A 72,089-nucleotide genomic window follows, 5' to 3' on the forward strand; every position below is an offset into this window, starting at 1 on the left:
GCTTCATCAGAAAAATCAACTTGAGCACTACCACTGGGCATAGCCCCATCACCAATACCCCCATCATAAAATTGCCAGTCGATGTTTTGAAAGCTATGTGCACTGAAAGCTGTAGAAGAGCCGTCCGCTCCAGACAGCCCCCCTGTAAGCCCACCACTGGAAACAGCCGCGTGGACAGTTCCCGGGCCCGTAGAGACAGCCAACAGCCGCCCAGCCGATGGCGCAGATTGAAAACTGCGGCCGCTCGAGCCAGACAAAGAAACAGCCCCAGAAACATTGCCCCCCACAGCGGAACCGCAATCACCCCCCGACGCCAGAGCAGTGACACCCACCGACCCAGCCTCAGGGCCACCCAAAAGCCCACCTGGACGACCCCTGGGGACCGGGAACAGTGACAGACCAGTAGCTGGGGGCGCCCCTTTGCGCAGCAAACCCCTACCACCCGAGGCAAAGGATTTGGGGGGGGGGGGGGGGCAGAGAGCCGAGGGCACTAGTTGAAGCAGCCTTAGCCAGGGGGGGCAGCGTGGTATGGGCAGCACCCACCGAAACCACAGCAGGGGCCGGGGGCAGGGCCTCAGGGCGAGGGGGCGACGTCAGCGTGGCACAGGGGTGCCTGGCATCGGCGTCAACCGTGGTAGGAGTGCCAACATAAGGGAGGGGGGCAGGAACAGGCCCCGGCAATGCCGGGGAAAGCAGATAACACTGCCCGTTAAGCCATAAATATGGGGAGACCCCATCTGCCAAAGGCGGCACTGAGGGGGGGGGCAGGGGGCACCGCAGCAGGTAGCGGGGCATGCAAGCGCCCATTCTGCTCCAAGCTTCGCCCTCGCTTGGGCCTGGGGCCCCCTTGCAATGTCACAGATTTCCCAGGTGCCATTCCGCCTGTGCGCGTAGCCAGCCGGCCCATGGAACGCCCCCGCCTCCCCCCGGGCGCCCCTCGTGCACCAGCATCGAAAAACGGTAAGGCACATACCTGCTGGAGGGCGCCCGGGTCACACGGCGGGGGTTCTGCTTCCACGGCGGGCAAAAGAAGCCCAGGCCCGTCTGCCGGCATGGCCGCCTCGCCGTCCTCCTCGTCCTCCGGGCCCGGCGATAGACACGCCTCCACAGCCCTGGCGACGCCCTCCGAAGCCTTGCGAGGGGGGCGGGCCATGCCGACCCAGGCTTCCGCCGGGACACCCGGCATCAACAAGTCCTCGCGCCCTGCCGCACAAAGGATTTGGACAGCCCTCCTGACCTCCGCAGCTTCCTCCATAACTCAGGACAAAGGTAGGAACACGAGCGCAAAACAACCTCCCTTCACGCCTCCCGCCACGCAGTTCCTAACCGCCCGCCTAACTTCCCCTTTTAAGCCTTCTGCTAATCAGCCCCCACCTGGTAATGATCCTCGCGCGAACCTGCCCAGGAAGAGACCGGCTCGCGCCTGGCTCTCCCTGGGTCCCCCCATCCAAATTTACCCATTTGTTTGATCCTGGGTAAAATCACTTTTTCGCCCACTGCTTCAATTCTCTTATGTGCAAAAACGTGCCAAAATAAGCAATGGCAAAGCTAAAAGGTCTGGTGTGCATTTTGAGCCCTTCACTAAACTGTTAAGAAAGCCTGCTGCGTGATACAATAAAAATGCTTTCTGTATACGGTGCATCTATGATATAAATATAATGTGTAACACGTGGTGATTAGGAGGAACTTATAGATGCAAAATAGTCCCTCGCGCATTGCAATGATACACTAAACAGTTAATAGCTGAGGTAAGAGAGTACCGACTACTCAGGGTGGAGTCACAGCCTACTGGGTAACAATAGGTTTGGAGACAGCTGTACTGTCAAGCCAGACCTAATCAATTTAACCCCTGCGGGGCAAATTCCCCCGCTGTGCTGGGGGGAGGGGGCGTGCGCAGCACCCCGGTGCTCATGACGAGCTCAGCTCGTCATGAGCCATGGTGGCCGTGTGCTCATGACGAGCTCAGCTCGTCATGACCACACCCGTTTCTTTAGAACGCTCGCACAGCAGGGGGATTTGCCCAGCGTGCGAGCGTTCTAACGGTCATGACGAGCTCAGCTCGTCATGAGCACACGAGCACCGTGGCTCATGACGAGCTCAGCTCATCATGAGTATGGAAGGTGTTAAAGACCGGCCTGCCTGTCTAGTCTTCAAGACGAACTTGTGTTATTTAATTTCATCAAAAAACAGCAATGGCAATACCAGGCCAAGTTTTCACAAATGCGAGGTTTCGACAGACTCTGTCTGAACTCTTGAAATGGCATGCCTTTTTCAAAATCTTAAATTACATCTCCGATATAGGCAAGGATGTTTAGCATCACCTGTCTTAGTATAACATTTTGACATGCTTAATATTTGGGAAACTGGGCTGCCACTAAGGCATTGTTCCCCTCATGCAGATATATATTGTGAGCTACATACACACTCGCAGAAATAGAGAATACACTAGATATACAAACTAGTGGTATGTGACCATAGTAAAAAGTTTGGGCCTTTCATACAATTGTAGAACATCCAACTTGAATCCACAATACTGGCTAGCGTTCCTATAAATAATGAATAGAAAATGCAGTGTTTACACACTTCTACATTTTAAAAGCGCCAGCCCCACGAAGAGCATGCCCAGATGATGAAGCATGACAACACTGGAGGGGTGTGAGGGCTCCTGCTCATATTGGAGCGTATTTCACTGACTTGACTTACGCATAAAGCAGTGTCTGTGTATAAGGAGCTGCACACTTCTATATTTCTAAGTATCTGTGCAGCCCACATCAGCCACAGTCTGGCCACGCCAACTGCAACAAGACCATAATCCAGTCTGTAAATAACTAAAAATAATATACAATACTCATGGGTTCTCCAGATCTCATCATCATACAACTTAATTGGAGCCAATAAATCCAGGGGGAAGGCTCCACTCATCAGCATCTGCCTGCTCAAGCCAAACACCCGAGAATGCCACCCAAACCACAGAGTAGGCACCACATCAGGCATTTCGGGTGTGATATCAATCAAGGTCTTAAAAAAAAGTTTGTTTTAGTTATTGTTCACTGTTTTCATTTTATGGTAGTGCAGCACAATGGTCACCTCTAAGCTCTATCCAAAGACACAAGAGAGAACAAAAGGACCATGAAACCTGGCCCAACTCACCGCTACCCAGCGCATGAACTCCTCTCCCTAAACCTCGGCCACCCATCCCCTCACTGCGCCAGCACCTCCCCTGCCCGGATGTATGGAGCTTTCTTCTGCGACATCTGCCATTTCTCCTGCACCTCCCCAACACCTTCTCCATCGACACACACCACTTGCCCCACACATCTGAGGCCCACCCTAGGAACCACTGACCACAAAGAACATCACTCACTCAAATGCCTGTTGTTCAGCTCCCACTTTCTAGTCATGCACGCCATTGACCTCCTGGATAACCTCTTCCTGACCTGCTCTTCCTCACAGAAACCAGGCACAACCCCTCTACTGCTCCAGACATAGCCATTGCCACACCCTCTGGCTACGAAATAACCAAGAACGACAAGGTCAACAAACCTGTAGGTGACATAGCCATCATTCACTACAAAAACATCAGCTACACTGCCACCTCGGCCGCAACCAACAACTGACTAAAATATTTGACATTTAAGATTGACCTTCCCAACACCTCCACCATAGGCAGCGCCCTACTGTATTGACTGCCTGGACCCAGAACAAATTCAGCCCAGCCCTCTCTAAACTCTTTGCCCCCCTGGACGTAAGAATCAAATGCTTTCATACTGCTTGGCGGCCTAAACTTTCACCTAGAGGACCTCAAGATCCTGGATCGAGGCTTGATCCAGCAAATCAACTTTCCCACCCACACATCAGAGACCTCTTCGACCCCATCTTCACCAACTTTCCCAACATCGCAGCGGACACCCCAACTTCTCTGACCTGGGCAGACCCCTGCCTCATAAAATTCAACATCTAGCTGCCCAAACCAAAATCACGTTATTACTACATTTTTTAAAGTGTCTGAATGCCTGTATATCTTTTCCATTTCCCATGTCATGAATAGAATTTATGTCCTTCATTACTATCTATCTGAGTGCCAAACTGTAGTTCCAACATTTTCACAGACGTTTCATACATTTCAGCTGGATGGCCATCAACATGACAAATTGGAATTTTATTCAAACTCTCAAATATGTTTCTCCCTTCGATTCCTAAGTTTGGAGTATAATTCCTTGTTTTCTAGCATGGGGGATAATTTCACCTCCAATACCAATTAGATAAGAATCAAATCATTTTGTTCTCCTCTTCCAAGGTAAAAGTGGTTCTCCTCCTTCAGATAGGCTGTGACTTCATGACTGCTGCCATTATTGCTGAGAAGAAAAATAACTAACTGACATAATAGTCAAAAATAACTAATTAAACAAAAAGTTAATATAATTGACTAAGAAATAAACTAACAATTTACCATTGCTACCCCTTACAAATGTGAACGCAGCAATATGTTTAATTCCTCAAAGTTTACCATGTTCCTCAGAGCCTTTGTATGTCACTTAATATGCTTGGATCTTTTCTTATATAATTATAAATATACTTAAATAATCAACTTGTTATAAATGTTTGCAGCCTCACCTTACCTCTGTTATATCATGGGTGCTTGCAGATATTTCCCAACATTTTCAAAAGGTTTGGTATATGATGTGACCGAGAGTTGCACTGATGCCAGCAGGGTGTGGGGGAGGCAGCCAGGGATAAGGTGGGTGTAGGGGAAGTGAAGGGTGTACATCTAGTGGGTGAATTGCACAGTGTGAAACCAGAAACCCTGGGATCAGTCCTGGTTTCCCCGCTTGACCAAACTGTGTGATACTAGACAATTGTTTTATTTCCTTTGTGCTCCCTTTTTAGGTCTCGCGCTTAGCGTTGCAGTGCGCAGTACTACTCGCTCAGCGTGAGACCTCATGTAGGGGCTTCTGAAAGCGGCTTCTGAAAGCTGACCACACGCTCGTGCGTGTGCTTTTGTTTTTGTTGGCTGCAATTGGCTTTTGTGTGCCCTTTAAAAAAAAATACAGCACGCAATTGGGCAAAGGCGGGCGCATGTCCCGCCTTTGCTCTGCCCACTTCCCATTGGTGTCTGTAACGCGCAGCAGCGGCACAGTCAACAGGCTCCCTCGCCCCGCTTCTCTATGGTGCACGCGCACCACTGGTTTCGATTCCTGCCCTCGCTCCTCTGTGGTGCGCGCGCACCACTGGTTTCGATTCCGTGTTTTTTTTCTTTTGAAGTTGCATTAGTGCCGGTTATAAAAGTATTTTTGGAACCAACCTTTCGTGTGTGTTTTATTTAGCTTCAGGCATTTCAGCATGGAATGGGCCGGAGAGGTGCTGCTGCACTAGTTTGACACCATACATCGTAAGCACTAGGGCGCAGTATACTGAAGAGTGCTATTTACACAAGTCTAATTTGCCTGTTTTGTTGCCAAGTTATCAATACCGTACATATTTTCCACAAGTTATTCTTGTGCAAATAAATACATAATTCAGCAACCAACTGAATGTTATAATGCATAAATAAGTCTATCTGTAGCGCCTCGCGCTTACATTAGGCAAGTGCACATTTATGTTAATGGGTGTTTAGAGAACACTTGTTATTTACAGGCCTGCCCCCCCCCCTCCCTGTAGAAGAGCTGCACGAAACGCTATAGAAGCGGAGATGGCCTCTTACAAACGCAAGTTGTACCCCAAAGGGACTGGACAGCGGCCACCCCGAGCGTGTGTGACACCTAGTTACACAGGGCAAGCTCGACATCGTATGGAGATGTCGGAATGCCCGAGTCCGGCCCTCCAAGCCTTATCCCTTTACTTGAAAAGGTTAACCTTTCTCTTCATCTAACATCTACGTAACATCAAAGCGCCTCAACAGGGTTCTATAAATAAAACGTAGGCACGTTTCGCCCACAGTGAGCTTTACTGTGAACTGGACACAAACATATCACTAAATCGGCCAGTTTTTGTGAGCAAAACTTTCTGGGGTCTTGTCCAAGACATACAATAAGCTCACCCATATTAAAATAACAGTGTCTGCTGACGCCTGCCTCTGGGGGGCAGCCTCTATGAAGCTATTAACCAATTGGATTTACAATTTTATACTGATTATATAACGGAAGATTTTTTGGGGGTGACCAAAGCATTTTTCCACTCCCATCAATCTATTGGTGCCTGCAGCCGCCAGCAACATTACAATTCAATCTAAATTAAAAAGACAGCACAAGAATGGGGCCGTGGGCGGTGTAAAGGGACAGTGGCCTCTTTGTTACTCCTTGACAATGGGGTTGTCTGTGCGTTTTACCGCATTACAATAGGTTATATAACTGCACTGCGAAGTTATTAAAAGTGATTGTTTTTAAACAAAAACTTAGTAAGATTCCTATACCCCAGCCCTGATATAAATACCATTAGTAGACCGAGAAAGTCAGTTGTTGACTGTATCATAGAAGTGCCCTAGATTCTTATTATAAATGGAGCAACGGTATTGGCTAATGAATCAAACACGAGAGAAAGTATTTGTACAGGGCACATATTGAATGGCGTACTTGAAAGTGCTCTCATACCTGGTAATAAAGAAAAAACATTTGCAATGCAATAGGTCTCGCATTTACGCAAGTTTAAGCTATTGCCATTGTAAATGACAATGCCTTTTATTTACATTTTAAAAAGAAACATAAATAAAAGTCATTGTCATTTACAATGCCTATAGCTCAAACTTACGTAAATGCGCGACCTATTGCCTTGCAAATGCTTGTTTTCATTATTTTAGATCATAGGACCTCAAAATATATGACTTCAAGATGTGCATTGTACAAAACCTTCTCCTGTGTTTGATTAAAAAAAACATAATGCTCTTTATGTATAATAGGAACCCAGGCCACCCAAAAGGCACACATGAGAATGACTTGCTTCTTAGTTCACTATTACCATTGGTGTCAGGGTGAGGGGAAGCCTGAACGTTTTTAAATTCATATTTGAAAAGTATCACTTAAAAAAGAAGTTCCCAATGCACTGATACAATCTGATGTACTAAGATTAAATCGTTCTGCATGCTAATAAATTACACTTTTTGCATTTTGAAGAGAGTTTATCATATTTTTACACTTTTGCTGCGAGATGTATTTTAAAAAGGTGTTCCTAAAGGTAAGCGATGTAGGACACCCAGTTACTTCCTTTCTTTAACTTCAATTAACATTTAAATAAATATGGCTCATGCACATTACTCAGTGAACTGCTCGTGGGACTACACGCCTTTTAAAAGTACAAAAGTCTGTTACTGCTGCAATTTCTTTCCTGACTGAATAAATAAAAATGGAAAGCTGACTTTCCTTTCTACCTTCTATGTACTGGAAGGTTGTCAGGCCAGCTTCTTGTCGCTCTGGCCTCCACTGTCAGTTTTCTGGCTTCTTATTGCTTTCAGTTCCTAACCACTGAGGTTGACCATAGGTGCTGACGGATGTCCCTGTCCCCAGTGCAGGTCGCTCTGTCCTTCATTCAAGGAAGACCAGCAGAACAGGTACGTTTCCTTTCTTAAGGCAATAGTATCCATCACCAACTGACTACATCTAGTCAGCTGTAGAAAAGAGCCCACGGTAGGCATGCATCACCCACCCATGCCACTAAGCTAGACCATAATAATTTCAAAAAGGGGGTGGTGATGGACAGAGTATCTGAGTTAATCAGAACACTCCTACCCAGTCAACAGATCAGGGCTTGATCCATCACCGTTTTTTTAGCTCACTGCACCATCCCAGTTCAGAACCTGGCTATATGCAAATTAGTCTGTCCCTGGCCCAGTGCATCATGCCACTCATGGCCACCATGAGTGTGGAAGGGTATGCTCAGACACGAGTCCCTTGCTCATTGCACCATCAGGATTCAAGCAAGCCGGGCCGAAGACGGCTGTACTGCCAGAAACCGGTCCCCGGAAGCTTGTTTCCTTTCCAGTGAAGAATTGGCTTGGTAGTTTGGTCTGCCCTGTTCCCATGATGCACCGGGCCAGGGTCAGACTAATTTGCATGTAGCCAGGTTCTGAGCTGGGATGGTGCAGTGAGCTAAAAAACGGTGATGGTTCAAGCCCAGATCTTTTGACTGGGTGGGAGTGTTCTGCTTAATTCAGATACTCTGTCCATCACCACCCCCTTTATGAATCACTAAGCTAGACCATAGCACACGTCACAATCTGGTCTCTATCAGAGGCTCCTAGGTGAACGTGAGAAGGAGTCGATGTGTGATGCAGAGTGTACATTGGAGAATAAAGGATTACAACTACCTTTTGGTGGAACTAAAGGAATCTTTGTTTTTGTTCCCAAGGAAAAGACCTACAACTATGAGGGAGACAATTCAACCTAATAGTTGGTATCTGGTCGTCATGTTTTCTGGCTTCTCTGTACCCTTCACGAAGGTGTTGAAGCACTCATGCCAACTTGAGTACTAAAAAGAAAAAGAAAATAGGTACAACCTGTGTTTGCCAGAACTGGGAGATATGCACCGTTGTCCAAGATTACAAAATGGCAAATAATTGTACAGTAGAGAACTGGTGATCAGCGTTCTGGAAGACCAAATGACTTGTGATGCACGCACGATGTGTGTAAACAAAAGTAAGCACTGCAAAACACAAGTGACCTATTTCTGCCTGCCATAGGCTGATGCATGTCCTTCCCCAAGTCGTTTGGGGCGTTTGCTGCAACTCAAACTTTCAGGTCAGGGGAAAAGAACAGGACTATGGCTACAAGGCACAGTATAAAAGCAAATTGCTCAAGAAAGTGTTATGAATACATTAAGTGTACCGTAATCTATATTACTACCGGCCCAAAATGAAGTGTTAATATAATTCATTAAGCTGTAGGGGGGACTGTGTGCTTAGAATGAAGGGATTTCTAGCCAAATAATGTATGGGAACCTGCAATCTGACATGCAGAGGACCCCCATCATGACAATAGCTCTTTCCTGAGTGGGTGTGGTCTGTGAAGTTTCACATTATGAAAACATGTTGCATTTCCTCAAACTCCCAGCAGTCATCAAAAGCCCCACAGTATGGAAGGACCAGTGGTGTTGTGAGCTGAAACAAGGCTGATATATTCTGGGTGTTCTAACCTATGCCTAAAAGGCAGTTGCAATACTAATAAAAACGATAAAATAACAAAGTCCAAGTCAAAGATGCTGGAGAGCATGGTGGAATTCACATGCATACATATATATATATTTTTTTAAAACATTTTTATTGGCATTTTCTGTAATTAAGTACATCCCATCTGTTTTGGTGGCGGAATTCACATGCATACATGCCAGCTCCACAGCGGTCACCACCTCCCAGGACCAAAGCAACAAAACTCTCCATCCACCTTTCAGAGAAAATCATGACCATCTAAAACAACTTTGCACCCAAACCAGATTCTGCTTCCTTCAATCCCCTTGACTCAACTACCAGCACCACGGAAACATCCAACACCATGCGATCCATCAAATTTGGAACTCCCTCGAATCCCTGCGTGTGCTACATCTTCGTTAAAGGACTGGCCCCCATTAGCTTGGTACTCACCTCAGTTCTCAGCCTCAAGGTCTCAACCACTAACTTCCCAGACACCTGAAAAAATGCCACCATACTCCTCCTCCTCAGGAAATCTGTGGCACACACAACTATGACTACCTACAGGTCCAACTCTGTTTTACCTTGCCCGACCAAAGTCTTAGAAAAACTGGTCAACACTCACCTCACTTTCTACCCTGAGACCAACCTCTTTCTCTAACCCTCTCAGTTGGGATTCAGAGCCAGTCACAGCACAGAGATGGCCCTCAACGCAGCCATGGATGACATACTCATCCATATACAAGAGAGACACAGCAGCCCTCATCTTTTTGGCAGCCTTCAACACCATCTCCCAATAAATTCTCATCCAGAGACTCGACGAGGGTGGAATCAGGGGCTGCCCTTCAATGGATCTGCTCCATCATCACCAGATGCTCTTAAGGTCAGACTCGCCCCCTTCCAGTCAGACACCACTAAACTGACTGTGGAATTCCACGGGGCTCCTTATGGAGCACCAACTTCTTTAGTGACTACATGACTTCTTTCACCCTATAGTACTGTCACACAGCCTCAACATCCTCTCAGAAGAGGCACTGGTCACACAATAAAACATCCAAATGTTAATGTCTGACATAGCATACTGGATGAAAAGAAGATGCCTCAAGCTTAACTGTGATACACCTGAATTGTTATTGTTAGGCAAGCACATCTCTTATGGACTGGACCCCGGCGTGGTGGCCCAACACTGTACGGCTCGCACCCATCTCAACCAACGCTGCCCAGAACTTATGTACCTTAATCGTCAGCTGTAACGATTTAGATCATTATTTGTGTTGGGTGACTATCCACCTTAAGGAATAATTGCAGCCCTTTTCTGGGTAAACTTTCAAAGTCACTAAGTTAACCAGAAATATGGATTTTTAGAAAAATTGCTCCAAAAAGCAAAAAGTGCCAATGATAGTCAATCATTGCAATAAACCAGGACCTAAGCGCAATTTGAGGCTGACTGAGATGGAGTGTCGGTTGAATACACCAACCAGGTTTGTTCTGGTCAAAGGTTCTGCCTTCTGATTTAGGGCCCAATTTTTATGGGGGTGGTATGGATACTCCAAAATTGTGAACGCTTGCAGGCCTTAGGTTTAATCATGGTGGAGATTACTCCATCTTTACTATGATTACACCCCATTGACGACCCTGCGGAGTAAGGGCCATCAGAGGCAGACCTCTAGACCTATAGATGAGTGGAATTAAAGGTCAGTTTTCACTGCCTGTTACTGCCAGGAAAATCCTGGCGGTAAGAGCTGGTGGAAACTGCTAAATGCCCACTCGCTATGGGAGAAGACTGCCATGGAGAGGGGAGCATTTTCTTTTTCTTATCAAAAAAGAAAATGTTGCTTCAGGATTTTCTTTTTGCAAAGAAAAAAGAATACAGTTTGGTGCAGGGCTCCATCATGTTTACAGAGTCCTGCACCAAACTTTCAACAGGATTGACAGAAATTGACGTCAGTTCCTGCCAATTAATTTGAAATGACCATCGGCTTGGCAGTCTTTTCTAAATTTGGCGGGTGGAGTAGTCTCAGCTGGCAGACATGAAGTCCTCCTCAATGCCAAAACTGTTTACTCCGTCTGCCAAAGTATAAATCGGGCCTTAGTCTTGTAAGTCTCAATCCACCACAGGAGTACACTTCTAAAGCTTCGTAGGTCCTCAGGGGAGGCACTTACAGACGCACAGGGTGTTATGCATATGCCAACAGCCATCAGGGTCCAGTCCAGGTCCATTTGCCACTGGGCAGCTGGGCACTTCCAGGAAAAGGTCACTTATAACGTGTTGTCTCCCTGTGGCCACACAAGAGGTCTGCCAACTGACCATTGGAGTCCACTTTCTGTCCCCGGTACAAGAGGGATAAGGTCCAGACAGCAGGTTCCATCCTCTCTTGATCTTCCATAGATCCACCAAGTTGTCTGAAGTGCATGCCTGGATGTACTACATGTATGCCTGTCAATAGCTAGTGGGTGGAAATGACTCCTGGACACGACACACATTAACTATTGTGACAAAAGGTCCTGTGGCCAATCCTATCCACTTTGGCCTTTTCAAGAAACACTACACTTGGGCTCTGAGTACTGGAGTTTTGCGTGGCAAGTGTACTATGATAATCCTCGTGTCCTCCCACATCTAACACTAAGTTTGGGGCAGCCACAGTACCTTTAACCCAGAGATAGAAATCTGGCAGGGCTAAGCAGAGTCCTTCAGCATCCAGGCAGTGGATCCACAGATTTGTCTTGGCATCCTGATCTCTCCCCTTTCCAATGTACCCCAAGGGTTATATGTACACCTAGAGCCAAAAGTCTGATAGGGCAAAAGCAAAGTCATTGTCAAGGTTCACTGACTCTCCAAGCGTTCTCTGGCTCTCCAAGCACCTTCTGGTTTCCTAAGACTCTGCACTCTTTAAGGTCTGAAATCTGGTGCTGGTATTGCACCCGTAATTATGGTAAAACCAAGGTTGTCAATTTGTTACCCTGCAGCTAAACTTTGTGCACACCAGTGATGACGACGCATGGACCACTGGTTTTGTCCTCAACTCAAATATGAGCATTTGTGGTAGGAATAACAAAGAAGGAAACTGTGGCATGCCCTGTGTTTGCACTGCGCTTAATTTTTTCAGAGGGCTACATGTGCCGGAAACCCTAGCGCTAAGGCAACGTGGTGGCCATCTCGAGCAGGGCATCATTGTAAAAGGAGCCACATCCAAATAACTGTGCACTTTATTCGGGGAGTCTCAAAGAATCAACTCCCTCGTGGATGAGCTCCTGCTCCTTGAATTGTGCCAGGAGTGAAAACAAGTTAAGCAATCAAACAGACAGACTGGCCTGGTCCAATGGTAAAGAGAGCTGTGCTCTCTTTGTTCCTTGTTCTTTTTCTTGAAACAATGTAGGTTTCAGGCCTTTCCCAAAGAACCTTTGAGAAGTTAATTTCCAGCAAAATGAAAGACTGAGCTGGTGCTGGAATATTCTGAATTTAGCTGTTGATGACTTTTTGGTATAAAATAACTTTTACTGACTCATGCTGCAGGGAGTACACAGTTTATGTATAATAGTAACTTAAGGAAATGCAGCCTGTTTTAAAGTTCCGTTGACTGGATACTTCGACACAAACATGACGAATATTTTGTTCACTGTTTTACAGGTGAATTATATCCCATGACACTTGTAATACCGCGGACGGGATATCCGTCATGTCTTTGATGGAGTATCCCGTCCGCAAAATTCTGAATCAGGGCCCATAGTCATTTGTGCAACAGGAATTGAGGTTTTGGTCTGCATGTAAGAATTAACATAATCTAGAGAGGACGGGGATGTAGCCCTATGGCTAGCAGCCGCGGCCGGTAGTGGGAGTACCTGCCGGGTGGTGACGTGGGGAGGGGTAGGGTGGGGGATAGTAATGTATGGATTACGGACCTTTACAGGTAAGTAAAAATATAAATAAATAAAATGAACTTTGTTGCGTGCACTGCATCACCAAATGCGATGCGGTGTGCACAACGAAATTAGTTTTATTTATTTATATGTTTACTTACCTGTTAAGGTCCGTAATCCATACATTACTATCCCCGACCCTGCCCCTCCCCACGTCACCGCCCGGCAGGTACTCCCACTACCGGCCGCGGCTGACGGCTAGAGCGGTTGACCTCAAAGCTGGGGAACCGGGTTGGAGTCTCAGCAACGACACTTGACATCCTGTGATTCTGGGCAAATCACTTAATCTCCCTGTGCCTCACAAAATGAATGTTTTCCTTGTGTAACTAAACTGGTGCTCATGTAAAGTGCTCTGATACCTGATATCTTCGGGTCTAGTTCTATATAAAACTATGGAAAGTTCCTGATTATTGTTAGAAATAAAATAATTATTGAAATAGTCCTTTTCGCCTAGTGTTAGCTTGGCGGCTTCTCCAAGTTTTTCTCCGGGACACTCCTCGAAGAAACTGTGCGCGTTATTAAACTATATAAACTATATAACTATATATCATAACATTTAGAAGCTGTTCCACAAAGGATTGGGGTTGTGGTATGTTGATATGTTCTCTAATGTATTTTCTATTTTGAGTGTGATATTTACTGGTGAAAAAGGAAAGAGGTGTTTCTTATTTTAAAAAATGAGGTGTTTTCTGCTGACAGCTGGAAAAAATCTATTTCATTCTCCAGAAATCCCTAGCTGAGAAGAGTAAATCAAAAGAAGGAAACAATCATCTTTTTTCCAGGTGATGGCAAGCAAGAAGCTAGCCATAAGTTGGGGCTGGAACTGGGAATATTAGCTAGGGTCTCTCTTTAGTTCAGATCTCCCTCACAGCTGTTCCCTTCCTAACACCCCTTTCCTTCACCCGGCCACATCAAAGTTCTGTGCCAAAACAGCATGCAGAATTGGTGGCGTCATAAGGTGGACCATTTGTGCTTTGCACTAATCCAGGGGTCCTGAGGATTGAGGATACTGATAGCCCTTCAGCAACCCAACAGTGGATCCTCCAGAGTTGCCTTGGTATCCTGTTTTCTCGCCTCTCATGTGTGCCCTAAGTGTTTTAAATGAACCAGGCAGACCTCACACGCAGGATTCGATACTCAAGCAGAATTTAACATTGTAGTGTCAAAAAGGATGCCCATAGTCATTAACTGGCATATTTCTGGAGTTCAGAGAAGTCATCTAACCCATTCAGATCAGCCTACTGTTTGCTCCTGGCAGGTATTTCGCACGCACCTATTCACATCTATTCAATATTAATTACCGGTTGGGAGAAGTTGGAGAGCCAATGCAAAATAGCCTCCAGGAACTTCAGACTGGGAAAAGGTAACTTTCTAAAAGTTACTTTTCCTTAACATTCATTAAAATTCGACTTCCCCATTGAGTCAAATTTTTAATAACTATTAAAAATAGTTGGGTAAAGACATTTCTAGCTGGTCTCATTCCCAAGATACAATATTAGTATTTTAATTTGTATTTTGGTTTTCTACATAGGACAGCTAGGCCTGCCACAGTGCAAAATAGCTTTTGGGTGGTAGTTACTGTAAGGACATGTTAACATTACATTTCTACATGTGGTACACGGGTGACTTATTAATATTTAAAAGAGTGATTTTCTCCTGATAAAATGTTTTATTTTGACAGGTTGATTTGCAGTTTTCACACAAAGGTAGGACTAAGCCATGTTTACACTGCCACCGTAGAGGATGGCACAATAAGTGCTGCAGTCCACTAGTGGCACTTAACTTCCTGGCCCTGGGTACACTTTGTACCATATCCTAGGGACTTATAGGTAAGTTAAATATGCCATTGCCAATTAGAAGTATGCCATTTTGACCATGTTAAAATGGGGATCACAGGCTCTTTATTGCTGGATAGCATGGGTAAAGTGCACAGAGTTCTAAAGCCAGCAAAATTATAAGGTGCAGCAAAAGGTGAAAAGTCTGTGGTGACCACACTGAAAAGGCAGATTTCCTACACAGGCCTCAAGAGAAAAGGTAGGCTAATTAACCCCTTGATGGACTTCCCTGCTCAGGTGATAGAACATGGACAATGTGCCACTTCTACAGTGGCACTTGTCTGTTCTATGCCCCTCTGAACCTACCTGTGCCGCTCTGTCAACATGTTCCCTAGCCACTCACCCTGTCCATAGGGAAACCTTCTTTTCATCTTCCGACCCCACCTGTGAGGTAACTGACCTTAGCTTGCTCACAGATTCATCCCAGTTGATGGACAGTACCACCATGGACAACAAGGTTATGTGGCTCATTCTGCCCCCTAGCTCAGACGTCTGTTCCCAACTCAGGGAATTCTCTGCCCAAAAGTCCAATAACCAACTGAGGGCACTGACAGGTGTTTGGATCTTGGTTCCTGGTTATGTGGAGGCTCTAATCTGGGTTCCTGCATAGTCAAGTCGTGGAGCTGGCAAGGAGTCCCCCACTTGATTCTGAAGTCCCTTTGGTATCTTAGGTTTCTTTAAGTCAGGAGCTACAACTCTGGAATCCAGACACACTCCATCTGCTCTCATTTCTACCTTCTGAGGGGTGACATCCTGAGACTGACTCTGCTGCTCAAGCTCTTTACCCCAAGACTAAACATGTGCCTGGCAGTTCAGGACTTACTGGGCGAACATGCAGTCCGCCTCAAGGATGACAATCTCTGGTGGTGTAATGTTGGGATCAGCCAGACGCAGGTCTCCTGTCTATTGTGATGAGACGGCATAGGTTGTACCTTCAGGTAAGAAGTGGCCTACTAGATTCAGTCTTGGGTGCTCTCCTCTCAGAGCGGGTAACCACTAGCCCTCTGATCTTTATACTGTGGATGGCATCCACCTCCTAACCCTTACTCTTAGTCTGGATCTCTGAACCCTTCATTTATGGACTACACCCCTAGGAAATTGTGTTAGATGTGCACTGGGCAGCTGTCTGCCTGCCTCTTTTCTCACCAGTGGCAGCTCATAGCCAACAATGCAGTAAGTGGATACGTGGGGAAATACCCCCTCCCATTCTAAGGATACTATGGCCATAGGGCAGGCATACTCCTGCCCATGGGCCTGCATTACCCTACAGATCTGTCCTGGAAGATACAGTTCTAGGAAAACTAGCTTTGCTACCACCATGGTCTGGATGGGACAGGTATCCCGCAGAGGAGAGACAGGGACCCTGTTCACCGTGACTTCCCAAAAGTGATGTCAATTCCTCACCAGCTAACTTTCTGGATCCACCTCCCAAGTAAGATATAGTAGGACATGCTTGGCCCTCTCCTCCTTGGAATAACCTTCCCCTAGGGATACATTAGCCACCACTGTATGTCCCAGGGCCATCCTGGGACATACAGAGTGCCCTTTTTTGTGACCTGACTGGAGACAGTCATACCAAAGAGGTAGATGAAAGGGTTCCCTGGGCTTCCCCTCCATCAAAACCTACCCTTCTGAGCTCAGAAGAGGTCTGGGAATCCTTCCCCTCAAAATTATTTTTGAAAACTTTTTAGAATTTTAGAATGTCTCTGTATTATCCTTGCCTTCCCCTTCCCTCTGTAGAGGGCATTCTGAACCATCCTTCTTGTGGTCACTCCTGGGTACCTTCTTTGTCGCTCTGGTTCTGACCCAGAGCTTTGTGTTTATTAGGTGATGGCACAAAAATAGTGTAAAACAATTACTTACTGCTCCTTCATAACAATATTTTACAGCCCATCATAATCTTTACTTAGCTGCCCTTCACCACCCAAACATCAAGTGCCTGGCTAGATGAGACCACAAAATCCCCCCATGGCTGGCGACAGACACTGCCTCTAGCTATCCCAGAACATCACAGGGCTTCCTTCAGGGGGGCATACTTCATATGGTCATCTACCTCCAAGGACAATAGGTTGTCCCTTCCAGCAATGGGCATGTGCTTCCATAGACTGGCCCATCAGTCATCCTCGGGGTCGCTCTATTCATATATAGGGCCAACTCAGGGGGCGTGGCTTCAACGCTGCCGAGCATGGTCGCCTGAGCCCCGAGCTCCGGGCCGATCTCGGTATTTATCCTGACCGAGGACCCCCCCGGTGGCGCCGCTGACCAGGCGTGGTTACCGACCGACACGGAGCACCCCGGCGTCGCTCGGCCATGAGCAGGGACCTGCAGCTGCTGTGAAATCGGCACATCAACGGGCGCCGGTACTGCGGCGGCCGGCCATCTTGCCGGGGCCTACTGCGACCCGCTGATCCCCGGCCTCGATTGCGGAGGGGGCGCTTGGCGACCAGATCTGCGTGGGAAGCCGGAGAACGGAGCAACCCAGGATTCGCCCCATTGGCGGGGACGGACTCAGGCGCCTGGTGCTGGGGACCGCGCGCTGGTGCTCCCGACCGGCCGGGGGCAACAGACGGAGGTACCGGCGAGGGGGAGCTGTGGCGACATCGCCCCGGCGCTGCGGAGTGGAGCGGTCCCGGAGAGGGCCCTGACCAAGGCGGTTCCGTCGGGGCTGCCGCTTCGGGGCGCCGCTCTCCATTACGACCAGCAATTGGCACACCAATCCCGCGGGGGTCCGCTGGGGAGCGGCACCGCCTCGGGGCACGGAGAGGCGTCTGACCTGCTGGGGTCGCAGAGGAGGTGCTGGGCTACTGGAGGCCGCCGAGCTTGCGGAGAGCCCAGGATCGGCCTGAGGGGGGCCCCGTCCTTATCCCAGTGTGGACACGGGTGGTGGCGTTTTGGTGCCTGCGCCACTGCACCCTGGGCTTTGGGAGAAATACTGGCCCTCCTGCGCGGACCTCTTACACACGAGAGGGGGTGCGGGGGGCGCGCTGGTGCTCTTCCAGGGCCTACCGTCTAGATATCCTGGCAATCTCAGGGGGGCCAGAGCGGCCTGGTGCCCCTGGTGGACCTCGCTGACGGCTGTGGAGCCTAGCGCGGGAGAGACCCCATTGGAGTATCGAGTGTCCGGTGACCAACTGCGGCTCTTGGAGACATCTTGTGTGAGCGGTCCCGGCATCCTGCTTGGTCGGTCTGCGGGACGGCGGATCCCATTGACACCCGGAGCACGCATTGGGGCGGACCTCAGCGATTGGCATAAGTGCGAGAGCCGGTGACTCTCCATGGGGAAGCCACGGAAGGGAGCGGGCGCGGCGCCGCCAGACCAGACTGAAGACTCTCTTGAGGCCCATGAACTGCGGTCGACGGATGGCCAGGCGACAGGGTTGCAACAGCAGCAGATGGACCAGATCCTCAAGGCCATAGGGGACACGAGAGAAGCGCTACGCCAGGACATCGCTCAGGTCTCCTCGGGCCTTGGCCTCTTGAAGGCGGACCACAACAAGCTCGCTGACCGAGTCAAGGCTGCGGAGCTGGTGCTAGAGACGCTAGAACCGGCCAAGAAAGCGACGGACGCCTCGCTGGAGGACCTAGCACGCAGGGTGCAGCAACTGGAATGGAGAGCGGCTGACGCGGAAGGGCGCAACAGGTGCAATAACATCCGAGTGGTCGGTCTGCCCGAAAATGTCGAAGGGGGCGACATGGTTTCGTATCTGGAGAACTGGCTATGTGATGTGGTGGTTCCTGAGGGTCTGACGCACTTCTATACCCTGGAAAGAGCTCATAGGGTCCCGGCTTGCCCACCAGCCCCGGGCCGTCCCCCCGACCAGTCATAGCCCGGCTGCTACATTTCAGAGATCGGGACATTATCCTGAGGCAGGCTAGGTCGGCTGGCCCGTACAAGGTGGACAACGCATCGGTGTCTATATTTTCCGACTATTCCCAGGAGGTCCAGCGCTGCCGCTTCTCCTTCGTCGCTGTCAAGAGAGCTCTCCGCGACGAGGGGGTGCAGTACTCCCTGATGTTCCCGGCACGTCTGAAGGTGCTGGTGGATGGTGTGGCGACGTTCTGCGACACACCGGACGACGCTTGGCAGTGGTTGGAGCGGTATCGAGCAGGCAAAGATGGCACAGGTACCTGGACGGAGGCCGCGGAGGACTGGCCGAAGCCGCGCAGGAGCAGGCGTAACCGGAGGCAAGAGCAGACCAGGCGGTCCCCATCGGCGTCGCAGACGGACCTGGAGAGGCAGGCCGCCCTTCAAGTGGTGTCGATCATCTCTGGAGTGGTGACGGAGACTCCGGCGGCGGACTCGGGCTCCCGGTTGGGCTCTGATGAGGCGGATCCAGGAGGATCGGAAGGGGGGTCGGACAAGGACCCTGGGGAGTTGCCTCAGGTCACCCCACAGACTGCCGATGGACTAATGGAGGAATGATTTCCAGGAGGCTGAGCGAAGGACAGTAAGGGGGTGTGCTCGGCCTGAGTGGATGGCATCGCCGGGGTTGCTGGGGTCTTGTTATCGGGGGTGCTGGGGCTGACGTTATCATCTGTTTTACTGGGGTAGTGCCGGAACACGCGGGGGGGCCTGGTCTTTTTGGTGGAGCGGTGGTGCTGCTGGGGGGGAGGGGGGAGGTCTATTCTTAGTCGGGATCGGCCTATCATGCTGTGGTGGGTCTCTGGCTGTCCGGTCGGCTGGTGTGGAGTCACCTCCTCGATCTCACATAACTTGTGAGTCTCTGGTATTTCCCAGAGTTTCCCTCGTTTACGGGGGTAGGGTTTGGATGGGTAACAACTGTTTGGCGCCTGTTCTGGGGGTGGGTGGGGTTGGGGTTGGTTGGGGTTGTTGTAGGTTACAGGGGATTGTCAGTGTGCTGCTGGGGCTGTCAGGGATTGGGCTCCGATATGGGCCTATCGATGGCGGCTAGATTGGAACTGAAATGTGTTACCTGGAATGTGCGGGGGCTCAACTCCATGAGGAAGAGATACAAAGTGCATGCATACCTAGTGCGCAGGGGGGTACAGGTGGCTTTTCTGCAGGAGACGCACTTAACACTAGCAGAGGGGCAAGCGCTGCAGCGGCGATGGAGGGGGCAACTCTTCTATACTACCTATTCTGCTCATGCTAGAGGGGTGTTGATCTGGGTGCGGGCAGGCATCCCCTTTCAGCCATTGACGACGAGGGTGGACTCAGATGGGAGGTTTGTGGCAGTATTAGGGCGGTTGGATGGCCGAGATGTTACGCTTTGCTGCGTTTATGCTCCAAACTTTGATCAGGCCGCGTTCCTCTTTGCGCTGTCGAGGAGGTTGGCGCCTATGCTAGTGGGCACGGTGTTCATGGGGGGGGGACTTTAACTCGGTAGTGGATGCGGAGATGGACCGTTCCCACCCTCCGCTGGCTCAGTCAGTAGTGCGCAGGGTGGCCAAGGCTCGGAGGGATTGGCAAGAGCAATGGGGGCTCTTGGACGCCTGGCGGACGCATCACCCCGCCGATAGGGACTATTCGTTTTATTCCACGCCTCATGATCTACATGTGCGCCTCGACACTATCCTTTGTTCGTCTGGGGCCCAGGAACTCACGAGCAGCAGCGAATACCTGGCGAGGACCATCTCGGATCACAACCCTTGCTTACTTACAGTCCTCTGGTCCAGACAGCGGCAGCCGGTCCCCAGGTGGCGGTTGAATCCGCTGGCGCTGGAAGACCCGATATTTCACGCTGAAATACAGGAATGCATTGAGCATTACTTCCATGAAAACTCGGGTACAGCGACCGCTCGAGCGATCGAGTGGGACGCCTTTAAGGTGGTGATACGGGGCGCGTGCCTCTCGTCCTCAGCGGGGGTGCATCGAACACTGTTGGCCGATGTCGAGCGGGAGGAGACCTCACTGCGGCAAGCGGAGAGGGATGGCCACGCGGAGGGGGGCAATAGGGAGGTAGTGTTGGCGGCCCGGGAGCGAGTTGCTGCCCAGGTGGAGAGGCTCCGCTGCCATGATTACCGGGAGTACATGGTCTGAGCGCACGCTGAGAGGGACCGGGTCGGTTCGATGTTGGCATGGCTGGCCAACCCCCAATCTAGGGGGATGCCAATATTGTCGCTGACCACTCCGACCGGGGATTTGGTTCATTCACAACGGGAAATTAATGGTCAGTTCCTGGCTTATTACTCGGAACTCTATCGGAGCAGGATGTCGGCGCAACCGGCTGGATTGGATGCCTTCCTAGATGAGGCTCAGTTACCGCGGCTAGATTCGGAGCAGGGAACTGCGCTGGGTGCAGCTATCACACTGGGGGAGATCAGAGCGGCGGTTAAACACATGGCCAGAAAGAAAACGCCGGGGGGTGACGGCCTTCCGGTGGAGTTCTACGCCGCATATATTGATCTCCTAGCACCCCAACTACATCAGGTGTATGGCGAGGCGTGGGAGCGGGGCAGGTTGCCGGTGTCGACGAGGGAGGCGATTATAGTGCCGTTACTGAAGAAGGGCGGGCTTCCCACGGCTAGAACGGCATATCGCCCGCTCTCGATGCTCACTGTGGACTATAAGGTGCTGAGCAGGATCTTGGCCACGAGGTTATCTGTCCATATGTGCTCTCTGGTACACCCGGAACAGTCGGGCTTCATCCCCACCCGGAACACCTCGACGTGTATACAGCGCCTGATACGGGTCATGGAAGTTGAGGGGGAGGGCCCCGCGGGTGCGGCTGTACTCTCGGTAGATATCGAAAAGGCGTTCGATAGTGTGGAGTGGCCATATTTGTTCTGAGTGCTTCTTCGGTTCGGGTTAGGGGACGGTTTCGTCCGCTGGACGAGGCTGCTGTATGAGTCCGCTACTGCTAGGGTGCGCACGGGCCGCTCAATATCTGCGGCATGCTCGGTGGAAAGAGGCACCCGACAGGGTTGCTCCATGTCCCCGCTCCTCTTCGCCTTGGCGATTGAACCCCTGGCAGCACAGGCCCGACAAGGTCGGTACTATGAGGGGGTGTCACTGCGCGGCATTTCGCATTACATTTCCTTGTATGCCGACGACCTCCTGCTATATTTGGCCGATGTGGAAGCGTCGGTGCGGGGTGCGCGGGCCTTGCTCCGAGAGTTCGGGGACTTGTCGGGGCTCCGTGTTAACTGGTCTAAGACCTGTCTGTTCCCCTTGACCCTCCGTTGTGTCCAGCCTGTGGAGCTTGAGGGATTGCGCTGGGAACCAGATTGCCTGCCATACCTCGGAGTCCACATTTATCATACCCACCCGCTCCTACATGAAGGGAATGTGGGCAGAGCCCTGAGGGGCATCAGAGGCAGTATGGGGTTTTGGCGCACTCTCCCGCTGTCTGTGGCCGAACGTATAGCGCTGTTGAAGATGGTGGTCCTTCCGCGCCTGCTTTATTTTTTTCGCACGCTGCCGGTGTGGATCCCGATCTCCGTTTTCCGGACGCTACGGTCAATGGTGATAGGGTTTATCTGGGGTTCTGGCAGGAGACGTGTGGCTTTGAATACCTTGCTTAGGTCCCGGTAAGAAGGCGGCCTGGCGGTACCGGACTTTGAGTGGTATTATCTGGCAGCGCAGCTTCAGTGGCTCACGCAAGCTGTGGCGCGGGAGTTTAGAGGCCCGGACGGCCCGCAGGGTCGGATTATGCAACGCCATGTCCTGTCCTTCATCGTGCTCCAACAAGGGCTTCGGTTGGATCAGTTGACCCTGGAGGAGCGCACCCTTCGCCAGTGCTGGCTTCATAGCGACAAGCGGGCAGGATGTCACATTCCATATGCGCCAGAGATCCCCTTGGGCATGTGTACGGCCCTCCCGCATGGTGGGGACTGGTCGGCGCTGGCCACCTGGGAGGATCACGGGGTCCACATGATGGGGGATTTGTATAGGGATGGTGCCCTGTTATCGTTTCATGACCTGCAAGAGGCCTTCGATCTCCAGAGGGGTGACTTCTTTCTCCATGCGGCTCTAGTGACTGGGATTCAGAAGCGCTGGAGGATGGGGCTGGTAGAGCTTCCCACGTCGCTGGGCTGCCAGTACGTCGTGATGGCGGCTGGCACTTATAAGGCCATCACCTGCCTATACCGGAGACTGGCGCTAGATGGACCTCCTCCCCTAGACAAGCTGCGGGAGCGCTGGGAGGGCGACCTCGATCGGCAGATACCAGAGACGACCTGGCCTCAGCTTGTACGTAGGGCATGGAAGGGCACGCGCAATGTTAGGTTCCAACTGGTTCAGTACTTCACTCTACATAGGGCGTATTGGACGCCGGCCAAAATCCAATGGGTCTTTGGAGGCGCGCATTCGGTATGTCCTCGCTGCGCTACGGAGGGTGCTGACTTTGGGCACATGTTCTGGTCGTGTGTGGGGCTTGGCACATACTGGGCTGAAGTTCTGTCTTGCTTGAATGCGGTTACGGGACGCCAGATCGACACGACATGGGGACTTGCCTCTTACTCTGGTTTCCGCATACGCCAACCACGAAGATTACCAGCAAATTTTTCGACCTGGGGTTAATCCTGGCCAAGAGGGAGCTCACACTGCATTGGAAGTCTAGAGGGGGGCCTAGCTTCCTGAGATGGCGGGGGTGTTTCCTGCAATGGGCTACTAGTGAAGGGTCTCTCAGGTTACAATTAACTAGAAGCTCTGCTAACGATAAAGCGCTAGATGCGGCCAGGGCATGGAGCGCGCTAGTGGCGGACCTGCAGTCTCTTTCAGAAGTTGTTGAGGTTGGTGAGGCCGGCGCACTGACGAGCCAGGAGGGGACACCGGGGGTAGAGGGCGCGGGGGCACTGGTTGGGGAGGCTAGGCTAGGCCGCATGGTCAGCAGCGAGCGAGGGTGGACTGCATGTGCCAAAATACGATTGAAGGCGGAATGGGTACCGTACACTGTTCTGAACAGTGCCTGGTCTCCCATTTAGCTGGGGAGCCGAGACTGGAAATGTTTAGGGGGAGTCACCCGCTGCTACCAGAAGGGGTATGATATGCCGCAGGAGGAATAGTAGAGGGCACACTGACAAGGTGGGGTTGGGGGTAGTGGGGGAGGTGGGAAATGGCAGATAGGGCTTCGCTAGTTGGGGATGTTAGGACGCTGTATTAATGAGCATCATGATGATAGAGTTCCATGTGGAGCGTGACTGTATGATACTTGCACAAAACCAATAAAAATTTGTTTAAAAAAAATATATATATATAGGGCCAACTCATGTGCTGCAAATCACTTATCTATGTCACCCCATCACATAACTAAGTGCCAAGTCTTTGAAGATGTGGACTTTTTTACATCTCATAAGCACTTCTCACTGCTACCATCATCACTGGCCTCAAAGGCCCTTTTGAACCTAAAAGAGCGAGCACAGGCCCTTTACTGCTGCAGCAGTAAAGACCACATAACTGTAAAGCCAGCAAAAATGTATGGTTCAGAAAAAGGCAAACAATCTGGGATGACGACACAGAAAAGGCGAATTTCCTGCAACAGCCAAATCTACATAGTCAACCAAGTCAACATGGTAACAGCAACATGCTTCCACATCCTCAAGATGCTCAGAAAACTCTTCAAATGGCTCTCATTGGACACTCGCAGCACAGTCACACAACCACTCATCACCAGCACACTAGACTACGGCAACGTCCTCTACATAGGCATCACTGCCAAGCTCACCTGCAGATTTCAGGCACTTCAAAACTCGGTTGCCAGATTCACACTCATTTTTCCTCCACAAGAACACATATCCAAAAACCTAAGAGATATACATTGGCTCCCCATTCAGAAACATGCCTCCTTCAAACTCCTCTTCCTCACCTAAAAAGCACTCCACAACTTAGGCCCTACATACCTCAGCAATGGCATCCACTTCCCATACCCTAAAATGCACCTCAGATCCACTGGATGACTCCTCACCCACGTACCTGACTACCAGTGCACGAAAACCGGAGGCGCGCCTTCTCCCACATCACCCCCAAGACTTGAAACAAGCTCTTCCCCCATCAGAGCTGTCAGCTCCCTCCATGAATAAAGTGAGTTCCACAAGGGAGAGCCATCACCATGAACTGTGTGCCCCTAATACGTTTGTATTGAGTAAAGAAAGAGTCTGATTCAGTTGGTTGAACATAGTCAGTCTTTATTATACATAAGTCATGTCAAAGTCAATAGGGTTGGCTTTAATGTGCTAGCAGCTACAAGCACAGCCATGCAGACATGCTGTTTGCACGTGTTAATGCATAAAACCACACCTCTTGGTTCGGCATGCTCGTTTAGAAGAGTTGTGAAAAAGCTGTGAAAGGAACATAGATCAGAATAAAAGAGGAAATCATGTGTGCAAGCTCGTTTTACACGATACACATGTACTATTGTGTGCAGGGTGTACTGAAAAATATTTAAAATGATTGCCGACTGTGTAATAGTTTGTGTGAGATCCCGAATTGCATGAAAGAAAATGTATGGAGGTATTTGTCATACGTAAAATAGTCCCTTGTGTAGTGTAATGGAAGCACTTTCTAGAAGGTGGAGTGATACACCAAACAGCCTGTTTAATGAGGTGACAGATGTATACCTCTCTGAGTCCTACTGTATGGAAATGTTTAGAAGAGCACTGACAGACCTCTGGCAGACAGCTGAACTGCCAAGCTAGACCTAACAAGGGAATATAATTTCTGTTGATAAATACGCTGTACATCTGTGAGTACCCTTCACATACAACGGAGTGGGATAAGAAAGGGAGCGTTTCCTACAGCCAGAAAGCCCACACGGCTCCACAGGATCCTGCGCATGAACCTGGCCTCAGTATGACCAATCAGCTAAAAGAAGTGACACAAGTCCAGGAAACATCCAAAAAGCTATATCAAGGTGACAAATCGAAAAGGAGGGCAGGCAATGGGATCGTCCTATGGCTTTGATATCCATCCCTCATGCTTCTTTCTACAAGTCTAAGTATTAAAACCTAGAATGACTTTTAATCTGAACCGAAATAAATAGTAATCAAAATAAACGTAATTCAATGAATCGACAAAGTTATAGACAGCACACATGCACATCATCCTTTTACATGCAGAATATTTTACACAGTCAGTGCAACTAATTGATTTTCAGAAGTAGGTTAAAATGCCAGGAAATGTGATGTTTCACCGCTGCAGTGAGTGAAAGCGCCTGATATTCCAGGATCCCAGGTCTCCGAAGACAGAACAGAACTAAATGCCTACAAGGCATGTTTTCACACTTGGGAGCTGATTGAGACTTTGGCAGAGAGGATACTCCAGTCAATGGGGTCATTGTTTTTTTTTCTCCAAAAATAAAATCCTGCTTTGTGATTTTCTTTTTGAAAGGAAAAAAACCAGTAGAAAGATGGACGTATAGCTCGGTCAGGTTGACAGAGCCACCCGTCAAACTTCCAATGCCTTTACAGAAACCACTGTGATAGTGGTTCCTGTAAATGCAAGCGGTGTCCGATGAGCACACGAACATCTCTAAATTTGGCAGGTGGAGTACCCTCAGAATGGCGGGGGTAAAGTACTCCTCCATGACGACGATACTAAATCCATCCTCCAAACTCAAATAAGGCCCTTAATACTCTGTGTATACTCTGGTCTTTGTATCAAAGAAAACTTAGACCACCAGTTTATTTGATTAAGCAAGGAACCCTTCAAGATGCTGGCCTGCCTAAGTTAATGAGCATTTAGCACCATGAGGTATAGTCTAAATATCCTTGTTGGCTTGAAGACAGTCTATATGACAGATGCGATCTGTTCAATACCACCAGTCCCAAGGCCACCTCTTGGCATTGAGGCCCTCACACCGATTTCCTCTACCGCTTTCACTGAGATTACTACTAGGATAATCTGGAAGGTTTATTATTAAAATGCTTGCATGTCCTGGCATATTAAAGAGGCCTTTAGTAAAGAGCTAGGTTGTTGTTCATATTGGCCGACTCCTCCAGCTCTAAGGAAGAAGCTTATGCACCTTAACAAGTTGTAGTGAATCCACTATTGAAGAAGCCTGGACTTGACGGTGACCATCTAGTTGATTATTGTCCAGTTTAGGAGCTCCCCTTAGCAAAAAGACACTGTCACATTTGGTAAATTGGAAGGAAAATGTTGGTGTGGTAATGTCTCAGATGAAGCCCTCTTGTGCAGGAGATGTTGGTGGTGGTAATGTCTCAGTTGAAGGCCCTTGTGCATAAGATGGTGGTGGTAATGTCTTAGATGAAGCCCTTGTCCATAAGATGTTGCTGGTGGTAATGTCTTAGATGAAGCACTGGTGCATAAGATGTTGGTGGTGGAAATGTCTTAGATGAAGCCCTAGTGCATAAGATGTTGGTGGTGGTAATGTCTTAGATGAAGGACATTGTGCATAAGATGGTGGTGGTGGTAATGTCTTAGATGAAGCCCTTGTGCATAAGATGGTGGTGGTAATGTCTTAGATGAAGCCCTTGTGCATAACTTGTTGTTGGTGGTAATGTCTTAGATGAAGCCCTTGGGCATAAGTTGTTGGTGGTGGTAATGTCTTAGATGAAGGCCCGTGTGCATAAGATGTTGGTGGTAATGTCTTAGTTAAAGCCCTTGTGCATAAGATGTTGATGATAGTAATATCTTAGATGAAGTCCTTGGGCATAAGATGTTGGTGGTGGTAATGTCTTAGATGAAGCCCTTGTGCATAAGATGTTGGTAGTGGTAATGTCTTAGATAGAGGCCTTGTGCATAAGATGTTGGTGGTGGCGATGTCTTAGATGAAGCCCTAGTGCATAAGATGTTGGTGGTGGTAATGTCTTAGATGAAGCCCTTGGCCATAAGATGTTGGTGGTGGTAATGTCTTAGATGAAGCCTTTGTGCAGAAGATGTTTTTGGTGGTAATGTCTTAGATGAAGCCTTTGTGCATAAGATGTTCGTGACGGTAATGTCTTAGATGAAGTCCTTGGGCAGAAGATGTTGGTGGTGGTAATGTCTTAGATGAAGACCTTGGGCATAAGATGTTGGTAGTGGTAATGTCTTAGATGAAGGCCCTTGTGCATAAGATGTTGGTGGTGGTGATGTCTTAGATGGAGCCATAGTGCATAAAATGTTGGTGGTGGTAATGTCTTAGATGAAGCCCTTGGGCATAAGATGTTGGTGGTGGAAATGTCTTAGATGAAGCCTTTGTGCAGAAGATGTTTTTGATGGTAATGTCTTAGATAAAGCCCTTGTGCATAAGATGTTGGTGGTGGTAATGTCCTAGATGAAGGCCCTTGTGCATAAGATGTTGATGGTGGTAATGTCTAAGATGAAGCCCTTGTGCATAAGATGTTGGTAGTGGTGATGTCTTAGATGGAGCCCTAGTGCATAAGATGTTGGTGGTGGTAATGTCTTAGATGAAGCCCTTGGGCATAAGATGTTGGTGGTGGTAATGTCTTAGATGAAGCCCTTGGCCATAAAATGTTGGTTGTAGTAATGTCTTAGATGAAGCCTTTGTGCAGAAGATGTTTTTGGTGTTAATGTCTTAGATGAAGCCCTTGTGCATAAGATGTTGGTGGTGGTAATGTCTCATTTGAAGATCTTGTATGAAAGATATTGAGCTAATAATACGTCAAATAGAGTACTGGTGAGGAAGATATTGAGGTGGTAATGTCTGATTTGGACTTATATGAGTATAGGGTCCACATGCAATCCTGCAATTTGAGTTATGGCATGGAAGATGTTGGAGTGGTAATGGGGACAGTCAATCTCACATGGAGTCTCTCTGGGAACGATACTCGTGTTATAATGTGTTAGATAGCCTCCAGGCAGGGAAGATGTGCGCGGAGAATGTAAATGTTATAAAATCCAGATAGGAAAACTACAGGTAGGACACTATTCTAGTAGAAAACCCATCAGGAAAGATACTCAATGTTGGAGGTGGTGATTGTTGGAGAATTACCTGCTAAATCCCGTTTAGCAAAATGTTGGCATGTGGCAGTGTGCCAACTGGAGGCCTGATAAAGCGAGATATTGCAATCGTAGTATGGAGAAACGCATGGGAGGCAAATTCAAAATTAGAGTCATTGTAGGAGAGCTACGGGAGCATATTACAGCTCCACTTGGCCACCGGCTTGGAAAGTAACTAGAGGGACCTATGTCACAGGATCACAATAACAAGCTCTGTGATAACAGTGCAAAACATCACAGCAATTGATTGTGGCCCCGGGAAAGAGATGCTGAGGATGCTCACACAAGGAGACCATATTGTCCCTTCTGAGGATGCTTCTGGCAATCGGTGCTAGTAGACATTCCAAGTCCAAAAGATGTGTCACACACTGCACCAGAGAGTTATTCAATATGGCATCCAACGGGCACAAGTTACATACACCGCCTGATTTAGAAATGTTGAAAGGAAAGCAAAATGGAAGTCACTAAGGGGCTAATTTTGCAATCTTTCACACAGTGCAACGCAGCAAGCCACCTTGCTGCGCTTCGTGATAGGGAAAGGGCAGGAATGCGCCATATATAATATTACACAGCACATTCCTGTCCTTTCCCAGTGATGGCGCACTTTTGGTTGCCTAGCTCCAACACAATCCCCCTTGTGTCAGGTTGCAAGTGTGCCTGCATTGCAGGCAGAATTGTTTTTGTGCAGGATTGTGCAGGAAGGGGCACCTTCTGGCACAAAAACAATCCTGAGAGGCATTTTTCGCTTTCTGTGTGTGCTGCAGAATGCAGCACACATAGAAAAAGGGAAAAAACGAGGAGACATAACAGTGTCTTAGATGAAGCCCTTGTGCATAAGATGTTGGTGGTGGCGATGTCTTAGATGAAGCCCTAGTGCATAAGATGTTGGTGGTGGTAATGTCTTAGATGAAGCCCTTGGGCATAAGATGCTGGTGGTGGAAATGTCTTAGATGAAGCCTTTGTGAAGAAGATGTTTTTGGTATTAATGTCCTAGATGAAGGCCCTTGTGCATAAGATGTTGGTGGTGGTAATGTCTTAGATGAAGGCCCTTGTGCATAAGATGCTGGTGGTGGTAATGTCTTAGATGAAGCCCTTGGACATAAGATGTTGGTGGTGGTAATTTCTTAGATGAAGCCCTTGTGCATAAGATGTTGGTGGTGGTAATGTCTTAGATGAAGCCCTTGGACATAAGCTGTTGGTGGTGGTAATGTCTTAGATGAAGCCCTTGGACATAAGATGTTGGTGGTGGTAATGTCTTAGATGAAGCCCTTGGACATAAGATGTTGGTGGTGGTAATGTCTTAGATGAAGCCCTTGGCCATAAGATGTTGGTGGTGGTAATGTCTTAGATGAAGCCCTTGGACATAAGATGTTGGTGGTGGTAATGTCTAAGATAAAGCCCTTGGCCATAAGATGTTGGTGGTGGTAATGTCTTAGATGAAGCCCTTGGACATAAGCTGTTGGTGGTGGTAATGTCTTAGATGAAGCCCTTGGACATAAGATGTTGGTGGTGGTAATGTCTTAGATGAAGCCCTTGGACATAAGCTGTTGGTGGTGGTAATGTCTTAGATGAAGCCCTTGGACATAAGATGTTGGTGGTGGTAATGTCTTAGATGAAGCCCTTGGCCATAAGATGTTGGTGGTGGTAATGTCTTAGATGAAGCCCTTGGCCATAAGATGTTGGTGGTGGTAATGTCTTAGATGAAGCCCTTGTGCATAAGATGTTCGTGTTGGTAATGTCTTAGATGAAGCCCTGTGCATAAGATGTTGGTGGTGGTGATGTCTTAGATGGAGCCCTAGTGCATAAGATGTTGGTGGCGGTAATGTCTTAGATGAAGCCCTTGGGCATAAGATGTTGGTGGTGGAAATGTCTTAGATGAAGCCTTTGTGCAGAAGATGTTTTTGGTGGTAATATTTTAGCAAAAGCCCTTGTGCATAAGATGTTGGTGGTGGTAATGTCCTAGATGAAGGCCCTTGTCCGTAAGATGTTGATGGTGTTAATGTCTTAGATGAAGGCCCTTGTGCATAATATGTTGGTGGTGGTAGTGTCTTAGATGAAGCCCTTGTGCATAATATGTTGGTGGTGGTAATGTCTTAGATGAAGCCCATGGCCATAAGATGTTGGTGGTAGTAATGTCTTAGATGAAACCTTTGTGCAGAAGATGTTTTTGGTGTTAATGTCTTAGATGAAGCCCTTGTGCATAAGATGTTGGTGGTGGTAATGTCTTATATGAAGCCCTTGTGCATAAGATGTTGGTGGTGGTGATGTCTTAGATGGAGCCCTACTGCATAAGATGTTGGTGGTGGTAATGTCTTAGATGAAGCCCTTGGGCATAAGATGGTGGTGGTAATGTCTTAGATGAAGCCCTTGGGCATAAGATGTTGGTGGTGGTAATGTCTTAGATGAAGCCCTTGGGCATAAGATGTTGGTGGTGGTGATGTCTTAGATTGAGCCCTAGTGCATACGATGTTGGTGGTGGTAATGTCTTAGATGAAGCCCTTGGGCATAAGATGGTGGTGGTAATGTCTTAGATGAAGCCCTTGGCCATAAGATGTTGGTGGTAGTAATATCTTAGATGAAGCCTTTGTGCAGAAGATGTTTTTGGTGTTAATGTATTAGGTGAAGCCCTTGTGCATAAGATGTTGGTGGTGGTAATGTCTCATTTGAAGATCTTGTATGAAAGATATTGAGCTAATAATACGTCAAATAGAGTACTGGTGAGGAAGATATTGAGGTGGTAATCTCTGATTTGGAGTTATATGAGTATAGGGTCCACATGCAATCCTGCAATTTGAGTTATGGCATGGAAGATGTTGGAGTGGTAATGGGGACAGTGAATCTCACATGGAGTCTCTCTGGGAACGATACTTGGGTTGTAATGTGTTAGATAGCCTCCGGGCAGGGCGTGGGCGGAGAATGTAAATGTTATGAAATCCAGATAGGAAAACTACAGGTAGGACACTATTCTAGTAGAAAACCCATCAGGAAAGATACTCAATGTTGGAGGTGGTGATTGTTGGAGAATTATCTGCTAAATCCCGTTTAGCAAAATGTTGGCATGTGGCAGTGTGCCAACTGGAGGCCTGATAAAGCGAGATATTGCAATCGTAGTATGGAGAAACGCATGGGAGGCAACTTCAAAATTAGAGTCATTGTAGGAGAGCTACGGGAGCATATTACAGCTCCACTTGGCCACCGGCTTGGAAAGTAACTAGAGGAACCTATGTCACAGGCTCACAATAACAAGCTCTGTGATAAAAGTGCAAAACATCACAGCAATTGATTGTGGCCCCGGGAAAGAGATGCTGAGGATGCTCACACAAGGAGACCATATTGTCCCTTCTGAGGATGCTTCTGGCAATCGGTGCTAGTAGACATTCCAAGTCCAAAAGATGTGTCACACACTGCACCAGAGAGTTCTTCAATATGGCATCCAACGGGCACAAGTTACATACACCGCCTGATTTAGAAATGTTGAAAGGAAAGCAAAATGGAAGTCACTAAGGGGCTAATTTTGCAATCTTTCACACAGTGCAACGCAGCAAGCCACCTTGCTGCGCTTCGTGATAGGGAAAGGGCAGGAATGCGCCATATATAATATTACACAGCACATTCCTGTCCTTTCCCAGTGATGGCGCACTTTTGGTTGCCTAGCTCCAACACAATCCCCCTTGTGTCAGGTTGCAAGTGTGCCTGCATTGCAGGCAGAATTGTTTTTGTGCAGGATTGTGCAGGAAGGGGCACCTTCTGGCACAAAAACAATCCTGAGAGGCATTTTTCGCTTTCTGTGTGTGCTGCAGAATGCAGCACACATAGAAAAAGGGAAAAAACGAGGAGACATAACAGTGTCTTAGATGAAGCCCTTGTGCATAAGATGTTGGTGGTGGCGATTTCTTAGATGAAGCCCTAGTGCATAAGATGTTGGTGGTGGTAATGTCTTAGATGAAGCCCTTGGGCATAAGATGCTGGTGGTGGAAATGTCTTAGATGAAGCCTTTGTGAAGAAGATGTTTTTGGTATTAATGTCCTAGATGAAGGCCCTTGTGCATAAGATGTTGGTGGTGGTAATGTCTTAGATGAAGGCCCTTGTGCATAAGATGCTGGTGGTGGTAATGTCTTAGATGAAACCCTTGGACATAAGATGTTGGTGGAGGTAATTTCTTAGATGAAGCCCTTGTGCATAAGATGTTGGTGGTGGTAATGTCTTAGATGAAGCCCTTGGACATAAGCTGTTGGTGGTGGTAATGTCTTAGATGAAGCCCTTGGACATAAGATGTTGGTGGTGGTAATGTCTTAGATGAAGCCCTTGGCCATAAGATGTTGGTGGTGGTAATGTCTTAGATGAAGCCCTTGGCCATAAGATGTTGGTGGTGGTAATGTCTTAGATGAAGCCCTTGGCCATAAGATGTTGGTGGTGGTAATGTCTTAGATGAAGCCCTTGTGCATAAGATGTTCGTGTTGGTAATGTCTTAGATGAAGCCCTGTGCATAAGATAATGGTGGTGGTGATGTCTTAGATGGAGCCCTAGTGCATAAGATGTTGGTGGCGGTAATGTCTTAGATGAAGCCCTTGGGCATAAGATGTTGGTGGTGGAAATGTCTTAGATGAAGCCTTTGTGCAGAAGATGTTTTTGGTGGTAATATTTTAGCAAAAGCCCTTGTGCATAAGATGTTGGTGGTGGTAATGTCCTAGATGAAGGCCCTTGTCCGTAAGATGTTGATGGTGTTAATGTCTTAGATGAAGGCCCTTGTGCATAATATGTTGGTGGTGGTAGTGTCTTAGATGAAGCCCTTGTGCATAATATGTTGGTGGTGGTAATGTCTTAGATGAAGCCCATGGCCATAAGATGTTGGTGGTAGTAATGTCTTAGATGAAACCTTTGTGCAGAAGATGTTTTTGGTGTTAATGTCTTAGATGAAGCCCTTGTGCATAAGATGTTGGTGGTGGTAATGTCTTATATGAAGCCCTTGTGCATAAGATGTTGGTGGTGGTGATGTCTTAGATGGAGCCCTAGTGCATAAGATGTTGATGGTGGTAATGTCTTAGATGAAGCCCTTGGGCATAAGATGGTGGTGGTAATGTCTTAGATGAAGCCCTTGGGCATAAGATGTTGGTGGTGGTAATGTCTTAGATGAAGCCCTTGGGCATAAGATGTTGGTGGTGGTGATGTCTTAGATTGAGCCCTAGTGCATACGATGTTGGTGGTGGTAATGTCTTAGATGAAGCCCTTGGGCATAAGATGGTGGTGGTAATGTCTTAGATGAAGCCCTTGGCCATAAGATGTTGGTGGTAGTAATATCTTAGATGAAGCCTTTGTGCAGAAGATGTTTTTGGTGTTAATGTATTAGGTGAAGCCCTTGTGCATAAGATGTTGGTGGTGGTAATGTCTCATTTGAAGATCTTGTATGAAAGATATTGAGCTAATAATACGTCAAATAGAGTACTGGTGAGGAAGATATTGAGGTGGTAATGTCTGATTTGGAGTTATATGAGTATAGGGTCCACATGCAATCCTGCAATTTGAGTTATGGCATGGAAGATGTTGGAGTGGTAATGGGGACAGTGAATCTCACATGGAGTCTCTCTGGGAACGATACTTGGGTTGTAATGTGTTAGATAGCCTCCAGGCAGGGCGTGGGCGGAGAATGTAAATGTTATGAAATCCAGATAGGAAAACTACAGGTAGGACACTATTCTAGTAGAAAACCCATCAGGAAAGATACTTAATGTTGGAGGTGGTGATTGTTGGAGAGTTACCTGCTAAATCCCGTTTAGCAAAATGTTGGCATGTGGCAGTGTGCCAACTGGAGGCCTGATAAAGCGAGATATTGCAATCGTAGTATGGAGAAACATAAGGGAGGCAACTTCAAAATTAGAGTCATTGTAGGAGAGCTACGGGAGCATATTACAGCTCCACTTGGCCACCGGCTTGGGAAGTAACTAGAGGGACCTATGTCACAGGCTCACAATAACAAGCTCTGTGATAACAGTGCAAAACATCACAGCAATTGATTGTGGCCCCGGGAAAGAGATGCTGAGGATGCTCACACAAGGAGACCATATTGTCCCTTCTGAGGATGCTGCTGGCAATCGGTGCTAGTAGACATTCCAAGTCCAAAAGATGTGTCACACACTGCACCAGAGAGTTCTTCAATATGGCATCCAACGGACACAAGTTACATACACCGCCTAATTTAGAAATGTTGAAAGGAAAGCAAATTGGAAGTCACTAAGGGGCTAATTTTGCAATCTTTCACACAGTGCAACGCAGCAAGCCACCTTGCTGCGCTGCGTGATAGGGAAAGGGCAGGAATGCGCCATATATAATATTATACAGCACATTCCTGTCCTTTCCCAGTGATGGCGCACTTTTGGTTGCCTAGCTCCAACACAAGCCCCCTTGTGTCAGGTTGCAAGGGTGCCTGCATTGCAGGCAGAATTGTTTTTGTGCAGGATTGTGCAGGAAGGGGCACCTTCTGGCACAAAAACAATCCTGAGAGGCATTTTTCGCTTTCTGTGTGTGCTGCAGAATGCAGCACACATAGAAAAAGGGAAAAAACGAGGAGACATAACAGTGTCTTAGATGAAGCCCTTGTGCATAAGGAGGTTACTAACCCCCACTCTGCCCCTCCCCCTCCCCACGTAACCGCCCCGGCTGGTACTCACCTACCGACCGCGGCTGAACGCCAGGATTGGTGGGAGCTGCCTCTATCAGCGCTCACAATAGCACTGGAGGCTTTTGCTCTCTCTAACCAAGATTCCTTAAGACAACTGGGTTAGAGAGTTTTAAAGTGTGCATGTGTGGCTGGCCGTCGCAAGACATCTGACAATGAGACATGTGCCCTTTAAACAAGTGCAATGGCAGCCCACCCTCGTCCTTGCTGTTGCTGCTATACAGCAGGCCTGCCCCGTCCAGACACTCCGTTTGGGACAGGTGATAAAAATAAAATGGTAATGAATTAAGTTCATTACCAATTTATTTTTCATCTATGGGGGCATTTCAGTGGGGTGACGCTCCACCGGTATAATGGAGGACCCACCGCTGAGAAATAACCTCCTGGGGAGGCCTAGCATTTTGACGCATTCCCAGGTCTAACATTAATGGCCAATCGGGGAATGCTGCAAAATCCATGGGTGGAAACATGGGAATACCCAAGGTGGCCTTGCGTGGCTTGATAAATCCCACTTAGGTTTTGCATCGCCCCTGTGCCCCCTTCCGTGGCTCAAGGCCGACGCAAAACCTTGATAGATGCGCTGTATTTCATTTTGCGCACGAAGATGGCTTGCTGCATTGCGCTGCGTGAAAATTTGATAAATGTGTCCCCGGATTTGAAGGGCCGTCGTTCTGTCTGGGCATTTATCTCGTAGTATTGCCCCTTTTATTTGTTCATAGACCATAGCTTAACATCTCCTCCCGTTGCCTTTCAGAGAGAGCATAGCTTAGTAAAAGAGTCGGTGGCAGCCTGCAAGGGAAACATTTCAACAATCGCAAGACAAGCCTTTGATGCAAAGTTGTGCCACTAACAACGCCAATTATTTACAGACCTACAAAGTTTCAAGCATAAGGGGGAAAGTGGTAAACAAACAATAAGATGTTGCCATTGCAAATTCGGCTGAAAAGCCTACATTCTACTCAAAAGCCCCTCTTTTTCTGGAAAGCGCGCTTTCTCCACCTAGACAGATTTGTGTGCGCCGCGCACAGACGGAGTGAAAAACACAAGCCTGCATGCTAAACCTTCGAGTATTTCACTGGAACAATTAGTACTGAGATTTCTTTCAGCCAGAAATGCCTAAATTTAGCAAAGCAAGCATCTCTTCAGAGTCACACTGCGTGCAGCCTGGGGGCCTGACACCACACCTCTGTGCCAGGCATCGCGAGATATCGATAGGGCTCCACTGCCCCCTGGTGGACGGAGCCGGCAACACTGGCATCTGTGATCTTTTAACCTTAGTTCCTACTATCCTGTCTTCTGCTGCATGTCAAATAAGAAATACACAAAACTGTAGACCACATTTGTACCTAGTGCCGTTCACTGTCCGTCTGCGTTCCCAGTGTTGATAGGTACAACCTGGAGGTGGTGGAGGGGGGCGAGAGTGGCCTTTATATTTCCAACTCCTCCTATTCTGCAAACTCACGCCATCGCCTGGTCTATTAGCTACTCAACAACGATTTCCTTTAGCTCTACTCCAACCCCTTCTTACCATACGCTGTCAGCTTACTGATAACCACAAACTGCACGCGCCTTTCTCTCACACTTCATCATCCTTCACACTTCTAAGTGCTAAGCCCCATAGCACGGCAGCGGCACCTCAGTGGCAATCGTGCACGGCATGGGAACACTTCCCACACAGGATCAAAACAAAGACAACACCAAACCATATACCCTGCACAGTATACCATGCTACCCTTGCAGCCAGCGCTCCCACACAGGGACAGTAAACGCTATATAAATGTTGCAATACAATACATAGGCTCCTTAGCTGAATTAGTAAATAGTTTGCACATGCACTATTTACTTCTACAGCGCTACCACAGGTCTGGGGTTCTCTCTCAAGTCAATATTGTAGGCTTTTGACATTTTGGGCCTCATCTACAAGAAAATGATGGAGCGCAGTAATATGAGCCATTAGCAGCGCCTTGCAGCGTCATTTTCAAAGCACAGGGATGCGTCAATTAACAATACGATTCATCCCTGTGCTTTCCCCTGAGCAGGTACGCAATTTGCTGCCATGCGCCAGTGCAGGCAACCTTGCATCATTTTGCAAGGGTGCCTGCGCTGCAGCGATGATTGCTTTGATGCAGGAAAGGACACCTTCCTGCACAAAAACAATAATTAATGCCATTTCCTCTTTCTATGCATGCTGCATACTGCAGCAAGCATAGAAAGAGAAAAAACGAGGACGAATAACATTATTTCTCCTCCTTGCTCCATTCCTACTCATCCTCTGGGGAAGTGTATGATTATGACGCTATTCCAGTTTTACAAAATGTTGTCAATCTAGGAATATGTCATGTTCCATGCGTGTTGCTTGGGAACCCCCACAGCAACACCCATGAAATGCCCCTTTCACGCAGAGAAATGAATGAAAGGGGCACATATTTACAAGGCCATGAAAAGTCATGCATGGTGACTTTACGTGGCCTTGTAAGTATGGGTAAGTCCATTGCGCCACTGGAGCATCAAAAAAAGTGGTGCACCGGTGGCGCAATGGGCTTATAAATAAGCCCCTTTATTTTCAAACCGCTATTACAATGGTTTCTGATTCCTGCTTCTCTGCATGACTACTTTAAAGTTTCCAGATATCTCCTCAAATGAGATGTGTAGCAGCCAGGGTCTGCATCAACTGTGATGTCTGCTTTTGAGATTCACTGACAGTCTAATAATGCTGAATGATTTGTAGTAAAGTTATTAAGAATGCTACAGATAGGGTGGTAGGGTGGTAGGTGAGACAGACGCTTTCTAAAAAATAAATTGGCCATCTTTTAGCTGCTACATTTTAAAATTTGATAATTTTGCTCAGTTTTTGTTAATATCCCAAGGTGATGGGTCAGTAAAGAGCATGTATCTGGACCAGGAAATAAAAAAATCATGCATGCTTAACTGTCATTTATACTAGGTAGAAAGAATGATTCATATTTTGTCATGCATTCACGGTTTAGTATTCCAACAATGCTCTTACTCGAGGGAGACATGAAGGTAAAATATTTCAAATATACAAAACGATTCTGCTGTGCTATTAGTTAACGGAATGAAGAGCTTTCAAAGGTTTTATAGTGTGACCACGTGAATAGCTCAAACCTGAAGAAAAGCTTTAAGACATAATTGGGATGCACAAGATAAAATAAACACACCTATTGTAAGAAGTGTTTAAAAGTATCTTTGTTTTCTGCTAAAGACAGCATTTAAAAAACATTTTAGTCTTTTACTCTAAAACCTATACATAGGTCCCTTCCTGCACATAAACAATCTGAAATGGTGTTATGTAACTTATATGTCTGCTGCATTGTGCAGCACACATAGAAGTTGCAACTCGTCATTTTTTTTAAATGATTTTTTATGTGCAGGAAGGGTATACTTTCTGTATACTAACTGCTTCCGAGAGCCACAGTCAAAGTGGTAATGACAAATATGAAGTTGCTTTCCCTGTATAGGGACAGCTGGAATAGACATGAGTTTACGCTCGGCCAGCTGCTGAGAGGGGAATGTACTCTGAAAGGCAAACAGGAGTGTATTCCTGCCCTGAGTGCCCAAATGTTTGTGAAACTGCTAATCTGACCCTTATTTTGGCATGGGAGCCCTGCTAACCTAGCGTAGGTGCTGAGGCCTATGCCTGTCGCTGAGAATATAAGGTTCAGAAACAATCCTGTGACATAGAGGGATGCACCCAGCATGTCTTTATATTAGGAAATGAAATAATGTCCTTCCCAGGAGTACATCACATAAGATGTGGTGGCAGCATGCCGTGTTTTGTTACCCTATAGTCCAGACCAGGCCATTTTCTCTGTGTCAGAAAGAGCGCAGTCTACTGACAACTCTTGTTACAAAGTTATGTGAGGTGTGTGTGTGTATGTGTGTAGTTTCTTTGTAGTACATGTATGGTAACAGAATAATGTTTGTTGTGTAATTCTGGGTACCAAGGTCAGTGGGATCTACTTAGGATGCCCCTGGTTTAGCATGGGGCAATATAGAAGGTAACAATAGCTTGCTCAGGCATGGAAGTGTTTTTGCCTCATTCCTGTGCTGGAGGGCAGAGACCCAGACCCTGCAGTGTGGAACAAGGATGCAGGTCTCCCTTTAGAAATTCAGTGAAGGCCTTGTTAGCATAAGGCTGCTGATAAGTGCTTCCTCAATACTACCATTTGGTAGATGTAAGGTGAGGTGTGGGGCTGCAGTTTCTGTTGTTATATATATCGGGAAGTTTATTTTTCTGATTACTGCTTCAGGAAGGTGATGGCAGCCAGGTACACAAAATTCACACTTCATTATGCCATATTTTGGATACTCCTGCTTGGAGCTAGCTCCATTGATACCCACTGTGAGAACCATCGCTGTGCACATAGCTATGTCTAAAGACCAGCCTGGAAGCTATATCTGAAAGAGAACCGCCCCAAACCGGTTCTGAAACCTGAGACAAAGGATCCACATCCCCTGTCTGGAAAACATGTATAATACAAGATTCAAATCATCTCCATTTGTTCTAGTTCCAAGCCCTTCATATCCAAGCAAAGGACTGCACCCTAGAGTACTAGGAGGACTGTTGTGAGACCAGTGCTGGTGCTTGCGTGATACCCAATCTCCAAGGGGTGATGGGACATCACCTGAAATCTGCAACCTACCATAGAAGCTGAGGGTCTTTCCAGGTGCTTAGGAGTCTTCATAAGAGAAGAGATTGTCCAGGAGGAGAAGCCTAACATTTTCCTGAGGTGTGGGACACCCAGTAGTAGCTGACTGCTAAGGGGTGTAGTCCAGTGGCGGCTTCTCTGCTATGGCGGAGGAGCATTGCCCCACTGCTTTTAAGCAGTGCGAAGAAGAAGCATAACATGATAATACCTTTAAGTTATTATCATTTTATGCTTCCTGCTGCTTTGCGGGCAGTGGGGGTGGGCGGGGCTGCTCTGCTCTCAGAGCAGGGCAGGGTTGGATTGGTTTGCCCACTCATAAGTGCGCAATGACTGTTTGACCGTCCAAACCAGTCATGCGTACTTTCCCCGTTCTCCATGCAGACTGCATTATGCCTGCATGGAGAACAAGCCCAGGCTCCCATTCCCTGGTTGAGCGTCTAACCAGGACACTCAAAACCAATCACAACGCTGCATTGCAGCGTTGTGATTGGTCAGGGGAGCCTGGGTGCCTACCAATCACAATGCTGCATTGTAGCGTTGTGACTGGTCAGTGGGGCCTGGCTGTGCTTCCATTCGAGATGGAAAAGAGCAGAAGCGGAGACTTGGACTCCAGGGATGCAACTACTGAACACGAGTGCCCACCTACATTGTCCTTCAGAGCTGCAACTGCCAAAGATAAGTAGATACCTGCACCCTAGGCCCAAAGGGCCAAAACTGCCAAAGACAAATGCATGTCTGTGTTGCCCCAAGGCTGTGACTGTTGACAAGACCGCCAAGCATGCTGCTTAGTGCCCATGATCCTGAAGGGGGGTAGACCATCATCCATAGTCTTCTGCCCCAACGACAAAGCTCAAGAGTGTGAAAATACTGGTTGCACCATTCTGTGACTGTGTCTGACTCTCACGTCAGAGACAAAGGGGAAGCAGGCACCATAGAGAGTCCTGCATTTCATTTGAGTCTAGAAGGGGAATCAAACTCCATACCTGGAATATCTAGTATTTAGTAACCCTCTGTGCTTCAAGTGTTTTTATTTTTTACTTAAAAGACTAGCAATGGACTGGGCAGCATTGTATTGTGTATGTTGGTTGCATTCTGAGCTCCTGCCCCACACACTACCTCTACAAGAAGCCAATGAATATATGCCTTACTACCCTGGGAGCAAAGTGCAGGAAGGGCTGTACTTGGCCCATTTTGCAGAGCCATAGTAGGACAGACCCCCAGGAGACCAGCAGCCCCAAATCTCAACCACCGTAGATAGAGCCCCAGCAGGCCATGGGGCCTCCTGAATGGGGTATGACACCAACAATCTCTAGTTCACTAAGGAATGTACCTGCAAAAATGCACTGGTCCTTGAATGACCAGAGGTTCAAACAATTCTCATTTGTGATTGGTAGTTCCTCGCGCCACTCTAAGTATTGTCCTCTCGAGGTCAGTACTCTGAACCACTTGTGAACATGAAAAGATTTATAGAGTGTGAAACAGGATGTGCTCTCTTTATGTCCCAACTGATCCAGCTACCCCCTGGTGATCCACTGAGGGCCAAGAAAATCAGATAGATGGACTGAATGCAGGATAACCTCTGACTATATGGAGAATTTCTATTACGATTCACACTATGAACATTTAATGTACTTGGTTCATGAAAATCTAGCATGAGCCAGCTCTCCTGTACCTCTGTTGAACACCCCTGAGCTAGAGAAAGGCATCCACGTACACCACTGTAGATGACCTGCCTGCCCGCTGACTTGCAATCACGGTGAAAGATACTAAGACAGAGACCAAAGCCAGCCCACAAATGGCATACGTGTTAAGTTGACCCTGACTAGCGAACAGACGAGCCACAACGGCACAATTACTAGCTATACAATAACACAACAGCAACAAGTACAGATGAGCCAAATGCTTAACACAACAATTCTGGGTTTACACACTCATTGCACTGCCAACCCCCTTCATCTACTTTGTCAGTGATGCATCCTGTTTCCCAGAGCTCAAGGCATCTAGTTTACATCATTGAGACATTCGTGTGGCCGTGGTCCCCTTCTAGTGTTCCGGCTGTGCACGCTTGCCATCTTCATTGACCCCGGTGTCATTCTTGGTTTCCACACCCTCACAGTGCGTATCAACATTTCAAACGAAAGGTCTGCTTCCTTGCTGCCGCTCATAGACCCCTGCACTCCGGGGAATATCATCACAGGTCACTGTCAGGTTCACGGGTGCAACTGCACCCATTTGAAAGACTTCTACGGCTTCCATATAGCTCCTAACACCGATGACACAGGATCACAAAATTCTCACTATGGCCATCAGGAATTGATATGTAGGCCCATGCCAACTCCCAGTATCCTCCATCCACCATCTAACAGAGGAACTCGAGGGAGGGCATCAAACAAAACCAACCAAGCTCATCAGAAATTCAGATGTAGCCATTTCATACTAGTTTGTATTTTCATTTGAATGCAAAGATAATGTCACAGGAATAGCCACCAGGATCACTGAAGAAACAAACAATAAGGGTACCAGACTTTAACAGACTCCAAAGAACTATAACCTCATGACTGTGAAGAGCTCCTAAAGACTTGCAATATAAAGGCGTTCACCACCAAGGACAGAACCCAGGCCATCTGAAACGGTGCAACTGGACTATATTGAATTGCAGTATGTATATAGCACTCCATACCCTTATGTAGGGCATTTTTGTATGGGTTGCATGCTACACACTGGGGAAGTGCATGGTTGGCCGAGTGTTGTGTTTACTAAGATCTTACATCAGAAGCATTTTGGTGTTGTGTGATCAAAGAGGTACTGTTACCTTGTGCTAGGGTTCAGCGCTTAGCGTTGTGATGGAGTATTAGGTGTGAGAGATAGGTGCTCAAAATAGAATTATAGTTAAGATTAAAACATATAGGTAACTACGCAGAACTGAACTAGCCAGAGAGACAAGTGCATTCTGTGTACACAACAGAGGGGAACCATTGAAGGCCCAGTAATCAACAAGTCAACATATACAATGCAGAGATGCTAAAAAAAAGAGTAAAATGATGCCAAAAAGAGCAATCATGTTGTCACATAAACAGCAGCAATTCGTTTTTAAAGGTAGGGATACAGCATACTTCTGTACAAATACACCTCATGAACAACGAAAGAAGTGAAGAGGAATCCCATTTGGCAATCTGAGCTGAAACCTCAGAAAGCACAGATTTCGCCTTTCCTGCAAGGCTGAAAAGGTGAAAATTGTGAGCAGGAATTTGCACTTCAATCCCTTCTCGTGCTCCTAATGACTACCAAAGGCAGACTCACACACCAATTGGGTCATAGTTCAAACCATAGCCAGAAGGGCGCCCTGCACATGCAAGGGTGTGAGACAAAGTGCTCGGGATGATGCTTCTTTGACAGCACATGAACATCTCTTCTGCCCCTACTTTCCCTCATGTTTTCCCCAACCATTCGAGCACTACACTTTTGCTTCCATTATTTCAGCTAGGACAGCACCATAGGGGTGGGCAAAGGAGCTGATTTAGATACACATATTTTACATCATACAAGTTGTATGCAAAGTGAAGTTGATTTAATATGCACACAATGCGAGGCATACGTTGTGGGCATAGTAAAGTTGCACAGGTTCTTAACAATAATTAACTTGATTTAAATATGCACCCAATGCGTGGCACAAGTTGTTGAAGAAATTGGCTGATTTAAATATGCACTCATACACATAGTATATATGCAGATGCTCAGAGTGTAATATACTATTTATTACAATTGTTGAGTGTGGGGAGGGGCCACGACTCAGGGGAGCTCAAGCCACCAGTACGTCATGATGTCCCTCCCTCCCTAAACAAATTGTAGTGTTGTCCTTATAAAATGAGGTACAGGAAGGCAGGGATGTAACCAGGAGATTGTTTATTGTATATCATAAACTTGAGACCTCATCCTCCAAAGTCCAGCAGGTAACTGACCATTCTCCAAGTTAGACATTCTAAGTTAAGTACATTCTACAATGGACTAACGGGAGCATGCAGATAAAGGTACAGGATACCACAGCACCTCCCTCTTATCAATAACATTAAAAACAAGTACACAATATAAAACTTTAAGTAGAGCTATAATCAATAAAGCGAGAAGGAACAAATCTTTCCCTTGTAGATCTTAAACTTTAAGTAGTGCTATAATCAATAAAGCGAGAAGGAACAAATCTTTCCCTTGTAGATCTTCTCACCATACCCTAAGTTGAGGGAATGGAAGAAGCACAAGACATTGAAGGAATGGAGGAAGCACCAGTAACCTCTTCTTCACCATTGTTTGTGCGACACACTACCACTCTACTTAGATTCCACACCTCGTGATCTTGTGTCCTAACTGCATTATGAAACAGCTTTATAACTTTTATTGGTTGACTGAATTTAGAGATACCAAACTTTCTCTCAGGCAGTCTAATTCTCACCATGTCTCCCAGTCTCACCACAGTTTTCTACACAGCTTTCCTTATATCATACTCGCACTTCCTCTTAACAACTCTTTCCATCTCTTTCTCCTTCCAATCTAACCTGTGTTTGATACCTGAGCCTGAAGGAATGGAGGAATCGTTGCCAAATTGTAGTGTTGTCCTTATAAAATGAGGTACAGGAAGACAGGGATGTAACCAGGAGATTGTTTATTGTATATCATAAACTTGAGACCTCATCCTCCAAAGTCCAGCAGGTAACTGACCATTCTCCAAGTTAGACATTCTAAGTTAAGTACATTCTACAATGGAATAATAGGAGCATGCAGATAAAGGTACAGGATACCACACAATAGTAATAAATAGCATATTATACTTGTCATATCTGAATATATGGTTTATGCCATGATACCTTTTTGTGTATACTAGTTTTAACAAAAGTTATTTAACTAAAACCAGGGAACAAGAGGTTACATTTGTCCAGTATGGTAAAATCACATTGAACAGACCTTTTGACTGTTAGGAGAGTTATTTCCCACTGTAAAGTATTTGTTATATGCAATCTGTGAGGCACAGAAAAGTGTTTTTGTATGTCAATATTGTTGTGCTGTGGTAATAAACTTGAATTTTACTTTTGCATTGAAGTAATAAACGCTTGACTGCGTTTATTTGCACAGTTGTTCTAAACAATGTATTATTGGGCCACATTTAGGTTCACTGCTGTGGCATGAATATATATACATATAGTATAAATGTACATACATACTATAGTATATATGCAGATGGGCCGAGCCCACCAAGATGGTGGACGTGAGCCCCTGAAGCTCTACCACCTTGCCCGCACACCCATCATTGTCCGGCCCAGGATCCCCGCTCAATGACCTCCAGGAGATACCTGTAACAGCCGTGGTCCCTGCTGCTGGTCGCTGCCTCTGCACCGGTCCCGGGGGGGCCCCATCTGAAGGTTGCAGACATCATCTTGGATGGCGCGACTGGCCCGAGACTAGACCACGCGGTCTGCGGTGGGACGAAGGCAGAGAAGAAGGTGAGGATGACAGGCTGACTGGAAAGCCCACGTGCTGCTGGGCCCTACCTTGGTCCACTTTGTGGTACAGGGCCCTTGTGCCATGGACCGCAGCATAGAAGGCCCAGGGGCCAGAAGCCACCCGGTGGCGAACAGGTGAGCCATGGTGGAGGAGCCCTCACCCGCAAGAGCCGAGCCAACCATCCCCACTCCTTGGAATTCTTTGACAGACAAATTGGACTTAGTGCTCGCTGCCATAGAGTACTTATGTGTTACAATTCAGACACGTTTCAATGCCCTAGCCTCAGATTTCATCTCCCTGCACGATGACCACTGCATGCTCACCGACAAGGTAACAGACAGGGAAAAACAGCTGGCCGCCTTGCATCCGATCATTATGGATACCTAACAAACCGTCTGTGAGCTGCAGGACTATATTTGCCACCTGGAGAACAGAGCTGACAACCTCGAAGGTAGATCCCGTAGAAGCAATGTGTGCATCATAGGTATCCCGAAGGGGCTAGAGGGCTGTGACCCCATCCAGTACCTCGAGACCTGGCTCAGATCCTTCACCCCGGACTCTGAGATCACTACATTTTTCACACTAGAGAGGGCGCTTCGAGTGCCTACTCACCACCCCCTCCCAGGATTCCCTCCAGGTCATTTTAAAGACCTGGGCACAACCTTTAGTGTGGCACGCTACGCGGGGCCACTTAAGGTGGAAGATAAAGTGGACATGCTTTTACCCAATTATACCAGGGCAGTTCAGCACAAAGATCGTCCTTCTTGGGAGTTAGGCACTGACTGTGCCAACACGGGACCCAGACCTCGTTCCTATTTCTAGCTCATTTGAAGGTCATTGCGAACAACATCGCTCACTTTTTCACTGATCTGAAGGAAGTGTGGGCCTGGGTGGAACAACATTATGGTCCTGCAGTGATTGATTTCAATGGCCTACGTCAGTTTCAACCTAAGCCGAGGAGAAAGAAACGCCAGAGGTCCTGCACATGGAGCACTTGTCATCCTTCAACAGCAACACCCCCAAATCTCGAGCAGATCTGGAGGACCGACGATATACCCTGTGGGCGGCTGCTGATATTGCACCTAGCACCACTACCACTGACATTGAGAAAGGACCTCACCTCTTCACCACAGATGATGATACCCTCCTCTCTCATGGTTAACAGCGTAGCTCACCGAACCATTTGGTGATACCCCCGCCACCAGCAGATGTTCATACATGATTCAGATGAACAGTTGTTTCCTGCTATGTTTTTGATAATGGTTCTTAATATTTCTCATTCATGACAATGTCTTTTGGACTCTCACTCCTGCTTTTCCACCCTACTCGTGGTCTCCCACTCATTCCGTGTCAGCGACTAAACCCAATACATATCACATACATCCCTCTTCCTTTGGCCCTGGGGCAATGACCTGTTTCGGTACTCTTGGGGTGAGCCCGTGGGGATCTGCAACATGAATAACATCACCCCACCTAGATTACCTACATTTTCACTTCCTGATCTCAACATACATATTTCCCCCACCCCACGGAGGCCACCATGGTTTCCATGGGCTCCCATGCTTTATTCAATAGGGCAATTACTGCTTGGCATTCTACCGCTAAAGCTGCTCTACCTCACCCACACTCTTCGAGTAACAAATATGATAATGTTTGGGCCTACTGTAGTCACAGAAGACCCCCCCTTATTTTACTCACCTAGTTACATATGGTTCCTTACCCTACCCTACCCCAGCAGTGAATACATGGCTCAGTGGATTCCCAATACCAACCCTAATTAAGCACTGGAAAAAGGACATGGTAAGGACAAACGTAGAGAGGGTTCCCCCTTCCGTTTACCCCTACATACCATATCCACCATGCAGTCCTTTCTTGACATTCTTCGGCTAATCCCGCTGAATGTGAGAGGCATGCAGGCTGCCCAAAAGAGGTATGAAGTATACTCCTACTTCAAACGGCAGCACACATAAGTGGTTCTCCTACAGAAGACCCACACCACACAAACGGAAGTGGCCTGCCTGTGCAAACGCTGGAGAGTACTCGTTTATGCTACTGCTTATTCAGCATATGCACGCCGTGCCCTAATTTGGTTTAGGCCTGGAATCCTATACCAAGTTCTAGATACCACCATCAACCCAGACGGCTGCTATGTACTGATGGAAGGACACCTAGATGGATGCCCCCTACTCATCTGCAGCATTTATGCCCCCAATACAGGGCAGACTGACTTCTGGGATACCCTCCTTTCCACACTTGCCCATAAAACTGAGCACCTCTGGGTCCTTGGCGGGGATTATAATAGTGCTCTAGATCTGCAGCTGAATAGGTCCTACTCCCCCACCCTGGCTCCCCTCCTCACACCCACACAGTGCGCCTGCGTAACTGGGCACAACAATGGTACCTCCTAGGTACCTGGCAAATTCATCACCCTACCCACAAACTACATTCATTCCTCTCCATACCGCATTAGCTCCATGTGAGGCTAGAGCACTTCTTATGCGCAGTGACATTGACTCCCCTCGTACGTCGCTCTGACTATCTAGGGCAGGGGTCTCCAAACCGGTCCTGGAGGGCCGGATCCATGCCAGATTTTGTGCATATCCCCATTTAGATACATGTAGTTATTTTAAAAATCTGGCATGGATCCGGCCCTCCAGGACCGGTTTGGAGAACCCTGATCTAGGGCGTGTGGTCTCTGAGACTCAGACCCTGACCATAGACCTCCATTGGGCAATCGCCAGGCCGCTGGTTCCCATATGACATCTCTAAAGTGACTGCCTTGACGACCTCGTTTTCAAGAAGGACCAAGCATTCATATCCTACACTACTTTGTGGAGAACCAAATACCGCCTCCTCAAGGACCGTGGAGTGGCACGCATTTAAAATGATGATGCGTGGTCATAGCATACAACAAGTAGTGGGAGTTCGTAGAACGCTAGATAACGAAACACAAGCTACAGAGAAGCGCCTTGCTCAACTGAGTATGGGAGCAGATCAGGATCCGGGGATGCTCCCACAGTTAGCTGCAGCAAAAACAACCTATGCAGAACTCTTAGAATGCCCTAGTCAATTAAATTTTACTGCTCATGCAGCTAACATCCACCGAGAGGGGGACAAGTCGGGCCAGCTCTCAACTTGGCTTGCGCAACAGGACACCAGTCCGACTCCAATCAATGGACTCCTATCACCCAGAGGCAACCCTGTTCACTCCCAGGAGGCTACCCTACAACAATTTTACACCTTTTATTCTACATTGTATCGGGCACCAGCGAAAATTGCAGAATATCACTTCAATTTCTCGGAGACATCACACTCCTCATTGTTCCCACTGCATTCAAACACAAGTTAGAGGCCAAAATCACCACTGATGATATATTGCAGGCACTCAGGGACCTGTTTCATAATAAAACCCCAGGTCTTGATGGCATACAATTCGAATATCATAGCACCTTTTCCTTGCAACTTGCAACCAAATTGGGTGACATGTACGAAGTGACACTGGCTTCAGGATAACTCCCGTCACCGCTCCGGGAATCTCTCCTGGTTTCAATCTTGAAGCCTGGCAGAACCCCGATCCAACCCTCATTGTATCGAACAATTGCCAAATTGGGCACTGATTATAAGATTTTAGTGGACCACTATGCCCGTATACTCCCAGACCTCATACATATAGATCTAAACGGATTTGTCCCGGGGCACAGCACCTACTAAAAAATATACGCCAGCTGTTCCACTTAAAGGGTCGAGTTAGCAGGCGCTACCCAAGGGTGGCTTGCCTAATTTGAGACCTGGAGAAGGCGTTTGATTCGCTAACGAGGAACAACCTTTTCCAGGTCCTGACCCAATTTGGTGTCAGACCCCTGAATCCTTGCTTACACGCGACTCTTTTATACCAATCTGACTTCCCAGATCCGTCTGGGCCACCTCATCTCTGCCCCATTCCCAGTGGGAAGAGGAACCAGACAGGGCTGTCCACTTTCCCCTGTGCTCTTCGCCCTTGCAGTGGAGCCACTGGCTATCCTCTTACGGCGCAAGGGCACTGACTGGGGAATGCCCCTGGAGGACAGGGCGCATGCAGTGTCCCTGTACGCCAGAGTCCTCCTCCTTTATGTGAAGGACATCACATCAGATCTCAGCCTATACGCATAACACTCAATGAGATTTTAATAGATGCAGGACTCCATGGCAATTAGGAAAAATCAGTGATACAACCCCTTCACCCCGACTAGCCATCTAGGTCCATCTCACTGGGCTCTATACCATTACAATGCACTACTTGGGGATCCGTATTTACCACACTTTCCAGACGATATTACAGGGTATTAAAGCACAAATGCAATTCTGGCGTTCATTACCTCTAGCCCCTATTGTAAAAATTGCCCTCGTGAAAATGATTGTATTGCCTCGCCTACTTTACCATTTAACCAACCTCCCTGTGATCCCACCTCGCTCCTTCTTCAAGAGCTCAATTCTCTTTTGGGCAATCTTATCTGGGGCAACGGGCAGCATTGTGTAGCGTTTAGAAAATTACAGTTCCAGCTGGGCCGAGGAGGGCTGGGAGCCCCATCTTTTGATGCGTGCTATGTCACAGCACAGATGCAGTGGATATTGTGTTTGACTGATGAGAAATACATTGGAAAGACCTGCAAAACAGATGGGGTGATGACATCCATCACCCCCTACTTCCTAGAACACTACCCCCACCTCACCACCCATACAGGAGACTGTGGCTCGCACCTGCATGGCACGCATACACCACATGTACCCCGAATCTCCAACTTATGCCCCGGCACCACCCCAGATTGGACTCCCCAAATTTCCCAAGTTCTAAACAAGGCTTGACCTGGCCCCTTGGACAGAATGTTCGCTTCACAAAGCAGGAGACCTTTACCATGATTGTCAATTTCTCTCATTCGATCATCTAGTAACCGAGTATGGTTTACCACCAGGGTAGTTTCTCTTAGACTGTTGTCATTACAATAAATACCATGTGGAATGCCAAGATGACTGAACCCATAACACATCCTGTACTGCAGACGGTTTTAACAATGGGTTTCTGGTCGTCATTTAATTACTTGGCTCTATAAAGTCATACATGAACTTACCATGCTTTACCTCGACACACTCAGACATAAAGGGGAGGAGAAGTTCGGACACGCGCTGCACAAATAGGAGTGGGAAATAGCCTTACAGTCCCTACATCAGGTATCCTGCAACTCTTGCTTCAAGAATCTACAACTCTATATGTTACACCCTGCATACCTCACTCCGGCCCAAATGAGCCAATTTTTCCCCAGGCAAACGCAGTGACACCTCTCCCCAAACTGTTTTTGGCCCTGAGGACCCGAATCCCCAGGGCCCAATCTATTTAGAAAGGGAAGGGGGCATACGACCCCCTCCCGAGCCGTATTCGGACCCAGAAACCCAATCCCCCAGGGCCCAAAGTATATTGTAATTCGTTCAAAGGGGAGGGAAGCCTCGCTGCCCCCCCTACCCAAGCCTTTAGAAGGCAGAGGGGACTCTATCCTTCAGGTCCTTCACTTACATTAAAAGGGAAGGGCACCATGTGACCCCAGCCCTGAGCCTTTGTTGGTCCTGGGGATCCCATTGCATGGTACCGGCCTCTCTTGCTGTGTCCCAGGGAGCCCACCGCTGGGACACAGGGGCTTTCCTGCCCGATACTGGCGCAGGCAGGGAAACATGTGCTTTCTCCTGTCTGGCAGGAGCATTTTTCCATCTCCTGCCAAATAGGAGCACATCCAAAGTATGCTCCCAGTGGGAGGAAGCTTTAAAAGTGCTTCCACCAGCTGGGAGCATACTTGTAGTCTGTTTCCCTCCCCGCACTGATGCGGGCAGGGAACCAGAACGAGATATTGCTCACTCCTGGAGGGAGCAGCATAAATAGGTACGCCCTCCAGGTGAGAGTAAAGCTGGCTCCCACAGCACGCGGATAGCTGGCTGGGGCCGCTGGGGTTTTTCCTGCGGACCTCAACGTGTTGTTTGTGGGTGCCTCAGGTGAGTACCATGGCAGAGCTAACCATACGTTGTGCCCCGCCATTCACTGCTTATGACCTCACATATTACATCACTCATGACGTATTCTATGACATTATTTATGACATCACTGATGATATCTCAAATGACATCACTGATTACATCATCCAGTGAGGGTGCTACTTTGTTTTATAGTTTGCATAGTGGCAGGTAACTACCATGTTACTTCTCTACCTAATTTTGTACAACCTGTGTCCAGCTATTGGGGGAAAGTGTTTAAAAAATGCATGGTCTTCTAATGCATCATATATAACAGAGTGGCAGTAGGTATGTTTAGGGTTACCAGAGATACGAATTCCTCGGATAGCTCACCATTAATAACTTTGCGCCGTTTATCGAATCTCCATGAAACTTTGCAGACCTGTTCTTTTTACATTGAAGGAGTATGCTAAGTTTCAAGGAGATTCATCAAGGGGGTGCTAAGAAAAAAGGGGGGTCCCAAAATGCATTTGAACACTAATGCATTTCCCATAGGCTGTGCACTCATGCGTTGCGCAAAAACAGCTGGACGAATTTGAATGAAATGTGGCAGTATTACACATTATGATGCACAGATAATCCTTTTGGGTACTGCAGGTAAGTAGGGTAAGGGTTTTTAAATTAAGGCATTTAACTTACTGATATCTGTTCGTGCAGTATTTTTGCAAAATGTAGCTGTATTTCACGCTCTTGTGCTGAAGTACCACAGTAGATACAAATATAGTGTTCTACAGTTTATTTTAAAATGTTAATACATTTAAATATGCACAGCAAGTTCTACGCAGTATCGCAGTTATACCTACAAATTACCGCACTACTTAAATTGTTTTGTTTTAATTGCGCAGTACTCTCCCAACTGCTGTAAAAATATATAGAAATTTATAAATAAATGTCTCTATCTATTATGACTTTAATGAAGTGATAATAGGTAGTGAACAACAATAAAACCTACTATTTACCTATATCTAAGACTGTAACTCAGAACACAGCGAAACGCAGAACGCAGCCAAACTCTGCTAAAACCTACATGCCCAGTCTTTTACCTCTGGTAAACACTGCCATTAACCAATCACGTACTGACTTCTCATCCGCCTTTGCAACGGAATGCAACAACACTACAGCGATATGCAGTGGCACAATATGGAACTGTTTTAAACGTGTAACTTTAACAGTAATTACACTGCTCATACATACTGCAAAAAATTACCATTAACACCTCATAATGTATATTCCTGACACATTACATCTGCATCCGTTCACACACTTTCATGTTACATCTGTTTCAATTACCACACTCTGCTTTACTCCACTCCATTTTACACCACTCCACTGTACACTATTACACTCTATGCCACTCCGTTCTATGACACTCCAGTCTGTGCCACTCCACTGTACACCCCTCGACTCTATGCTACTGCACTGTACGCTTTTCCACTGTACGAATCTCCACCATATGACACTACACTCTACGCTATTGTACTCTACGCCACTCCTCTGCATGCCACCTCAATGCACAGCACTGAACTATACACAATCCCAGAGTATACCACTACACTCTAAACACCACTCCACTCTGCGCCTCTCCACTATACACCATTCCACTCTACAACAATGTACGGTATTACACTGTACACTACGAGGGGGCCGTTGCCAAGCCAGCCAAGATGGTGGACGTGTTGGACTGAGGCTTCGCGAGTCGGATCGAGCCTCGCCCATAATCCACGCCAGAGGGGCCACAAAAGGGTACCATCAGCCCCGGAGCTCCGGTCCACTGGCCCTATTGTCCCAAAAACGTGAGTTACGAGGCCAGTCCCACTAGTGACGCGGGTTCAACATGGCGGCGCCCAAGAACTGAAGAAGGGCGTGCTGACTGCGTGGCAGCAGTAGAAGCCTCGTTGGACATACCACGCCTCGCCACCAGGTAGAAACCTGCTGGTGTGGTGAGCTGGATGAGTAGCGTGGGCTCCCACCTCCAGCGACGCTGTGCGCGGGCAACTGCAGATGCCTGTGTGTGGGGTGAGCAGTCAGCAGAAAAACGTTGGACACAACAAACTGTGACCACAGGCACCGAAGGGCGGCTGGCTAAACCCCGGCTTGAGCCGAGGTGTGAAGGAAGAACTCAACCACTGGTCCCAAGCAGCCCGCCTCGTGTGCAAGACAAATTAGGTGAGCGATGGCGGGGGCGCTCGACCCGTAGCAGACACTAGCAGCAAGCAAAAGCAAAGGGACGTAGGAAGCACCCCCCCAATCGACCGCATCGTGCCACATACCTGTCCAAGCCTGAGGCCATCATTTAGAACTAGGCCACGAGGTGTATACACAAGACAAAGCGCGCGCCAGAAAGAGAACGCCTGCGAGTGCCACTGCAAGGGTCATACCACAGCCCATCTCTTTTATTTATTTTTTGTTTTTTTATTGATAAATAAGGTGTAATTCCATTAAGATCCAATACATATTCAGTTGATATATATTACATATATAAGATTCCAAATGTGCAATAAGTTAGTCAGCATAATACAAAAGTAGTATAAATACATACATTCATAACTCATAGGGAATTCATATTACTATTATAAACACGTTAATCAGCTTAAAACACTCATAAATAATGTAATAATAAAACTTGTCGTCTGTTAATTCCTCCATTTCTTCAGAGGCTCCCAAATATTTCTACCAAATTCTCACGCTGTCCTCCCCTTAAATTCGTATAGACATGCCTCTAAATTATGTACACCTAACAATCTAGATAGCCACATTTGAAATGTAGGGGCAACGGTGTCCTTCCACCCAGCCGCAATAAGAATTCGTAATACCGCTACTGCAATAAACAATAACGCTTGGGTATCTCTCTCAACATTATGTTTATTGTCTGTCCCTGTAATAACCAGGGTAGGGGATAGGTTGATATTAATACCTAGCAGCCCCTCCAAAAATAAAGTTATTTCACTGCGTATTAAGACCAAATTGGGACAGTAATAAAACATATGCAGTAGGTCTGCCGGGACTGAATTGCATTTGGGGCAGATATCATCTTCTCTAAGTCCCCACCCATACAATTTCGCAGGAGTATAGTATAGGTTAAACAAAGTCTTATAATGTTGAGACCTTAAATTTGATGCTCGAAATACTTTCTTACTTAATATTAGGGCAAGGTCTATATCAACATCCGGATCCCCCAATTTTTGTGCCCAAGTGGCCTTTTTTCTAGGTCATCTGTGAGGCCTGGCAACACAAAATTGTAGGCAGTACCTATCTTCTTTCCCCCTTTTTTTAGGTATTCAACCAGTTGACTATCTGGGGGTATCAGAATCTTTGGTCTGTATGCTAATAATGTTTGAACAATTTGTTCATATAAAATCCAATAGCTACCGGGAATCCCATACTTCTTCTATAGCTCATCAAAGCTAAAGACAGCACCACCTTTCATGATGTCACCCAGAGACCTTATCCCATGCTCTCTCCATACAGTACAATACACACTTTGGCCCAGATGTGGAAATAGGTTAGATTTCCAAAGATTTATATTGGAGTTTATTTTGGGGATCTTCATAATTTTGCTGATAGCTTTCCAAGTTCCCCAGACCCCTTCAATGATCTTATACCTTGCCTTCCTATAATATCTTCGATCTAACTCGCATTGCAATAACCCATAGGCCTTCCTCCCCAATAACAGCTCGAAGATAGAGGGAGGGACCTGACTCTCAGTTTGATCTTCAGACGGTAGAAGGTCCGGTTGAATTAGTATGTTCATCTGTGTAAGGAGGCATACCAAATTATATAATCTGAGGTTCGGCATAGCCAGACCTCCCCTGTCACAAGGTAATGACATGTAATTAATTGAGCGTCTAACTTTGCCATACTGCCAAACAAACCTAACAAATGTGGATTCGATTTTCCTCAACACACTTTCCTCTAACAACAGTGGGATAGCCCTAAACAGATATAAAACTTTGGGGAACATCGCCATTTTTAAGACATTTACTCTACCAATCAAAGATAGGTGTAACACGTCGATTCTTTTCAGATCCTTTTCGATTTCATTAATAAGAGGAAGATAATTCTCTCCAACCATCTTCTTGACTGCTAAATTAATTCTAACTCCAAGGTATACAGCTGAATTTACAAATCTATAATCAGTCTTCACTATATTTTTGGTACATATTATCTGTGTTTTCCCCTCATTTAATCGATAGCCTGAATGAAGCCCAAATTCGTTGGCCAGTTGGACCAAAACTGGCATTGCTTGATGTGGGTCAGATGTAGTTATCGCCAGGTCATCAGCATAGGCGAGCAACTTTGTAGTGAAGCCATTAAACACTACGGGACTGATTTGGCGAGAGTCTAAAAAATTTTTAATAAAAGGATCTATATATAGGGAGAATAGGATCGGGGAACATGGGCACCCCTGGCGTGTCCCCCTCTTTATCACTATTTTTTCAGACCTTTCCCCCATGACCATAACACGAGCCACCGGATCAAGGTACATACCCTTAATTGCCCTCAGAAAGTTATTACCGAAGCCTCTACCGACCAAAATCCCCCAGAGGAAGTCCCATACCACTCGGTCGAAGGCTTTCTCAGCGTCGAGGAGGATCATGGCCATCTCCCCCCCGTGGCATCATGGGCATCAAATAACGCAATTGCTCTTCTAGTATGTCCTGCGGTACCTCTCCCAGGTATGAACCCATGCTGCCACGGGGAGACGAGACGACCGATGATCCCCCCCAACCTGGAAGCCCAGATCTTAGAGTATAGTTTGGTGTCGGCATTAATTAGCGATATTGGTCGGTAAGACCCCGGCAATTCCTTGGGTTTCCCCTTCTTGTGGAAGATAACGATGTTAGTCTCGTTCCAGGACTCGGCTATTATACCTGACCACAAAATGCCATTGAATAGATCTAATAAGATTGGGGCGATCTCCTTTTCTAAACTTTTATAAACCTCGAGGGGGATTCCGTCAGGTCCTGCTGCCTTACCTGAGGCTAATTCCTGTAAGGCCTTAGTTAATTCTGGCATATCTAGGTCTCTATCAAGATCTTCTCTAGTTTGTGTGTCTAGACATGGCCCACCATCTAGATAGCCAGAATCTAAACCATGCTCACCCATAGCGCCCTCTTCATTGTACAGGTTTTGATAAAAATTCTGAAAGACTCTTAAAATGTCTTTAGGCTCCGTAAACTCCTTATCTTCGTCCTGTATACGGGAGATTATATTCTTAGTCCTCTTCTGCCTTATCTGTAGAGCAAGTGCTTTACCCGCCTCTTCTCCTGTTTCATAGCGACTTGCCTTGGAGACCTGATACTCACTAGTTTCTTTCTGAGTGACTATTTTCTGCAAGTCCGCTTTAATAACAGTTATTCTTTTTAGACTCTCCCGTCCCACCCGTCCCTGACCTATGTCCTTAATATGCTGTTCTTCCGCTACCACTAGCATAGCTAAAAGCTTCTTGATCTCCCTCTTATCGTCTTTTCTAATCTTAGCGGAGCAGCTTATCGTCTCTCCTCGTAGAGCGGCCTTAAAGGCATCCCACACACTGTTCCGAGATGCACTATACCTATTAATATCATAAAACTCCACAGCCCATTTTTTAAGATGTTCAACAAATCTGGTGTCTAATAATAATTTTCTCTCGAAAGACCAGCTGGTTCGTTTCCTTTCCATTTTAGGCATATCATAGTACAACACTAGAGGATTGTGGTCTGATATTGATTTTGGAAGTTTCTTGATTCGCACCTTATTCAACTCGGTGGAGGAAATCAAAAAGTAATCTAATTTAGTATATTTCAGATTGGGGCAAGAAAAATAAGTGTAACCTGGATCTGAGGGTTCCCTTACCGCCCACACATCTTTAAGACCATGTGACTTCATAAGGGAATCGAGAGCTCGGAACACTTTGGGCTTCCACCCCGAGTAGTCATCTGCTTTGTTCCAGTCTACTGAGATATTTAAATCCCCACAAACCACTATGGGTGTTGGCCAATTAGCGAATTCCCCTTCCAAACAATCAAAGACTTCAGGATCGTCCTGATTTGAACCATATATCACACATATTGTACAGCCTAAATTAAGTTCAACTATCAGCCATTTCCCTGCACTGTCAGCCTTATAACGTTTTGCTCCTCGTAACATAGGTTTAGCTAAAATGGCCACTCCTCTGATTGTTGACGTTTGAGATGAACAAGCTAAAATTTCAAGCCCCCTGAATTTCATCAATTCTCTTTTTGCCCAGGTAAGGTAGATCTCCTGTATGCAAAAAATATCAACATTGTTAAACTTAGAAAAATGCTCCACTCTTTGACGTTTTCTCGCGTCATTTAAGCCACCAACATTAACTGTACAAATGTTAATGCTTGACATGTTTTTGTATTAAGCTTCCCTGCTGAATTTTTATGTTAACAACTTTTACCTTGATACACCTTATTTTCTCTTTTTTGGATTTTTCTCCCAGCCCCTTGCACTCCCTCCCCCCTGGCTGCCCAGCAGCCCCCACCACCCAGCTCGCCCTCCTCCCCCCCCTTTACCCACCTCCCCCCCACCCTCTCCCTACACCCCTGCTCCCTAGCTAGTGAGGCGCTCAGACCAAGCCTGTGCGTGTGATGGTCACAGTGAGAGCAGTGAAGCTCTTGATATTATATTATACTCCAACTCAACCTTCTATTGCCCTCTTAGGATATATATATATATATTTTTAAATAGACACCCAGACTACAAATTCACCTGAACCTTCACCAATATTTCCATAATGCTAGAAACAAAGACGTACACCACATACATCCAGAGCTGTTCTATTTCCCATAAGAGCCCAGATATTCTCTTGCTTTAATCTCAAAGGTAAAGTACATGGTTCTCCCCTCGTTTATAACTTTCAATTGGGCTGGATTAATTAGATAGGCCTGCATTTTCTTCCGCTGAAATGGGTTAATCAGTTGCCTGAGTCTCCAGCGTCTTTCCACTGTTATATGGCAAAAATCCGGGCGAACGAAGAACGAGATCCCATCCACATTCCTCTTGGCATCCGGTCTTGCCTTCTCCGCGATTGCCTGCCTCAGCACAAAATTACCCAAGAAGATAAGGATAGCTCTAGGTTTGTCCTCTTCTTTAGTGCCTTTTTTGATCTTAAATGGAGTGCGGTGAGCTCTCTGTATCTCTGCTGCCCAAGCCCAGTTAGAAAGCTCTGGAAATGCTTGTTCAAATATTTTGATGACGTAAGCTCTAGCATCAGAACCTTCCACCCCTTCGGGAACCCCGAGAACCCGGAGGTTGTTCCGTCTCATCCTGTTTTCAATGTCTTCCAGTTTCCACTGAATATCTAGAACTTGTGCATTTTGGGCTTTGACCTTGTTAACTGCGGCTGCTGCCTCCGCCTCCGCCTCCGTAGAGACAACTCTATCCTCCAGATTAGTAACCCGATCTCCCAGATTAATACAGGCCTTGGACAACTTCCTAACAGCTCCCTGGATTTTCTTCACGGCTGCTTGGGATTTTCAACTGTCCTGCCGGGCTTCCTCTCTATGAGCCAGGATCTCGCTGTGGATAGTCTCTAATAGCGACATCTGTGCGGCACCTCCCCCCGGGCTCCCCTGCAGGGGCAACGCTGAGGAATGGTCCCAACTGAGCTCACTCTGAGGGAACTCACGCTTTTTTAGTGGTTTGACTGCTGTTACGGGGGAGCCGGGCTCGAGATCACTTTCTGCCTCTGGATCTGAGACAACATTGGAGCCAAGATCCTCATCTTCATCGTCCTCAGACCACTCCCCCCCCTCCGACACTGAGAAGAAGCATTCACTCAGAACCTTTTCATTTTCTTTCCCCTTCTCACCTTCACCACTGGCCGCAAGATTCTCCTTTATAGGTGCACCATCACTCGGTCCCTCTTGATCTTTTGCCATATTCACGACATCAACCAGATCCGATGGGTTCCTTTGGGAGCTACACGTAGCTGACCCGGCGTTAGAGGCCCCTGGTTCACCCATTATCATGTTGCTGTTAGTCTCTTTCCCTTTCCCCATAGCCTCACTATCGCATTTGCCTGGAATATTGGGCTCATGCTCAGGCTCAGGGTCAGGTTCAGGCTTAAGTTTTGGTTCGGGCTCCTTCGGACTATCCCCTCTCATCAAACTTAGTCCTATAGTATTCTGGAGGGGGAGAGGATCAGTTAAATCAGTTACCTCTGGGAGAATCACGGAGTCTGTATCATCTATCCCTGGTTCAGGCTCGCTCCCCTCCCGTGGTGGTATTACATTTTTTGTCCCCTTCTCTCTGCCAACCTTTGTAAATATGTCGGCGATTGGGGCCGTAGCTGTGGCTGTTGCCTGTCTTGTTCTGCCCACCACCTGTTTTCTTACCGGAGGGGTCTGTAGTTTGCCATCTGTGTCACTCAGCACAGTTTCGATTCCAGCCTTTTTTTTCTTTTCTTTCTCTGTGGCGGACTTCCCTCCTGTGTTCACCTTTGGAGCCATTGCGGGTCGCCTCTTTCCTGCCCAAAGCCTCCTTACACCAAGCTCCTCGTCCCGTCCTGCGAGCCTCAGTGACCTAGCCTCGAACGCCGCTCTGCTCTGCGGCACCCGCGAAGGTTCACCCGAGCCCCGCCCTCTTGCTCTCCGACTGGAGCACAGTGAGAGAGCCGCCCGCGTTAACTCCTGGAGCAGCAGTACCGCCGAGCCGCGACAGGTAAGCGGTAGAATCATCCAAAGAGTCTCCAAAAGTTCAGCCGAATTTATTGTATTTATTTATTTTGGGTTCCGCATCTGAAGGTTCATAAAGCATAGGAAGCCACCGCCGTAGGTCTCCGTTGGGGCAATTCGTACGAGCTTCACTGCTCTGTTGCTTCGGCTACAACTAAGCAGCCGCCATCTTGCCTCCTACCCATACAACAGCCCATCTCACTGATGTGACCCAGGGAGCACTCAGAAGTTCCCGCATGAGGGCCTACAACCTCAGTGATGGAACCCTAACGACCCGGGAGACCTCTGGAGACAACCGGGCCTTGCCTCCCCAACAAGCCATGAGGTTAGTCCACAGTAGCAGTTCAACAAGAAGATCCACTGTCCTCCCAGCCCAGCCCCCAATGAGGGCTCAGAGACATGACCAGAACCGTGGAAGAACCCAATGCACCATATGGACCTGGCATGTATAAGCTTGCATAAAGGCGTGCCCCATTTGGCATCAACATCGAGGTGTGGCCCTGCGCAGTAATCCCCGCATGTGAAACACCCACGGCGACATATAACTTTCCGGGCTCACCGCCACTAAGGCCCAACCGAAACACAAGCGGTGGGACCAAACCAGACTGCGTGCCCACCCATAAGCAAAGGGATGCGCCCAAGCCATCACAAAATGGGGAAGCTTCGCTCTCCCGCTGGATCCCTGATGCCTTCTACAACACAGAGTAACACCACAATTGCCAAAACGCAGCAAGGAGATGCTGAGGCACCCCTGCACTAACTATGTCAGAAAAACTGGACAAAGTTTTGGAGGCCATTGAGCATTCCAGGTTCTCAATGGAAGAAAGATTTGGCATCCTGGCTACAGATCTTAACTTGCTGCACGACGGCCACCGTAAACTTGCGGATAAAGTTGCAGATTGAGAAAAGGCGAACACCACTCTACAACCAGTAGCCAAAATGCAACAAGAAACGCTACAGACACTGCTAGACCAGGTGGTGACCCTGAAAGAATATGCAGATGACCTTAAAGGACGCTCGAGAAGATGCAATATTTGCATCTCAGGCTTTCCAGAAGGTATAGAAGGAACAAACCCCATCAATTACATGAAAACCTGGACTCACTCCTTCACACCGCCTACGGACCTTACTGCTTTCTTCTCAATGGAGAGGGTACACAGGGTGCTGGCTCTCCGCCCACCCCAGGATCTCCTCCCGACCCCTTCTGGACAGAGTCCCAATAGTTCCCCCACGCTCCTTCTTCGAGGAGCTAGACATTTTGTTATGCTCCCTAATTTGAGGTGATGGTCGTAGACAAGTAGCCCTGACCAAAATGCAGCTACCAGTGAACCGAGGTGGAATGGGAGCCCCTTCATTTGAGTCATAATTCCTTGTGGATCAACTTCAGAGGATATTACGATGGACAGCTGAGCCCTCATTAGGAGAGACCTACACAGACACCAGGTCAATATCAATCCCAGAGATCTGACGCATGCTGCTGCCAGGATCCAAACCCATCACATACCCATCCACTGCAGGTGACAGGGGCACGCACCTGTATGAAATGCATTTATGGAATGTCACATAGAACTCCACTTTACTCCCCCCTGCTACCCCGAGACAATAAGCATTACACTGCACGAACCCTTCAAGTCTGGACAGACCACTCACTTACAGAGACAGGATCCATGTTCACAGATGGTCACCTACTTCCCGTTGCTGAACTAGCAGCTGATACAGGCTTCCCTGGAGGTCAGTTCCTCCTATATGGTCAACTGGTGGCAGATTGCCACCGATCTTGGCACATGCTAGACAGGGAGCCAGTAACACATCCAGTCCTCCATGCTATTTTGCAAATGGGCCCTGGACGTCATAGAGTGACGTGGATATACAGAGCCATTTGAGACCAAAATGCTGTGTCACTCACTCCCTTACGGGATACCTAGGAAAGGGAGCTCCAGAGTCCACAACATGACAAAGGGTGGGAACAAGCGTTATCCAAAGAAAGTATCCTGTAACTATTGATTTACAAAACATACAATACTTCATCTTACATTGCGCATACTTGACACCGGAGCATCGATATTACCCTAACACACCATTCTCATGCCCAAGATGTCACACCCTCAGAACGACTTTCTTTCACATGTTCTGGAGTTGCCCAGCGCTACATTCCTACTGGAACACAATACACACACTGCGAGAAGTAGCAGGGCTCATAGACATTACCACATGAGAAGCCTGCGCATTGGGCCTATTCAAACGCTGCAAACATCACAATGTCAAGACTGGATTCGCGTCTCTGGCTCTCCTATTAGCCAAGCGTGGAATTGCAATGCACTGGAGAACCCCAGCTCGACCTCCATTAGCAGCCTAGATGGGAGCAGTCTCTAAATGGGGAACTTCAGAGGAAGATGCCCTGCGATGAGAGATAGTTTGAGGCATACGTAAACGCTGTATCTCAATGCAATGTGCGACACTCTTACACACCTTTAAACATATCCTAGATCACACTGGGTCCCCCCAGTCATTGTGCATCCCCCACAAACCCCTCAAAATGAGCCTATCCCCGAGTGCGGACAAAGTGAACCCCCAAGCAAGCCCAACATTTAAGCAGCGAATGCATGGCAAGCACGAATGCCCGCCCGAACCTCACTGACACCTACCCTTTCAGTGGCCTCTCTGTGCAAACACTAACATGAACTCTTGGCAATGCTCATCCATACCCACTATCCTGCACTTCCCCATACACAGTGTAATCCTAGTTCAATGTAATTCCCCCAGTTTAACTACTTTTATATCCCCCTGAATAATTGATTTTCACATTTATCAGTACTTGAGATAGAGATAAGACGCAGTTGCAATATAAAAATTGAAATTACACCCTACGCTAGGAAGCAGAATATTGCCAGAGTACCAATCAGATAATTAAACCGTACAAATGTCAGCAGATAATTTGAAATTGAAGCCGACTGCATGTATAAGCTCTTATGTATACATTGGTTGATAATGATGTTAATCTTCAATCATTCATTTGAAAATCAAATAAAACTTATTTACAACAAAAACATTATACTGTACAGTGCTCCACTCTACGCCACTCCACTCTGTGCCACTCCACTCTAAGTCACTAAACTATGCTACTACACTCTATGCTATTCCACTGTATGACACTCCACTCTACACAACGCTACTCCAATGTATGTCACTCCACTCTACGCCACTGCTCTCTACACCACTACACTATACACTGTTCCACTGTATGCCACTCTACAATACTCTATTGCACTGTGAAGAATTACAGGCCACCCCACCACACTCTACCCAGATCCACTCTCCTCTTTTGCTACTCAAATCTGCTCCACTGCATCTACTGTATGCCACTACAATGTACCTCACTTCACACCAGTTCACTCTATACCAGTATACTCTATAACACTCCTATCTATGCTATTCCACTGTACTGAAGTCCATTCTACCACACTCCACTCTAAGCCACTCCACTGAATGCCACTCCACTGAACACTATTACACTATATGCTGCTCCACTGTACAGCACTCCAGCCTAAGCCACTGCACCGTACACCAATACACTCTACACTATCTCACTCTATGCCACTCCGCTCTACGCTAGCCGACTGTAGGCCACTCTACTAGACGCTATTCCTTTGCACGCCACTCCACTCTACTCTACGCCACTCCACTATATGTCACTCCAGTCTATGCCACTCACTGTACACTGCTCCAATCTATGTCACTCCATTGTACACCACTACAGTGTATACCACTTCGCTAAATGCCACTCCACTCTACCCTACTCCAATGTATGCTATTTCACTGTATGGTACTCTACTGTATGCTATTTCACTCTATGCTATTCCAGGCCACGCCTCTCCAATATATGCTATTCCACTCCACACTACGCTATTCTACTGTATGCCACTACATTACACCTCACTTTACTGTACTCCACTCCACTCTACTCCATTACACTCTACGCTACTCCACTGTACGCTATTCCACTCTGCCACACTCCAATTTATGCCACTACACTCTACAACACTCCACTGTACGCTATTCCACTCTACCCCTCTCCATTGAACGTCAATCCACTCTATGCTACTCCACTGTACCCTACTCCTCTCTACGTCACTCCACTCCACAGTATTCCACTGTAAGCAACTATACTTTATGCAGCTCAACTCTACTCAACTGTATGCCACTCCACTCTACCCTACGCCACTCACCTGTACTCGACTGTATGCCACTCCACTCTACCCCACACCACTGTACGCTATTCCTCTGTATGCCTCTCTACCATTACCCACTCCACTTTACACCACTGCATTGTATGCCACTCCACTGTAAGCTACTCCACTGTACGCTATTTCAGTGTATGGTAGTGTACTGTACGCTATTCCACTGCATACCACTCGCCTCTACGCCACTCCACTCTATCACATTCCACTCAACGCCACTACACTTTAAGCTATTCCACTCTACGCCACTCCACTCTACCCCACTCCACTATATACTAATCCACTGTATGCCAATCCAGTCTATGAGACTCCACTGTACACTACTCCACTCTACGCCAATCTACTCTACACTATCCCCCTGTATGCAGCTCCACTCCATGGTATTTTACTCTACCCTACTCTATTGTACACCACAGGAATGTATGCGACTACATGCTACTCCACTGTATGGTATTACACTCTATGGCAGTGCACTGTACGCCACTTCAATTTATGCTATTCCACTGTATGCCACTCCACTCTACAGCACTCCCCTATATGCTATTCCACTTCATGGCACTCCACTGTATGCTGGTCAGGTGTACCCCACTCCACTGTACACCAGTTCAGTCAATGACATTCCAATATACGCAACTCCACTGTACACTACTCCACTCTATGCCACTCCACTCTTAGGCACTCCACTGTATGCTATCCCATTGGACGCCACTCCACTCTACACTATTCTACTGTATGCCACTCCACTGTACGCTGCTCCACTCAACAGTACTGTATGCCACTACACTCTACAATACTATATGCCACTTCACTGCAGCACACTCTACCATACTACAGTCTACTGTACCTCACTCCACTGTACAACACTTTACTCCACTCTATGCCCATACCATTGTCCCTCCGCTTACTGCCCTTATTAATGCCTCTCTACTCCAAGGAGAAGTCCCTTCCAGCTGGAAAGCGGCTGTTGTCAAAGGGCTCCTCAAAAAATCTTCTCTGGACCCTGAGGACCTAGCCAACTACAGGCCAATTTCCCTCCTCCCAGGGAATAGTAAAATCACGGAGGAATTAGTGAATAAAAAGCTGTCGCTATTTTTAGAATCCAACAACTTGCTCAGGAGCTCTCAGACGGGTTTCCGCCCAGGTCAGGGCACGGACACCGCCCTCCTGGCGGCAGTGGAGAAGGCCAGATACATCTTAGACACAGGAGGATCAGTGGCAGTGATCCTCCTGGACCTCAGTGCGGCTTTCGACACTGTCAACCACCAGGTTTTAATCCAGCGCCTGGGAGATATCGGAGTGAAGGGCATGGCCCTGAAATGGCTCGCGTCATTTCTCAATCACCGTTCCTTTCAAGTCTGGGAGAATGACAGCCGCTCCTCTGCAATTTCCCTCCGGTGTGGAGTGCCGCAACTCGTCATTAAGCCCTACGTTATTCAACGTTTACATGTCCCCGCTGGAGGAGGTGGTCACCCCGTTTGGAGTGATGATCATCAGTTACGCTGATGACACCCAGCTGGTGGTAACCCTCTCCCACCCCAATCAAGAACCGTCCAACCTCCACAGCTGCCTTACTGAAATACATGGATGGATGAACAACTCAGCACTGAAACTTAACGGGTCCAAGACCGAAATTCTGCTTCTTGGACAAAAAGGGCCCTCCCTGCCTCCTAACATCTGGCCCGCCTGTCTAGGTGAACCCCCGGTCCCCAAAACTGAGGTCAAGAGCCTGGGAATATGGCTTGAGAAAGACTTGACCTTCAGAACCCAGGCAAAAAAAACGGCGGGTATCTGCTTTGGACTTCTTAGGTCATGTAGGAAAGTGCTCCCCTTTCTTCCTCCCAACTCCCGGAAGCTGCTGATCCAAGGCCTTATTCTGTCCAGGCTGGACTACAGCAATACCCTCTACCTGGGAGCCCCCGAAGCCACTTTTAACACCCTACAGAGAATCCAGAACGCCGCTGCCCGACTTCTCACTGACACCCCTGCCAGAACATCAGCAAAGCCGGCCTTGAAGCATCTTCACTGGCTGCCAGTCAGAGAAAGAGTGGTGTTTAAGGCTCTCTGCCTGGCACATAAACTCCTTCATAATACAGGCCCCCCATCCTCAAAAACTGTATCACTCCCTACAAAGCTACCAGATCACTCCGGTCAGACCACGAGAACTTCATCGTAGTACACAGAGTGAAAAAAGCCCGTTCTGGTGGACGTCGCTTTTCTGTGAACACGGCGAATCACTGGAACTCTCTCCCCCGGAAATTGAGAACAGAACCAAACCTCCTCCAATTCAGAAAATCTTTGAAAACTCTTCTTTTTCCCTGATCCGTTAGCATTCCTTGGTTCCGCTTCCTCTTGACTTTCTAGGTTCCAGCGCCGGGATGCTTACGGGTTACTACGCGCTCTACAAAAACCTTAAATAAATAAAATACTGTACTCCACTCTACGACAGTTTCATACACTCTAAAACATGGAATACCACTCCACTGTATGACATGCCACTTCCCTCTATAACATTTTATTCCACTTTATGCTATCCCAAAACAGTGTACTACACTCCACAGCTCTATACTTTACAACACTCTAATCCACTCTGCGGTATGCCACTCCACTCGACTACACTTTACGATATTTTAGTCAACTGTATGCCACTGTATGACACTCCAATGTATGCTGCTCCACTCTAGAATACTCCACTCTACAAAAATTGCATTCTACAACACTTTACTACACTCTATGCCAGTGAACGACACAGTACTACCCTGTATGCCCCGACACTGCACTGTTCAACAGTCTGTTCCACTCTTTGACATTCTATAGCACTCTTATCAACTCCATGTCACTCATTAACATTCCACTCCATGGTACTACAGTCAACAATGCTCCACTGTAAGATACTCAACTGTACTGTACGACGCTCCAGTCAACTGTACAAGACACCACAATGTACAATCCTTCACTTCGCTATGCGACACACCACTAAATAACACTACTTGCCTGATTGTCGAGCACCTCCTGAGGCGGAAGCCGGGAGGCTGTTGCATGAGATTGTACATGTAGCACTGTGTTACTTTTAATCCCATTTTTTTAAAGTGTATTTGCAGCCGAAATCGGCGTTTTTACTTATTGCACAGTAATGGTAGCAAAAAAGCTTGATTTGATAAGCATTAGCCGACTACCTGCTCCCCCTCTTTACAGCAGCCCAGGACCACTCCCAGCCGAGTATTGACGCTGTGGAGTCGGTCCCGAGCATTAAATTAGTGGCGGCCATCTTGGGTGTGGGGTAGGATCGAGTGCGCTCTAGTCGCGCATAAAAGGGGTCCCAGAATACCTAGCACCTGATTGCCTGATTGTCGAGCACCTCCTGAGGCGGAAGCCGGGAGGCTGTTGCATGAGATTGTACATGTAGCACTGTGTTACTTTTAATCCCGTTTTTTTAAAGTGTATTTGCAGCCGAAATCGGCGTTTTTACTTATTGCACGGTAATGGTAGCAAATAGCTTGATTTGATAAGCATTAGCCGACTACCTGCTCCCGCTCTTTACAGCAGCCCAGGACCACTCCCAGCCGAGTATTAACGCTGTGGAGTCGGTCCCGAGCATTAAATTAGCGGCGGCCATCTTGGGTGTGGGGTAGGATCGAGTGCGCTCTAGTCGCGCATAAAAGGGGTCCTAGAATACCTAGCACCTGATTGCCTGATTGTCGAGCACCTCCTGAGGCGGAAGCCGGGAGGCTGTTGCATGAGATTGTACATGTAGCACTGTGTTACTTTTAATCCCGTTTTTTTAAAGTGTATTTGCAGCCAAAATCGGCGTTTTTACTTATTGCACGGTAATGGTAGCAAATAGCTTGATTTGATAAGCATTAGCCGACTACCTGCTTCCCCTCTTTACAGCAGCCCAGGACCACTCCCAGCCGAGTATTGACGCTGTGGAGTCGGTCCCGAGCATTAAATTAGCGGCGGCCACCTTGGGTGTGGGGTAGGATCGAGTGCGCTCTAGTCGCGCATAAAAGGGGATGGTCATGCCTTCGCGCAGCGAACGCGCACAGCGGACGCGCCTGACTCGCGCCGGAGTCGCACCAGAGTCAGGCCCGTCTACGCCCGTCCACGTCCGGCAGGGTCCAGGGGCCATAATCCCTGGCCCAGGTCCTCAGTATCCCAGAGAAACCTTACTTGCACTAAATACTAACACCAGTCTCTTATGCCCGCACATATTGGATACATTAAAACAGGAAAGACTGCTGAAATATACAGCTAAGCCACCTACTAACAAGATTAATTTGAAGAGGGAACTTGGTAAAGTAACCTCACAGAGCATTGCTCTACTTAATACACGTTCCCTCCAAAAACACAATCTGGAAGTGTTCTCTCTGCTCCAAGAAGACAACCTAGATGTCTTGGGAGTTACGGAAACCTGGTTAGAAGACTCGTCCATGCCCGACTTGGTAGCAGCACTACCCCCCAATTTCAGTGCCACTATTCACAACAGGAAAGATGGTAGAAAGGGGGGGGGGAGTCGCCCTTCTATATAAAAAATCTTTTAAATTCGAGATCATCTGTGCAGAAAGTCTGGAAGGTGCGGAAATCTGGGGGTTATCTTTGACACCTCCTTATCCATGACTCTGCAGATCAACCGTACGGTGGCCACCTGCTGGGGAGTACTAAAGATTCTCAGGAGGATTCTTCACTATCTCTCTCCCTCAGCACGTAAACAGGTGGCAGTAGCATTGATGGGTTCACGGTTGGACTACTGTAATGCGCTTTATGTAGACTCCAACAAGGGGCTCATTCAGCGATTACAGGTGGTTCAAAATGCGGCTGCTCGTTTTGTCTTAGCACTTCCCAAAGCTTCATCTGCTACGATGGCCAGAAAGAGCCTTCATTGGCTGCCCATTCATCTCAGGATCTCGTTTAAGATCCTTTGTCTTGTCTATCGAGCTTTGGCAGAGGGTTCTTCTGATCCCCTTGGTGCCTTGCTGACCCGCTACCAGCCTGGTAGATCTTTAAGATCTTCAGAGATGAATTTGTTGGTTGTCCCACGTGCCAAAAGGGTGCGTTGGGGAAACAGAGCTTTTTCCATCGCTGCTCCCAAACTATGGAACTTGTTACCCCTTAAGATTAAGATGCAACCCTCTCTGTCTTCCTTTAAAAAGGCGCTCAAGACCTGGTGTTTCGTCAGGGCATATCCGTAATTAGGATTAGTCTCTGTTATCTGGTATTATTTGGTTAGGCGCCTTGACGCCCATCTGGGCTTAGTTGCGCGTTAAAAATTGTTTTTCATTTCATTGGGAGTCAAGCTCTGCTCCACCACCAACTGCTTGGTGATACTCCTCGTTTACCGCCCCCCAAGGACTTCCCCAGCTTTCATGGAATCTTTTCTGGGTCTGGTTTATGACCTACGAACTAGGTATGAGGGTCTCATGATTATGGGAGATTTCAACCTCCACTGGGAGGAATCCCCCAAAGACGCTATGTCAAAACAGCTAGACGAAGCATTGACGTCGTTAGACCTAATCCATAGGGTGACTGGTCCTACTCATGAGAAAGGTCATACACTAGACCTGATCTGGACGTCAGTCCCGATGTTAGGCCCCATTACTATATCTCCCTGCATATGGTCGGATCATCACCTGCTGCAGGGTAGAATAGTATTTCCAGGACAAAGCGCACCGCACACCGCTGAGTGGCAGGTAGTGAGAAGGTGGAACACTATCAACACTGACACACTTATCTCCACTCTAGAGAGACTACCACCTCACCTTAATAGACAACCAGAGGATGACACTGAGACAGCCAGTCTCAAACTATCACGAAAACTAGAAAGCGTCATTGAGGTGGTGGCACCTGCACGAAGGGTCAAAATTGGAGATAAGGAGAAAAGTGCACCATGGTTCAATGAGGCACTAAGGCAATTGAAACGCTCCCTGCGTCGGTCAGTGAGAGCCTGGTGCAAGGAGTATGATTCTGACAGTCAAACCTTATATGCCAAAGAGTTAATTACATATAAACAAGCTATTAGGGCTAGGAGTTTTATGAAAACAGAATTGCAACCTCTCCTAATCCCCAGAAATAAATCTTTAAGGTTCTGTCTGAATTGATGAAAAAGAAGGAACAGCCCCCCTCCTTCTCACAAGAAGACTGCCAAAAATTTCAGTCTTTCTTTACCACTAAGATTGTTGATCTTCTGTCCGAAATTAAGATGACCCCCAGACTGGACTGTCCCGATACTCCGACCAAAATGACCCCAACAGTCACCCAGCCCCTTACCTCAATACCCTTACTCACTAAGGAAACTATTAGAACAGTGATGGGCCGAGTTAAATCAGGTTCACCGGCGGACCCGTGTCCCCCAAGGGTCTTTAAACAAGCATGGTTAGGGCTAGAGGACGACATACTATCACTCCTGAATAGCTCGCTCACAACTGGACAGGTTCCATCCAACTTCAAGGAGGCTCGCCTGATTCCCCTCCTGAAAAAGGCAGGGGCTGATACCAAGATCCTGAAAAATTACAGGCCCATTTCACAGCTACCGTTCCTAGCAAAAATCCTGGAACAACACGTACTGCCCACTCTCTCTCAACATCTAGAAAATAACTCTCTACTAGAGCCCAACCAGGCTGGTTTCAGGGCCCACCATAGCACGGAATTGGTCATGCTTTCCGTGCTGGACGACCTGAGACTTAAAGCGGACAGGAAAAACCCATGTGCCCTGGTGCTGCTAGACCTCTCCGCGGCATTCGATACGGTCAAGCATGACCTATTGTTGTCGCGGATGTGGGACCTCGGTATTCAGGGCACCGCCCATGCCTGGCTGACATCCTTCTTGGAGTCACGGGTCCAGAGAGTGCAATTGGCTAACCTGGTATCGGAGGCAGTAGGTATCACATGCGGAGTCCCTCAGGGCTCGGCATTATCACCTTTATTGTTCAATGCCTACCTGCAACCTCTCATCTCAATATTAAATCAGATGGACTGCAGTATATACAACTATGCCGACGATACGCAGATTATTATTCAAATTGACAACTGTCCAATGGCATACCAGAGAATGCAGAACATTCTAAAATTCACCGTGAACTGGATGACGACCAACTCATTAAAAATAAATCCAGATAAGACCGAGGTGTTGGCGATTACAACGGCATCTAGCCCCTGGAACGACCTCCTCTGGCCTACCGAATTAGGGCCATCCCCAATACCAGCTGAAGCAGTAAAAAGCTTGGGCCTGATTATCGATGCAAACCTCACCATGCCTGCCCAAGTCTCAGCCGTAGTGGGTACTTGTGTGGGGCTAATGAGGCAATTGCGCAAATTATCCCCCATCCTGACGGTAGACACGCTTAGAAGAGCAGTATCAGCACTGATCCTGGCACGCCTGGATTACGGCAACGTTCTGTATGACAATATTCCTCAAAAACTGTCGAGCAGACTTCAGATAGTTATGAACGACGCCGCCAGACTGATTTTCAACAAACCTAGAAGGACTCAGGCTACTCCCCTCCTCCATAAACTCCATTGGCTGCCGGTGAAACAACGGGCCAAATTCAAGGGCCTATGCATTACGCATAAAGCACTGTACGGACA

Source organism: Lissotriton helveticus, chromosome 3_1, assembly GCF_964261635.1.
Source record: "Lissotriton helveticus chromosome 3_1, aLisHel1.1, whole genome shotgun sequence".
Classification (NCBI taxonomy): domain Eukaryota; kingdom Metazoa; phylum Chordata; class Amphibia; order Caudata; family Salamandridae; genus Lissotriton; species Lissotriton helveticus.